Source organism: Procambarus clarkii, chromosome 11, assembly GCF_040958095.1.
Source record: "Procambarus clarkii isolate CNS0578487 chromosome 11, FALCON_Pclarkii_2.0, whole genome shotgun sequence".
In the NCBI taxonomy this organism is placed as follows: Eukaryota; Metazoa; Arthropoda; class Malacostraca; order Decapoda; family Cambaridae; genus Procambarus; species Procambarus clarkii.
Window position 1 is genome coordinate 5215629 of NC_091160.1, and position 72089 is coordinate 5287717.

General features: G+C 48.1%; 1 long non-coding RNA gene across 1 annotated transcript; it reads left to right on the forward strand.

The window, feature by feature from the left end:
- Positions 1-21339: 21339 nt before the first annotated feature.
- Positions 21340-51281, forward strand: LOC138363778 (uncharacterized). Its single transcript, XR_011228112.1, has 3 exons — positions 21340-21431; positions 46416-46565; positions 51018-51281. It is a non-coding gene; the product is annotated as an uncharacterized lncRNA (long non-coding RNA).
- The last annotated feature ends 20808 nt before the right edge of the window (positions 51282-72089 follow it).

A 72089-nucleotide genomic window follows, 5' to 3' on the forward strand; every position in this document is an offset into this window, starting at 1 on the left:
CAGGCCTAGCTGTGACTGGGGTCACATCCACTGAGAATCTTGGAAGGACGACACCGTGCCTAGGACACGGAGCAACGCCCTGTGGGAGAGGCGAGTGTGTGGAAAAATAGTGATTAGCTCAGCGCCCATCGATGAACCAGGATTGGGGCAGCTGAATCTCAGGGATTGGAACGGCGACGACGCGAAGGCTTCACGACACCTGAGGACCTGTGGAACGTCCTGGATCGTCAAGGATCGACCCAAGGAAGCGTGGGAACCTCACACCATCGAGGGACAGGCGTCGTGAGCCAGGAATGTAAGGTAGATCATTTTCCCTCCCATTACCCCTTGTATGAGTAGGCTAGTTAGGCCACAATATTTACTTGTGTATGTGGCAGCAAAACTTTATTACTTTAATAGTAGAATAGGCTGCAAAGCAGCTTGTGTCCAGGACTGTCAGAGAGGACAGTGTGTATGGATGGCAGGACAGTGAAGAAGAGGTGCCGACGTGGTGAAGAGGCCCTCCTGTGAGTGTGAGACTCCTGTCTTCCTGCCCAGTTGAAGGAGTGTTGGAGGTCGTGGAAGAAGAGGCTGACGATCTCCAGACTCATTATCCATATTCCATATTCATGTATTACTTGTGATTGTGTGTGTGTTCATGTAATTTGCATCAGTAAATCCACATATTTTATTACTGTGTTTGAGTGTGCCTCCATTTATGATATTTCTCTATGAGCATACATTTCTGGCTACAAACAATATATAATACACCCACTGAACTGCATTGCTGGGGTGCAGATATAATAACCCAGCTGGCGACCTTGCTAAGAGGAAGATAGAGAAGACAGGCGGGAAAGGAGTTCCTGCAACCTTTTTTTGTCTGGCAGGCAAGACTCAGGGAGGTTATGGTTATAGGTAAGCCCGAGTCTTCCTTCACTCCCCCACGGGTCTAGGCCGGAACTGTTAACAGCAGTTTCCCCGTGTTTGACTGAAGGGCTTCCAGGGTGAATCAGTGGCACCCCTTTGTGGTGGAAGCAAAGACCTGCGGAGGTGGGCATTGTTGGTCCCCTCTTGTGTGACCAAGGAGACTCCGGTGAATCCAGGGAGTCGGAGGGGCTGAGTATTTGGGCCTTTGAGCCCCTAGCAGCCGAGTGTTAGCAGAGCCCCGGACCGCCCACCCCCACGTGACACTTCGTAGTTTCTTTTCGCTTTCCTTATCTCTCTCAAGTATTTCTAACCAGTTGTACGAATTCCTGTTCTAAACTGACTTCCCCATTCTTAATCCTTTTGTACCACCTCTTTTTACCTATAAGGTTCTTCAGATCCTTTGTTATCCACTTTGGATCATTATTATTCGAGCTATTCAATTTTTTTGGTATACTACGTTCCTGGGCTTCGCTTAGAATATTTTTAATAGGTTGTCATGTTCACAGAAAATGGTACCATCCGTTTTCTATGTGCGGCGGCTGAGACGCCAGTAAGGGAGGTAAACAAGAGCGTACAGGACGCTACCAGCTTGGAAGCTGCTAGTCATGTATCAGTTTAAGTATTAAAGTCAATAACCAAGCCATGGCTTTATATCAACCCTACAACCAAGACTCCTCAGTAACACACACCACCACAGTTATATTTTGAATCCACATCGAAAACCCCTTTTACGTCACCTATCGCTGGGCTCACGTCCAGCTCCAAGACCGGCCCACACTCCATACCCAAGATTTTCCAATCTATTTGACCCAAAAAATTTCTTAGGCTATTGAAATTAGCTTTTCGAAATCGGGTACTTTAACAAAATTTTCTCCTACAGATCTATTCCATTCTATGCTAAATCTGATTTCTTTATGATCACTGTTCCCTAGCTCACTCCCTATTTCGATGTCCTTAATTTGTGTTTCCCTGTTAGTTAACACTAAATCTAAAATATTATTTTCCCGCGTTGGTTCCTTAATTGTGTTGCGAAAGAAAGCAATCGTCAATTAATTATAGAAAATCTTCTGCTTCATTATTCCCCGTTTTATTCAACCAGTTTATTCCACTAAATTTAGTCACCCATGACAAACTTTTCGATCTAGATATTTCATCCCATTGATGCTTTGCTTCCATTCTGTCTAAATTTGGTGGCCTATATATAACTCCTATTATAATATTATTTGCTTTTTCGTTTAATTCTATCCAAATAGTTTGTGTGGGGCTCAGATTTGATTCCCTCTTTGAGACTACATTTCTAATTGTCCCTAACGTATATGGCTACTCCCCCTCCTCGTCTAATGTGTGAAATGGTTTAAATCCATTTATTTGATATTCTGCAAATAGTTCTCTTTTTACATTCATCCACGTTTCGGTAAGCACAATATCTATTTTTTTCTGTGCAAACAAGAGCCTTTAATTGGTTTATTTTATTTCTTAGACTTCTATTGTTAGTGTAATACACCCTAAGTGAATTGTTATTTTGAGGCCCTTCTCTTTCCCTGATCATTTTGCCAATTCCTTTCTCCCACAAACGCATACTTTTATTACCTCCTTCCTCCAAATCAATTCCTATACCACTATCTACTAACAGTTTAAACCAAAACAACGCCTCTAACCACTGGTTCCAACGAGTTCGCAACATCTACCACCCAAGCCCTCGATAGATGCACCCCATCCCGAGCATACATTTCACTTCCATAGAAGTGTTCCCAGTTGTCTATGAAAGATATTGCATTAGACTTGCAATTTCTTTCCAGCCGGCAATTGACCCAAGTGCCCTCGACATCCATTCATTTCCCACTCCCTCTCTTGGAAGAATGCCACGTATGATCGGGATTCCTCCCTTGCTCCTAACTAATTCTATGGCTGTCTTGAATCTTTGAATTAGTTCCTCACTGCTAACACGCTCAACATCATTACCCCCTGCACTAATACAAATAATGGGTTTGTTCCCATTTCCCGTCATATTCATGTTTCCAACAATATCACCAATTCCAGCTCCCGGATAGCAAACCCTTAACCTGTTCCCCCTATCTCTGGCACAAAAAGTTCTGTCTAAATACCTCACCTGGGAATCTCCCACAACCAAACTTTGCTTCGTTCCTCCCTTTTCCTTTTGAGCACTTTGTGGAACCTGCGCTTCAATGCTCCTCGTTGCTTTGCCTTTGCCTCCTCGTTGAACTACAGGTTCACCACAGCACTCGTCCTCTAACACATCAAATGCGTTAGGAGTCCTTAGGCTATTAGTTGTCGGTTTTGCCAAGGTCTTCTTAAGACCCCTGTCCTTTACAACTTGCCAAGACGGTCTTTTTAATACTGGTCGCCTCCTTTATTTCTTCCTGATGTTGTTTCAGCTGTCGTACTCCTCCCATAGCGAATCAAACTCCGTCCTCAGAGCTCCAACTAGATTCATCAGTTCCTTCACTAATCCTTCCATTATTGCTGTAATAATGTTACTACAATCGGAGCTCGAGCTAACACAACCTCTCACACTGTGGTCCGGTTATTGTGCTGACCATACAAATACCTGTTACAAAAGTTATAGCTATTATTACTGCAGCTTTCAGGTCTCTGGGCATTTTTCTTCTAAATTTGAAATAATTTCTTTAATTTGTATGTTTCTAATAATTGCATTAGACAGTCCCAAAGCCAAAATCGGTTTTTTTCCTGCAAGCCTCATGTCATGTTTACCAACTTCAACATTTTTTTTTTTATTTATAAAAGTACAATATACACAATAAAAAAGATACAAAGCCTGACAAAGTACATAGTAAAGAACCCAAAGAACTCTTAAGACAACAAACATTATACAGAACAAATGCAAGAGCATGAAGACTCTTTCCTTTTTTTTTTTTTTTTTGTACAAGAATACAACATGAAAAAGAAATCCAATCATGCATAACACAAGATCCACATGAGTAACACAGAGAACACAAAGGCTCACACAGAGCAGCTACACATAATAAGCCAGCGGCATAAAAAAAAAAAAAATTAAAATAACACGAGGAAAAATTACATGAAGCATGACGGATAAAAGTACCCAAAAGGGCCACACACACAAGGCAGAAGCCCACATAACCAGGAGCACAGCACCGGAGCACGCAGGAACCGGTGGAACAAACGAAAAGATACATAAATACACACCACAAAAAACGCCCACACAAATAAACACACACAAAAAAAAAAACAGCGGAACACGCAGGATCTGGCAAAGGAACACGAAACACACACAACAAGGACACAAGGAGCAACACAAAAGCACAGCGCAGGCAAACACATACAACGCACCGCCGAGGAAGCCCTCAGGGGGCAGGGGGAATACCCACAACCCAAACGCCCAAATGACCCAAGAAGCCCTCCCCCCCCCCCAAATCCATCGACACCACACCAAAACACTAATCAAACCCCCGACCCCCCTCCAACCCCAAAGCATCACCCTGAACATACGCGTCAGTGAACCAATCGGCAAACCTCACCGGAAAAGCACGCCGCAACCACCACCATGTGAAACGCAAACGCCCCCGCAGAAAACCCAGAATCCGGCGAACCCCATAACCCTCCAAACGCCCAACCCACACGCAAAACACATAATCCGCAATCAAGACACTCGGAGTGTTCCGAAGCCGCCCGGAGCCCTGAGGAAACGAAAGAAACAGGAACCGTAAAACATCCCCCTGAAACCGAGCCCACAGAACACCGCAATCACATCACGCAACCAAGCAACTAAACCCTGTACCCTCTCACAAAAATAAAACACATGTAACTGCGTCTCAACCAATCCACAATGTGCACATGTCGCGGAAGAACGCAACCCAAGCATACACAAACGATCATTCGACGGCAAAGACTCGTTCAGCATCCGAAAGAGAAACTCCCGCTGCTGCGGAGCCAAATGCCGCCCACCCAAGACCGACCAAATCCCCCCCCAATCCCAGCATGGAAACAAACCCTCAACCCGATGGCTCACACGACGAAGGAGAACCCCATAACCCCCCCGACACGACAGGGACAAAAACCTGGAACATGACAGAGCTTCCGCAGAATCCCAACTGCCCACGAATACACAGCAGGTGTACAAAAGGCGACCTCACACCCAGCCCCTAACTCAAGCAAATAGCTAAACCGAACAGAACAGAAATAAATCCCAAGCGCACCGAGGCCCCCACCCACCCCAAATACTGACGCAACGACACCCAAAACAAAGCCAATGCCTTGGTAAAAACATCAGGGATGCCAACACCCCCTCCTCCACCCGCAAAACCATGGAGGAGCGACGAACCGGATGATACTTCCCACACCACACATACCGATAGACTCGCACTCCAACCTATGAGCACGCTGCCGATCCAGGGGGAAACACTGAGCCAAAAACCACACCCTCGGAAGAACTTTGCTAGTAACAACAATCGCCCACTGATAAACCGTCAATGGACGCGAGGATAACAAACCAACCGCCACCTCAACCGACCGAGACACCGCATCCCAATTCCACTCCAAGGATTGGGCATACGAGCTAAACCAAGTAATTCCGAGAACCCGAAGCGACCTGACCACTGGAAACCACGACCCCGCCCACACCGAACGGGAGGTCCAGCTCCCCAGCCCCATCAGACAGGACTTATCCCTATTAACAAGGGCCCCAGTAGCCAGCTCAAAACGCCGAACAAGGTCCTGAACCGCAACCACAGAGCCATCGGTCGCCACAAACAGAACCGTATCGTCAGCATACCCACAGATCGGTAAACAGAGACCAGCAGGCAGCCTCGGAGGAACCACCAAAGCACATGACTTAACCGCACGAAACAAAGGCTCCTGAAAAATAACATAAAGGAGCATAGATAAGGGACACCCTTGCCGCACCGAGCGGCGAACGGCAAAGGGGGCACTAAAAAAAACATTAATGCACACACATCTATGACAGCGGGCATACAACATACGAACCCAAGAAAGAAACAACGGAGGAAACCCGAACCTCTCCATAGCCTGCAGCACAAAGCCCATCGACACACGGTCGAATGCTTTCGACCAATCTAAGCTGAGCATCGCCGCAGGTAGGCGAAGCTCAGAGGCACACAGCACATCACGTAAAAGAGCATTGCACTGAAGCAAAGACCTACCCGGAATGCCACAAAATTGCTCAACCGAAACCACAGAACCAATAACATCCCGACACTGACCTGCCAGCAACTTCGAGACAACCTTATAATCAACATTTAACAGGGTGATCGGCCTCCAATTCGACAGAAAACGCAAATCACCTGGCTTCGGAAGCAACCTCACAACCCCATCATAATGGGATGCGGGTAAGGAATGGTCAGGAAACAAAATCGCACCACCTCCAAAAAAGCCTCCCCAATCACATCCCAGAAAGTCACATAAAATTCCACAGGGAGCCCATCCGAGCCAGGCACTCTGCCGGAACGGAAAGACCGCACCACATCCCAGAGCTCAGCCGACGACACGTCCCTCACCAAAGCGGAACAACCCACAGCCGACAAACCAGGAGAGCAGTGACGCAAAAAGAAAGCAGCCAAATCCTCATCCACCCCTACCTCCCCATACAGCGCTCCCAATTCCTGCTGCACATACAACAGGACCCATCCATGTTAGACAAAACAGAACCGTCCGGACGCTGGAGACCGGTGAAAAGAACCGAGTCCCGAAGGGCTTTCTCCTTTCGCAAAAAAAGGAGAAAGCCGTTCACCAGACACACGCTCGTCAACATCAGCCCGCACCCGAACCCCTTCTGCCAACTCCTACCGCAAACCACAAATGCGCTCCTTACACACCGAAATAGCATCAAAACAATCAGCCCCACCATTTAGCAACACATACAACAGAGTCAACCGCGCCTAAAGAAAGCGCAACAAACGAAACCGCCCCGCCGTCTCACGCCTCGCAACCACAACAAAAAAGGACTTGCATTTCACCTTGCACCACTCCCACCAGTCCAACACAGACGAAAACTCGCACTTGCGAGCAACAAGCCCCACCCACCACCCACGAAACGCCTCACGCACCCAAGGACAACGCAACAACCGACAATTCAACTTCCACCAACCCCTCCCCACACGAACCTGACTATGAACAGCAACACGCACCACAACCAAACAATGATCAGAAAAGGCAACAGGAACTGTACGAAACGCAAAAACAGAGCCCTCCCGCCCATGAACATAAAAACGATCCAGCCAGGAACACGCCCCTCGCGCAGCAAAGGTGAATTCCAAATCGCCCCCAAACATGAGAGCAGCATCACGAAACCCACAACTCTGTAAAATGGAGACCAACGCCCGAGAAACATTCTGCGGATGCGCACTATTGCAATCCCGTGCAAGAGTGACACAATTAAAATCACCCCCAAAAACCATGTCCCTTGTCATGACGCAAGAAGTGTAACAGCCCACCCTGGAAAAACTCCTCCCTCTCCTTGCGACGCGCCGTGCCAGAAGGAGCATACACAGTCAATAAGGGAATCTCCACCCCGAGGTACCGCACACGAGCGAACACCCGGCCATCTTCATCCATCTCCGTGTGAAGCACGGAAATGGACGCCCTCCGGGAGAACAGCATCAGCGTGCCCCCAAAGGACATCCTCGGCGGATTAAGCACTACATGAAAATCATCAGTCAACCCAGACAAAGCACTAAAGTCACGCACATTATGCTCCTGAATAAAGGCTACATCTACACGTTGCTCACGAAGCACAGCCACCAAGCCCATCTGTACAGCCAAGTCACGCAATCCACGCACATTCAGCATAGCACAAGTCAGAGAGGGCGCCATCAGGAAGGCAATGAGGACCCCACCAACCCCACAGCCCCCGTAGAAGGTGAGCAGAGCCCCCCCACATGGGAGGCAGTAGGAACAGTAGGCGCACCATCTGGCAACCCTGCAGAGGAGGGCCCACAGGAACGTCGGCGCTCGCAACTTTGTAGACTTTGTAAACTTCAACGTCAGCGCATCCCGTCCAGGACCTTCCACACCAGAGGACACCACCCACTGATCAACCGCAACTGCTTCTGGGGCGTCCCTGCCCCCAGAGGGGGCCCCGAGTGCAACAGACCGCATCAGGCCACCAGAGGGAGGAGGTTTAAACAAAGAAATGGTACTACTAGCTTCAGCATATTTAGAACATTTTCACATGGCAAGTTTTTTTATTTTTTTTTTATTTTACATGCAAGCATGCAAGATAGACAATAAATACAATAAAATATCAGGGAAAACAAAATACAGAAGCTACCGGCCAGAAGGACCGACAGCACAGGACAATAATTAGCAAAAATGGAGGAACAGCATACATAAAGACAAATTAAAGAACAAAAACAATAACAAACAAGCAAATAATGTAAGCAAATAAACAAAACAAAACACCGGCCAGAAGGACCGACAACAAACACATCAAAATTTAGAAAATGAAACATAACACAAGACAATGCACACACAAACAAATCACAAATATAAACAAAGGAAAAATTAAAAAATAAAACACAATACAACATGGTAATACAAGGTAATACATGAAGAGAATACCCACTCTGCAAAACAGCGGCCAATCAGCGGACATACTTGCCCGGGAACAAAGCCCGGGGGAAACGCACATTGAACACCTCCCAACGTAACCACCCCAAGGGTCTCGTACACCCATCGGGGACGCCATGTCATCCGGAACCCTAGCTAGAAACACTCGCAAGCAGGGGACCCAAATGGTATCTTTCCTGACGCGAGTAACTGCCACAATCCCCCACATCAAGGGAACACCCCCCACCATGAAATTCCCCCGGCTCGTCATTCAGCAGTAACTCGGCAATCGCTGACCAGTGACCCGGTGGCATCACCGACGCCGGCAACACGTCCCCCAGGTCCCCAACACACACCCTCACAAGAGGGGGTTGGACATAGGACACCACCACCAGGGCACCAGCGGCCACGGGCACACCACCAGACGACTGCAGGGAACCAGGGCGGCGCGTATCCTTCCGTAATGTCACAACCAGGCCACGCCCAGCACCAGCAACCACACCATCCCTGGGAGCAGGAGCCACCACCTCCCACTGCGGAGAATCCCCAGGCGGAGAAGGAATGGAAGGCACCCTCGAGACCTGGGCACCAGCAACAGCAGGCACATGAACCTCTGCCACCACCAACCGTGGAGACAGCGACACATCCGGTTCCACACCGTCAACTCCCAAGGACCCAGAGTCACCGAATTCCCCAACATCGGCCCAGGCAGGACGACGAACGCCTGGAATGCTTGGGCTCCGGGCGGAGATCGTCAGAGCCGGAAGCGGACCCAAAAACACGGGTCCCACCAGCTGGACGAACAGACGCCCGACGCAGAACGGCAGCAGCCTCCACCACAGGGGGAACTGGCTCACACACAGCAGGCGGCTCCGCAGCCACCCCAGCACCTAAAACATCCGGGACCCGAGGCGAGAACACAGGGCCAGGCGCAGCAGCCGAAGACGAGGGAGAAGACGGCGGCGCGTGGCAATGGTCACTAGGAAGGCCTTCAGGAGCAGCGGAGACAGTGACAGGAGCACGTAGACCATCCGATGGCACTGCAAGACCCGGAGGAGAGTCTGTAACAACCGGAGGAACGTCTGGCGACGTAGGGGAAGCCGCATCTGCTAACTGAACGCTCACCTCTTCATCCCCGAGACCTCCTCCAGAGGGAGCCGTGGGAAATCTTCTTCCCGGAACAAGTTGACCAGAGCAACCGGATCCGCAGTGCATCCGGCAGCCTGATGCCCCAACAAGCCACACCGGAAACAAGTACGGGGTTGCCGGGCATAATACACCCGCACGTAGTACCCTAGAAGTCGGACAGAGGATGGACATGTTCGACCTCAGGCGCATCCCGAGGGTGCGAATGTTCGTCTTCAACCCCGCATATTTTCCAGAAGACGGCTTGTGCATCCTCACACTGACGACGGAGCCAAATCTCTGGAAGAAACGCCGGAGAAGGGACTCAGGGAATTCCATGGGGGCCCCATGGATGCTCACATACGTCACGGACCACTCAGATCAGATATGGCCACAGAACCAGTGCCATCCAACAACTTCAAGGTACGGCCCTCGTACCGCAGGAGAAATCCACGGTACGCCTCCTCACCCACAAACTTAATGATCACCCGGCGAGCAGTCACCAGCTCAACCCCGTAGACCTCCTCGACCGGGACATGTAGCACGTCACACATGACCTGCTCAATGAGAGGATACCCTGCACGGCAGGTAAACTCCAAACCCACGGAGTTTACCCTCTCAACAGCGGGAAGATGACCGCTCATCGTAAAAGCGCCACGTCAACACCAGGCAGGGACAGCGGGGATGTAGACACCCACCCCCTGCTGGCGAAAACTGCAACCTCCCCAAAACTGCCGGAGCGGTCAGACGACACGTCTGCACCCTACGGCAGCTCGGGTGGGATTCCTCACATGGCAAGTGGTGTAATCCTAATGCAACTATTCACCTGTCATATGCATGATAAACATTAGTCATGATTCCTAATAAAGGCTACATGGCCAATACCCACTAAATGGTAGATTGAATATTCTAACAAACGATATGTTTCCTTACTGGAACTAATGGGTACATCATTTTGCTTTATAATTAACAAGGTGTAAAACAGCATGGCTGCCGGCCGCATTTAAGGGCCATTACGCTCCCCGCACTTATGGTAATAATCCCACTATTTTCAAAATTACAATAGGAGGCTAAAACATGCTTGGCCTTAACCATCTACATTCACACTGTTACGGTATGACTCCTGGTCTCTGTTAACACATCTCTGGGTCAAGCAACTGCAAGCAACATAATGTGTATTTCCATTATCTCGCTTCATCGTCAAGGTTGCCGATCGCTAATCCCTGGCATCAGGTAAAGGCGCTTCAAGCGGCTAACACACCACCTTGCTTCATCCGGCTACGCTAAACGACGTGCCTTTACATGTATATACATGTTTCATTGAATGACTGCATATTTTGTGTAATTTTCTTGTTTACGGCTTCTATCCCTCTGACGAGTGCTCTTGCATCTTGGTTTAATTGGAAGAGGGCTTCTCCAAAAAGTCCTCTCTTTCGAGGGGAAGTAAAGATGTAAATACTGCAACTGTAGAATGTGTTGCTTATTATAAAATAAGTTCATGATTCCTTATCACAAAATAAGGACACGTTTTCTAGCAAACGTGACCTAACATAAGCTTTCCCTTCCATTTATCTTTTTCTTTCCTTTTTTCTTTCTATTTTCTCTTACGTTCCCTTGCTATCCTCTTCTTATTCCTATTACTATCCCCTTCTCATTCGGTGGTTATAAATAGGAGCTGCCTCATATGAGCCAATGGGCCCTCTGCAGTTCTTATTCCTACTACTATCCTCTCTACTACACCTTGCCTTTCGTACCTTTAGCCTTGCTCCTCACCTCCTGCCTATTTATTGCCTTCATCACCTTCCCTCATCACAATCGACTTGAGAATGGTCCAGGACGGACCGAAACGACGTAGTCAGTTCGTCTTCTAGTGTGGGGTCTGGTTAACTTTCAGGGCATTTTAAGTTCCAGGCGTGATGTGCCTTGAAGCAATTTGGGCACTTTGCTTGGGCAGGAGGGGGGAGGGGTTTGCCATGTGTTTATCAAGGCTTATTTTTGTTGTGGGGCTGACTGCAGACTCCACACCTCGCTGGGCGTTGGCAGCCATCTTTGTGATGTCCAAATCTGACATCTGAAGCATCTTAAGGGCTCAGGGGTGTAGAGCCTGTGTTGGATCATGCCCCAGATTCCAAGGTAAAGTTTCTCCGGGATCCGTCCTCTTACTGTGAGAAGGACTTCTTGGGTTTCCTGCTTCGTGGTTTTTACCTCTGCTGACACCACACAGTTTAGCTTTACGAGATTATCTAGTTCCATATGCAAGAAATGGTGGAGGACAATGATTTTTCTTAATTTGTCCTCTGGCTTGAGTTCCTCACACTTTCTGTAATTTTTCAGAATCGCTACAGCTGACTCGTCTTTGGGCCTCAATATATTCTGAGGTTGGCTTTGCTCTGATCTGGAGCTGGGGGTACTCTTTTTAAAGGTCCACTACAGTGGCGTAGGAAGACTTACCTTCAGTATGCTGGACCTTGAAGACTGGTAGTGCAGATTTAGTCTGAGGAGCTGGAGTGCTTGTAGGTAGATGGGTCGTCATAGTGGTTCTTCCTGTTTGCTTTAGACACAAGCCAATCGCCATTACTTTCGGAACTTGCACTGAAGAGATTCTTTTATTACTGGGCGCAGCAACTTTAGTTCTCACAATTCATTTGGTAGTCCATTCTGACGGTCAAATGCTTTCTAATGAGTGATGTCTGTTGAGTGAAGGTGATGCTCGAAGCGTCTGCACTGTTTTCCCTGTATCCGTCCGACGGGGGGTGTCCACCTCTCCCTCGATTGATTGCTAAAGATTAAGCCACCCATGAGGTGGCACGGGTATGACTAGCCCGTAAGTGGTACAATTTTTTTGTTCAGTAATTCTTTTCAATATTCTGATGTTGCATTTAATCAAGCTGTTATCGCGGGGAGGATACTGCTCGAGTCTTTGAGGGTTTTTTGACCAGGAGAGTGGCTGTGTTGATGGCTTCAGGGTGGCCACTGCAAGATACAGGGACACTCTTAAAGCTCTTCTAAGGTCGTTGGTTGCTTCACATTCCAGAAGATAGTGAAGTAATGGCTTTTCTGTGACTGTTTGGCAGAAGATGCACTCTCTCTATCGGGGTTCACCAATTTCCCAGTTGCATCTGTAACCTAGACGTAGTGTATATAACCTAACTGCTATTTCCCTGTGGATTCCTTTTGGAATATTTAGCTTTTCTAATTTGGTTGCCTGAAGATGCCATATTGCAGAGGGCGAACCTTCAGCTATTCTCTGGTGTAGATAGGCTTTGTTGAGCGAGTTTTTTAGGGGGTTTGTTCTCTAGGCTGGGTTGAATTGTTTTATTTATCACTGGATGACGAGTTGCAAATTTAGCCATTTCACCAGCTTTCTCATTTAATGGCATTCCAACATGGGATGGGATCCAGTTTAAGGTTATTTTGAGTCCTTTGCCTTTAGCGACTGTTAAGATAGAAAATGGTAGTAATTATTTCCACATTATCTTTCCACTGTTTTTGTCCTAATATTTGAAGTGCAACTTTCGAGTCTGTGAGATTGCATTTTGGTGTTTTGTCCAATCACATATGTGAATGCCTGTTGTATGGCAAACAGCTCAGTTTGGGTTGATACTAGTCCTTCCAGTCTCCAATATGCCTGTACGCTGGCCGTGCAAAGAGCAGTGCCAGCACTCTCATTGTCAACCGATCCGTCTGTGAAAATGTGGGTGGCTCCTGCTACTGTAATGCTATAAATTTGCTTTTCTATTATGCGCCTTAGGATTGTTGGATCATAGTCGGCCTTTTCATTGGGAGACTTTCTATTACTATTTTGAAAGTAGGCTCTTCCCACGGTGCGGAAGAAGTGTAATTTGGGTGTGGTTAATGACCCTCCATATTAAAAATCATGCTTTTTAAATGTAGTCTGACATTTCTTGCTCTTGCAGCCCAAGAGTTTCCATTGTTTTAGCGAAGCCCAACCACCAAGGCCTGCCATACTGGGATTGGATCAGGAGAAATAATTATCGTACTGATAATTGTAGCTGTTCTTTGTGATATGCTTTCTTGAAGAGAGGGCAATCCCGTTTCCAGTCTTACTTTCAAGCCTGGTCCACATACGAGGCTCCCAGTGCGGCTCTCGTAGCATTGTTTTGGGCAACTTCAAGCTTTTTCCACTGTTGGTGGGATAGATTTGTGAGTGCAGGTGCGGCATAGTCGATCACTGATCTGACTGCCTGTACATAGTATGTGCGAAGGACTTGCAGATTGGCTCCTCCAGAGGGGGAGGTTAGCGACCCGAGGATTGCCGTCCGGGCCGCAGTTCGTTCTCTTAAGTGACCGACCTCATCATTAAAATTAATGTCCAGGATTATTCCTATATACTGATAGGTGTCCACCCATTCAAATGGTTGACCCTGTACTGTGAGTTGGATGTTGGGCTTCGCTATTTTTATGGGCGTGGTTTTTGTCTTTGAGGGGTTGAATTTGATACCAATCTGTCTTGCCTCTTTACTGATGCAGTCTAAGCACTTGGGTGCAAGGTGCGCCTCATCCCTTCCTTTTATGATAATGACAAAGTCGTCCACGTAGTTTAGCAGCCTGCAGTGATGTAGGAGTTTCAACCTCGTTATTCTTTCCAGTAAACAGTTGAAGAGAAAGGGGCTGAGAATACCTCCTTGCGATGTACCATTTTCATGTCTTTTGTATTCAGAGACTGTGCCATAAAGTTTTACTCTTGCTTCTCTGTTTGAGGCCGTTTTTGGTCCAGGAGAGGCCTTTGACCTCTTTGTCGATGAGGCAGCAGAGAATAGCTGGGGTGCTAGCCAGTTAAAAGGTTTTCTCGAGGTCCAGGAATATCAGCATTCCTGGTCTGTCATTAAAGTGGGCTAACAGTTGTAATACATTCCACTGTGCCAACCTCTCTTCTATAGGCATACATATCATGATGAAGTTTAGGCATTTTCCACTCCAGTCTGTTGAGTCCCATTCTGTCAGCCGTCTTGGCTGCACAGCTTTAGAGAGAAATGAGCCTGGGATTAGCTGGATTTTTGGGTTTTGGGATCGGCACTATATCTGCTCTATTCAAAGCTGTAGGTCTAGTTTGAAAAGTCCAGGCTAAATTAATTAACCTTAGGTATGCAGCGTGTCCCTCTGGGCCGAGGTTTCTAATAATTTTATAGGTTTTGTCGTCCCAGGGGATGTATCCTTGGAGATTTTCTTAACCCAATGAGCTCATCCAGTGTGAAAAGGGCGTTAGTGTCAGACTTCTGCATATGCTGTAAGGATTCTGTGCCACCTTTCTTCTTCTAATCCTGTCTGTACTGCTAATACATCTGGTGGAAGCTGATTGCTGGCTGCTCTTTCTGCAAACCTGGTTGCCAGTACTTTGGCTTCCTGTTGAGGATCCTTTGGGTGTGGAGCTTTAGGTGTTTTATTTCCTTTGGCCCGGTGGATTTGCTGCCTCATCTCTCGGAGGTGTTCATTCAGATGTGAACACCATTACAGCCATTTTAGTTCTTTTATTAGTCTGGTCTCTCGATGCACATGTTCCTTGGCCTCACAAAGTAAGGTCCTGTTGCTGTCACTTGGCTGCTTTTTGTATAGCTTTCTTGTTCAGTCCAGTCTGAGTTCTTTGACACGTTTGCAATAGTATCAATGATCTTTATGGTGTCCAGTGGACTGTTTCAGTGGGATTGAGTGGTTGGCTGCACTTTGAATCGCTTTGACAAAATCTTGTTCGGCCTGATTAATGTCTTCGGGAACATCATAGTTTCTATGCCACTCTGAAATGAGATTTTGAAATCGGTCCCAGTTTGTTAAAGCAAAATTCCAGGCTTCAGATGGAGGCGGAGGTTTGGTGGGTAGATCTAAATTAAGATCAATTTGGACTCCATAGTGGTCGCTTGTGAGTGTGGGTTCAACTGACCATGTTGTTGCATCTTTTAGGGAGGCTGAAACGAAGGTAAGGTCTAATCTGCCTCCTTGGATGTGGGTAGGTTCATTCTTGTTTAGGATTTGGAATTCTGGAAGCTGGTCTAGTAGATGTGCAATGTGAATGCCGGCCTCATTTGTTGTGTTAGAGCCCAGTGCCAATCGATGATGGGCATTAAAATCTCCACAAGTGATTGATGTAGTCGCGTGTCCAATAAGAGATCCATTTCAGCATGTGGAGATCTGTAAACATTAAACACTTCAAGTTTGTTGTCTTAGCTCAATGGATACTTGCATTACCTCTGTCCCTGTTCCACAATCGGTGGGCTAGTTATGGACTTGGAGATCAGGTCACATTTTACATAGATTGCACATCCCCTGGATTGCCCGTTGGTCCATGGAAGGAAGAAGCCTCGATAGCCTGAGATTGTTTGCATGTTGGCCCCCTCCTAACCACTCCACATACTGCGGTTACCTTGCTGTGTTGTGCAGATTCCTGTGTCAGGTTAGGTCTGCACTGGTGGGTTTTGACGGATTCCTTCGGCATGGATATCCTACTCTCTTGTCGGGTCGTGGGGTGCCGGGTTGTAAACCTGCTCGAACGAGGTGAACCTTGGACTTGACCCGCCTCCACGCAATCATTGGTGAATTTTGAGGGAAGTTCTCCCAAGAGAGGTGGTCACTGTGTCCCCCTCATCCTGGCCCATACGTCTGAGAGTTTGTTTCCCAGCAAGACCAGGAATGAACAGGGTAGGAAGGATCCATCTCCTATCCGCCACGTTCCTGTGATCTCGTTCGGATGTTTGTAAACCTTTGGTAGAAGATAAAGGTGTGGGATGGCAGATTCAAAGGCTACGTAAAAGTCCCTTGCCTTTGCTTGCATGAGCCCGCCATTCCCGTCTTGGGCTTTATTTTCAAAAAGCTTAAGGACTAGTTTCCTGCTCCTTGTTTGAGCGTTCTTCAGAGCAGCGTCTTGGTATGTGATCCGGTGGTACGCCGCTGTGTCTGCCAGGTGTCGTTCCATTTCCCGTGTACAGTTATCCCGTCTCCAGACGACGATCGTGCCTCCCTTATTCGCGGGTTTAATAACGATGTCCGTTCTCGACTTCAGTGTCGCCAAGGCTTCCCTCTCCTCCCGGGGCAGGTTGCAGTTGTCTGCACTCCCTGTTCCGTACGAGGTCTTCCTTCAGGTTTTGTATCACTGACCTCAGTCCTACCAGGTTGTAATTCGGTTTCGAATTCGCGGTTTCGTTTCTCTTGGGTGGAGGTACCTAAGAGTTTAGTTTTTGGGGTTGCCCGTTGTAACTTGCCTTGCTCCGGCTGGAGGTTGCTCCAGACTTGGTTGATACTGTGTTCAAAGCTGTTGCCGAGGTCCTCAATGGTGGCCTGTCGTATCTTGCGTGTTGGAGGGCCTATCACAAACCTAAGACCCTTCTCCAGCAGTTTCCTTTCATACTGGCTGAGGGGGACTTCCGAGATGACCGTCTTAGTTTTCCCTTCCTCTGCTGTAGTTAACATTGTTTCCGTTTCTTCTGACCTCCATCGTTCCAATCTGCGTCTCTGCCTCCTCCCTGCTTGCCTGTGTTCGTGCTGTTCCGGTGTCTGATCTTGGTGTTCCCTGCATGACGTCTGTTGTCCTTGCCTCTGTTGTCGTACCTGCTCATGTCTGTCTTCTTTCGGAAAAAATTGTCCTCTATTGTTATAATTACCTTTATCGTTAGGGCGGTAGTTCTACCTAGGTAAGGGAGGGGGGGGGGTCTGTTTTTATTCCCTGTTTCCTCGATATGTCCCCGTTATTTCTTGGTGGGTTTTCCCACCCAACTCTGGATCTGTATCGATCCTTCCGCTTTTCCGTAGTTTGTCCACGAGTCATCTTTGGCATGTCTGTCTGGAAGGGCTCCTCCTCCGGTTTTCTGTGGCCAGGTTAGGGTTCCTACGTTTTTGGGGAAGGACAGGTTTGCTGGGAGGGGGGCAGATCTTGGTTAGGACGTAGGCTAATGTCCTCATCATCCGGAAGCTAAAGTACGGACCTGGGGGCTGCCTGGGCTTCCTGCTGCTCAGATTGTTGGTTCACTGGTTGCCCCTGGTTTAGTGCCCTGTCGACAGCATTCAGCAGGCTCTGCATTATACCTTCCTTGGGATTAGAGAAAAACTCATCGTACCTGTGCGACGTTTGCCCTGATCTCATCATGAGGCGTCCATTGTAGGGTCTCTCCAGGTTGCCCTGCTTCGGGGCCGTCTTCCGTCTAAAACCTTCCCACAGGGTGGTCCATGTCCTCTTTTCGTCCCATCTTTTCATTAGGTGGGGGGGGGGGGGGGCCACAATGAACTCAATTTTGGTCATCTTCCTTGTGTGGGAGGCTTTGAGCAGCAGCGTGTAGGTTGCCATGGACGCCCTAGCTTGTGCTAAGTTTACCTTATTGATGAAATTGTTGAGACCTGTCAGAATCGGGATACCTGTAGAGAAAAATGGAAAACATACTTGCAGGGCCAGGTAGTCTGGGACTGTTCCTAGTCTGGTTGTGCGCTGAATGTGTGTCTTTCAGGTACTCTATGGTCGTAATGATTGGTTTTACGAGCGCTATAATCTGTTTCCTCTGGCAGGAAAAAACGGTCCACTTCGAGATAGGTCTTTCCCATCATTGTATGTACTAGTGGTGTGATGTCGTGTACCTGGAGTAGATCCTCCGGGTCTGGGGAGAACGGGAGATACTTCAATGCAGATGAACCTGCTCCTGTCCAGACCTGCCTGTCTCTCCATACACCGTGTATGGTGCCTGCCGGGAGCTGTGGAACATGCTCATACCTGAGCAGGGTCTCTGTTAGTCCGCTTTCCCACTCCTCTCCTGAGACGGAGGAGAGAGAATCCTTGAGGGTTTCAATCATTGCTGCTGGTAGGAATTCAGAGACTGCGGTATGAGGGTCAGTTTGTCTTTTCGCCTTCGAGGTCGAGGGTTGATTTGGTGAAGGTGCACGTGCCCTCTTCGGCCTTGATGCATCGATCTTCATGTTACCCAGATTGGTGGCTCCACAATTCATCATCAAAAATAACTCCCGACACTTGACACGTAAAGAAATGGATAAAAGAAACAATGTTTATAGGTTTGTTCTTACCTTTTGGCTTCTGAATGTGTGAAATGTGAGGAGAAACAAAGAATAGTATTTCTCCCAGAAACGGTGTCCGAATCCCGTTCACTCCAAGAGGAGGATCAGGGAAAATCGTAGTGTTTGACTGTGTGAAAGAGCTATTATTTGTCCAGAGTTTTGTCCTTCAGAATTACCCCCTGGTTAGAGGAGAGGGAATAATGTTGGGGAATGCAAAACTGGGTACAGCCGACTGTTTCATAGGACTTTAGTCCGTTACTCTTCAGCCCTAGTGAAGCAGAATTGTTAAACATGGAGTTTCATCAGTATGGCTCGTTTCCCCTTTAATGTTTTTTCCCCAGATAGTTGAATGAATATAGTTCAAAATACTTGACTTTTCTGGCTAAATTTTGAAAAGTTTAATGCCTTCCCTTGCGCACATTTCATGTATATAACGCTAATATTTTTTTCATAACTGTCCGCAACGTGTGCAAATGGATCAAAAGTTATACAACCTCACGTCCAGCGATTTTTTTTGGCCAGAGTAGTAGAGGAAGTGTTGGGTGTCCTAATGTATTCAGTGGTGGAGGGAGAGATGCATTTGCTGCAGGTAGTGCACATTAGGGGATAAAAGCCACTTACTCTCCCCTCCCCCTTTCCCAATAGTTCAATTTTATTATGCGGTGGACTAGTATGGAACACTGCAAATTTCTGCATTTTCATTAAACCAACTGTCCTATTGAGACTGTGCTCTTGTCGAAACATTCCTATTATGTGGGACAAGTGTGTGTCATTGGGGAATTGCAACTAATGTGAGGGGGGGGGGGGCAGAAGTGGAGAACATGATAAACGTAACTAATTTTAAGTTATAGATAACAAGTCTGCTGGGACATGAGCAAGAACACTATCACTTACAGTAAAGTTAATACTGTTGGATTGTAGCTTGTGCCTTGAAACATTTACTTCTAGCAGTATACACCACTCGACTCCTGAAGGTGACTCTATTAAGAACAGGTTTACAATACTTTCACTTAACCAACTTTAGTTTACTGGAGGATATTATTTTGTAACCTTAGTTTCTAGGAACATCGTAAAAAACTACCTCAGCAATTGTATAGAATCTCGAACACCAACTTTATTTTAGATAATTCAGATACTAAAGTAGTCATTCTGGTTCATAAGGTATATGACCCAGAACAAATGGTAATTTATAGTTAAATATAGCTTTCTATATTTAACACGTGGTATTTGATAGCTCCCAAACATGCAATTATTAACTTTAATAATGCTTTTATAGTAGACTCCGTTCCCTTTGCAAATAAGCTATGCATGCAGATTTTTTTTCCTGAGAACTCTATTGACTCTTGGACTCCACTATTGACATTGTGGACTCTAGCTTTACCTGGGTACCGCTGATTAACTGAACGCGACTATTGTCCCTTTGCGTCACAATACTGCTCTTTGGCGTTACTCTTAAACGGTCTGCTTTCCGATTGTTTTGTCGCGTGGGGGTCACAGACGTTTATTTTAGGGCTGGGTCTTCGGGTGCAGAGTTGTCCAACACCTGCTTGGCCTTAAAGATGCCAGACAGTTGGCGAGCTGTTGCTCGTGAGCGTCCGGGTCATGCTAGAGTTCACTGGTTGATGCTGTAAATTGGGTTTAGCAGCATCTTCACCTCGGTTATCGTCGAGAAATCGCGAAGTGATAGCCTTCGCAGAGTATGCAGCATAGTTTGACTTGCAGATTGAATAGTGGTAGTCCTTGGTACAAATGCTGCACTTCTGGATGGGATGCTGACACTTGGAGTGAGAGAACTCGTAGCACATAAGCACTATTATCTCGTAGAAGCGTTCCTTCACTCGGTAGGGTGGAATCTTGATAACAAAACAATTTGTTCCTTGTGTAGTGGCCTCAGTTGTCGCGGCTACTGAAGTGAAGGTTAGCTTCATGGTGAGCACCTGCCGTAGACACCGCCCCGGGAAATACCTTAATGTTCTGGTTTTCCTTTGGCGAAGATATCAAAAGTGCTTGTCCGCGATCCAGTGGCTGGTCTGAGACCATTCTTGCGATAAAGAATCGACGTGGGTAGTAGTCGCGAGGCGCCTTCGTGCATATCGTGTAGTGTTTAGAGGTCCTTCTCGCTCTCGAAGTAGAGTACTGTTATGACCCTTGACCTGGGTATGGTTCCTCTGCTTTTGCAGTTGTAAAAGATATTAATAAGGTCTTGCCAACTACAATTGTTTAGGGATAAATAAGTCGACAGCTTAATATGCAAAGCAGTTTACTTTAAGGGTAACAATGAAATATACAAACAAATAAATGAAATACAGGTAGCAAAGAATCACCAGAAATATTCAAAGATGCATATAATGAGGTCAATAACTCCTATGAGCACGTATTACTTGATTAAATCTTATATGGATAGATGGGTACGCAAATAATGGTCTAACCAGATAATTATCCATGTTAATTGAGCAAAAACAGACCCCAAAGACTTCTCATGTCTACAGATCCTCTCCAGTCAGGTTCACCCACGCGACTAACATGGCTAGACGCCTACCTCTGTGGCGTCTACACATTCGATTTCGCTTTGATGTCCAAAGGGTTTGGAAAGGATGTGGGAGGTAGTGGGATGGGGAGGTGAAATTCTGGATGATGTTGGTGTAGAGAGAGAAGTTTGAAAGTTTGGTGGCCTGTCCACCATGGGTTTGAAATGAGTGGGTGTCGTTTGTTTGGGTATGTGGTATGTTGGGTTGTCAGTACATCGGCTGTGGCTAGTGTTTGTGTCTCAGCTTTGGAAGCCCTAGAGCCGATGGAGTTGGCTGCAGAAGATTAATCTTAGCAACATCAGGGTAGTTACACTTCTGGTAGCACAAAGGTTTTTTGTTTATATTTTTTTATATTTATATATAAATTTAATTCATTAGGTATAGATCGGCTCCGGGATGGGCCACTCATCTGGGTCGTCTGGCAGACCACTTAGTATTTGAGGTCTCGGAAAGGCCTGATCACGGATGTGTCTGATCACCTTTTGTTGGAGTGTGATTCTTCTAGTTGTGTATGGTGGTTCAAGGTTCTCGTTGTCACTGTTGTTGTTTACTGCTTCGTGGGGTTCTTTGGTATCTGGGGCGCACATGTGCGTCATGCGGTACAACTGCCTTCTGGTCAGGTAGCTGAGCCTGGTGTCCATTGGTATTATGTTGTCTCTCATGGATTTGGTCTTCTTATCCCGTCCATTAACGACAGGCCCTCCGCAAAGCGAAGTGCTTTAATTTGGACCCGTTGGATCTTCAGCATGTTGGTTTTGTCGGTAAGGTTCAGGGAACATAAAGGTACTCCAGACTAGGCCTTGTGATCATTCTGTACAGGTGGAGCTTGATGTGGGGTGGGGCTTGCCTGAAGTGGAATAGTCTCGACAGGGAACCCCGGGCCATCGCTGCCTTCTGGGAGACGTACTGGACGGAGTTGAGTAGCTTGAAGTTGTATCCAAGCACTGTTGGGGTTTGAGATGGTTATGGGTTCACCCCTGATCTTTATCTCCCCCCCCCCCCTCAGTTTAGATTGTGTAGGCCATACAGCCGACAGTGCATATTGGATCTTGTCTGGGTTAGTGGTGATCATCCATTTTCTTTCCCAGTTAGCAGTCCTGGCTAGTTGTACGTTCGCCTTACGGATTAGTTGCATGTTTGGCTGCTTGGGTTAGATGTTATTACGTGTGTTACATCGTCTGCAAATTGGATGATAATGGTGTCCCTATACTGTGGTTGGGGCAGGTCATTTACAAAAATGTTGAAGAGAACTGGGCTTGGGCACAACCCTTGGGACTCCAGCTGTTGGGGTGAAGGCTGCTGCCGCTTTCGCCTTGAATCTGGGAGTAACGTGTGTTCTTTAGGAAATTTCTCATCAGCCTGAGGGGTCCAGTTTTGGGCTGGTAAGTCTGCTAATTTGTACACCAGACCATCATGCCATGGGCACGAAGGCCTTGTGCACGTCTCTCGTCGCAATCAGGGCTACCTGATTGCTGGCAAATTGAGCTTACAGCATCGTAAATGTTTATTGCGTGCTGGGTTGACCTTTGTGCTCGAAAGAGACAGACTGTTTTTCTGTTAAGAGGTTGTTATACTACCTATAGTAATTAAGTCGGTTGGACATGATTTTTTCAAAGCACTTGCCTATTGTGTCTAAGAGGGAGATTGGACAGTAGTTGTCAGGCTGGTGAGGATTTTTCTTGGGGTTTGGGAATGAATATCATCTTGGCCGACTTGAAAGGTACGGGAATGTGACCAGATGTCAGCATGGCGTTGAATAAGTTGAGTAGGGATTGCAGAAGATTGCCTGATAGGAGTTTGATTTGCTGTGCTTTGATCCCCGATGGTCCTGGGGCCATATCTCGGATGCTTTTAATGACTCCTCTCATCTCTACCATTGCTATGGGTCTTGTTAGAGGGTTGTCGGGTCTATCAAGGGGGTGTCGAGTAGGGAGGCGGTGTTTACTGTTGTCCATTGGTTGACACGGTTGAAGTGAAAGTTGTTGAAGATTCTGCTCTTTACAGCCGTGAGTGTCTTTTTTCCACACTGCCTCCATGAGGTCAGCCTCCTCTTATGGGTCTTCTATTTTCCAGTTCCTCGTCATCATCAAGGAATGTGTACGAGGTGAGTGAGGCTGGGGTTAACCGATCCCAAGAACTGTCAGATCTTACGCCAGAAGGCTCCCGGCTCCCTTTTGTACTGGTTGGCCTGCCTCACAAGGGTTCCCCCAAATATGGCCCTTGTGAGTCAGCGTTAGGTCTATGGTTTCTCTTCAGAGTTTTGTAGGGCTAACGCTGGTGGCTGGCCAGTTTGGTAGTGGCTTTGGCAGGCCCGTTGGTACTCGTTCATTTTTACCTCTGATTTCTCAGGTCGGTTTATATTGGTGTAAGTGCTTGTGGTGGATCTTTCATAGGTGGCCTCGGTTGCGAGCTGGATGCGGTTGTGGATGGTGTTTATTGCTTGGTCTATTGTTTGGGTTGGGAGGTTTTCGAACTCAATGATGGGGTCGTCAGCGAGGAAGGTGTCATATCCCCGGGCTCGCATGGTTTCCAGTCTGGGCCTGGGAGGTGCCACAAACCACCACCGGAGGTGGTGGTGGTGGAGGGGAGCCGGTCGGCCGAGCGAACAGCACACTGGACTTGTGATCCTGTGGTCCTGGGTTCCATCCCAGGCGCCGGCGAGAAACAATATGCAAAGTTTTTCACCCTATGACCCTGTTACCTAGCAGTAAAATAGGTACCTGGGTGTTAGTAAGCTGTCACGGGCTGCTTCCTGGGGGTGGAGGCCTGGTCGAGGACCGGGCCGCAGGGACACTAAAGCCCCGAAATCATCTCAAGATAACCTCAAGATAACCAGAAGGGGGGGTAGCTTGGAGGGTGGTGACCACAGGGATGTGGTCTGATCCCACGTTCTTGCCTGGGGTCACTATGCAGTGGAACAGGTAGTAGCCTGGTATAGTGGTGTGGTGTAGTACCCTGGTATAGTGGCGTGGTGTGGTGCTGTAGCCTGGTGTGGTGCTGTAGCCTGGTGTGGTGCTGTAGCCTGGTGTGGTGCTGTAGCCTGGTGTGGTGCTGTAGCCTGGTATAGTGGTGTGGTGTGTAGTAGTCTGGTATAGTGGCGTGGCATGGTGGTGTGGTGTAGTAGCCTGGTGTGGTGTAGTAGCCTGGTGTGGTGTAGTAGCCTGGTGTGGTGTAGTAGCCTGGTGTGGTGTAGTAGCCTGGTGTGGTGTAGTAGCCTGGTGTGGTGTAATAGCCTGGTGTGGTGTAGTACCCTGGTGTGGTGCTGTAACCTGGTGTGGTGCTGTAGCCTGGTGTGGTGTAGCGGCCTGGCGTAGAGGCGTGTGGTGTAGCAGCCTGGCGTAGAGGCGTGTGGTGTAGCACCAGCGACCACGTGTTCACAGGACAAGGCCTAATGGCAGACTGCAGGGGCCTCTTGGGATAGTGGCAGTGTTTGAAATCTCAAACTATTCCTCAACATTATAGAATTTGAATTCAGAAATATTTCCATCTAATTTTTAGTTTTTAAACCCATAATAATATTAATGCATTGACATGTCTTATTTCCTTGCTGCATATTTACATTTTTTTATATTTACAACATTTTGTTTCATAATTTGAAAGCTCTCGCGAGCGTACGGACACGGTCACCCATCGTGACGACCGTTAAGGTCCTGACTAAACCGCCCTCCTCATCCCTTACCCTCCATCATCCCACTCTGCCCCTCCACCACCCCACACTACCCCTCCACCACCCCACTCTGCCCCTCCACCACCCCACTCTGCCCCTCCACCACCCCACTCTGCCCCTCCACCACCCCACTCTGCCCCTCCACACCCCACACTGCCCCTCCACCACCCCACACTGCCCCTCCACCACCCCACTCTGCCCCTCCAACCCACCCCACTCTGCCCCTCCACCACCCCACTTGCCCTCCACCACCCCACTCTGCCCCTCCACCACCCCACTCTGCCCCTCCACCACCCCACTCTGCCCCTCCACCACCCCACTCTGCCCCTCCACCACCCCACTCTGCCCTCCACCACCCCACTCTGCCCCTCCACCACCACCCCACTCTGCCCCTCCACCACCCCACACTGCCCCTCCACCACCCCACTCTGCCCCTCCACCACCCCACACTGCCCCTCCACCACCCCACTGCCCCTCCACCACCCCACACTGCCCTCCACCACCCCACACTGCCCCTCCACCACCCCACACTGCCCTCCACCACCCACACTGCCCCTCCACCATCCCCACTGCCCCTCCCCACTGCCCCTCCACCATCCCACACTGCCCCTCCACCATCCCACACTGCCCCCACCACCCCCACACTGCCCCTCCACCACCCAATATATACTCTCGTGATTTAGTTCAGTATGGGGTTTAAAGAAAAAACAGCATACCAATGTTATGTCACAGAAAACAAATTTATCATAAAACTCGTGTATTTGTCTTATAATATGGAAATGCATTCATATAATAGATAACATATGAATAGTCAAATTTCTGTGAATCCCCTACCATGTTGGAATATGTGGAATGAATGAGCAAATGTGCTGGCTGCTGAAGGAAACCACATTGGTTTCATTTTCGATACAAATGCATGGAGATTCAGAATGGAAACAATTATAGTTGAGCATGCAGAGGAGTTTAAGAATCTGTGGTGAGAGTGATGGACTACAAACTTGACAACTATACTTCAGAGAATGTAAACATCTAAGAGTCATTAGAAATGTGTAGAATAATAAACCCTACATTGTTTGAGTTAGGGAAAACGCCATTTGTCACACAGATACTGTTCTTAAAGATTCCCTCATTTTGCACTGGCAAGATATCATGTAAGATTTTAAGGGTTGACGAATGTTAATCTTCTTGTTTGATAAACTGTGCACTTGAGACATAGTTAATAAGAACACGCCAATATATAAGATAACAAAACGTTTTCAGATTCTTTCACACCACTTTCCAGCAACATTTACAATTTATATAAATTATTTTAGGGAATAATACATAAATTTTATATTTAAACATGATATTAGTGTTTAGTGGAATGCATAAGGAGTCAAATTGTTAAAGAGCGATTTTTAGAAAATTTGGGAAACTTTTTTTCTGATCATAGAATAACTTAATGTATTTTGAAGGTTTCATTCAGCCATTAAATATCATTCACAATTTATTAATGAATTTTACAAAAAAAAAACAAATTTTATATTTAAACATGTAGAAACTATTTGTAATACATTAGGAACAAAATAGTTGTAGAAAAACAATATTATAAAACCTGTGTTTGGATTTTTGGATTAAAAGTTTCTCAAAGGCTCTCCTGCACCATTCTCAATGCAAGTCATTCCTACACCTATGGGAAGAGATAGATGAACGTTTTCTATACCATTTGTGTTTGCTGGGCCAGCAGCTTCACCGGGTTGTTTGGAAATGTGATATGGGCAAATGCTAGGAGTTCAGCACCTAAGCTGGCCTTAGGGTTGGGGTTTGTTGCGAGGGGTTAGTTGTTGAGGTCTATTGTGGGGTCTACACATTACCAACTAAGGAACACACAATCTCTAGATACTCTGCTGTCTGAGAGTAATACTTATGAACATATTTGTAAATACACTAATATACATTTAACACTAATAAGGTGTAATTAAAAGAAATGTACACACAAGAAAACTAAATTATAGGACCAAATCGGTGACGCTCTATTGGGTACTCTGCACGCATCATTGGAACAGCCATATATGGTTATCATCCCCCCCCCTCCCCATGAACATACATGCAATAGCATTAACAAAAATATCTTATAAAAGCACACTACAGCATGCTACATTTAACTCTGTCCATTTGTTCTATGTTAATCTCCCAGTAACTGAGGAAAGAATATATGAACATAAATGCTTTATAGTGATAAATGTCAGAATCAAGCATTGATTCGTAAAAAGTACAAAAGTCTCGGCCGATATCGATGGGTGTAACTGCGATGTCTTGGGGATCTTTAGGAGGTTGATCATTAATACAATGTCGTCGACGGGGGTTAGTCTAGACTTTGAAGCGTTTATGGCGCATTGCCACCCCTTGATGGGTCGCAGTGACGGTGGGCAGGCTTGTGATCTGTCTTGATTACTTTCCTGCGATCTTTTGTGCAGTGACTTTAGCTTGCTAGTGCTTTACCCGACAATGCTAATTATTCGGAGGCCATCCATCTTCTCCAAGGTATGTTTAGGATGAGTGGGGCTGACCTAGTGTAATGCGCCCTGCCAACTATCACAAAATTAGTCGCTGTGGGCGAGCAACTTCAAGTACAGGGTCTGCAGTCTGGTCAGTGGTTCCGTTTTCTGTGTCAGGATTGGGTTAGTTGGAGGTTCTGGGGGAAGTATGGTATTTTCCTCAGCTGAAGTTGTGGTGTTTTTTGGCGAGAACTGTAGGAGAGAATGGAGCAGAGCAAGATCCGAGGAGGAGGGACAGAGATACTAGGAAGACCATTGTGAGAAAGATAGGAAGATAGTCAGCAAAGTCACGATCCTTGGCTTTCAGGTAAGCAGCTTGTACACAGGCAGTGACTTTCATATGAAAGGTTCTGAAGAGGAGAATAAGGTGGTGGTGGGTGAGGGAAGAGAGGTGGAGAGGACAGAGTTTCTCCATAGTGTGGTGGTAAGACACTCGCCTGGCATTCCGCGAGCGCTTTGTCATGGATTCATATCCAGGCCGGGGAGGATTTACTGGGCGCAAATCCTTAACTGTAGCCTTTGTTTAACTCAACAGTAAAATGTGTACTTGGTTGTAAAAAAGATTCTTCGCGGCGGGGACCGTATTCCAGGGACCTGCCCGAAACGTTAAGAGTACTAGTGGCTGTACAAAAATGTAACATTTGTATATATTCCCCCTCGCCCCCCCCCCCCAAAAAAAAAAAAATTGTGCAGTAGTAGGGTGGTGGTGATGGTAGTGAGGGGTAACATTGACTCTGGCATGAATATAGTTGGCTGATGCTGTTTGGTAATGGGATGGGTTAGGGGAGGTTGAGGAAGAGTGAGGGTTGTGCATGAGTGCGAGGTTGGTTAGTACGAAGAGTTTTGAGTTTTTCTCCATAGGGCAAGATTTATCAACTGCTGAATGAGCACCATGGCAATTAGTGCATTTTAGGGTGTGGGCAGAGCAGAGTATGAAAATGGCCTTCTGCAGAGCATTTAGAGCATGTCTTCAAAGGCAATGAAGAATTTGATGCTGTTGGTATTGACATGTTTGATAAGATTAGTGGCAGGTGTTCCAGTGGTATTGAAGAAAGTAGTGATGCAATCAATAGTATCCATGGGTGTAGTGCTAGTGTAGTTCATCCAGACAGTGAGCCATTGTGACTCACTATCTGCAGACAGTCCTGTGTTTGTGCCAATCACTAGCGAATCCATAAAGCTCAGCGAGGGTCAGTGTGTAGGCCAGGTCAAAGACCTTGCCTACACACAGGTCTAGGACCTGGCCTAAGGGCTTCACCACGAAACAAACACCGGGTCCAGAAAGGTTGCAACCCCCAGTTACGGTGGAGCTAACGTCAATTAGCTCTTAACTGGTCGAGAGCTAACGTCGGTTAGCGTGACGAGCGCGCACAAGAGTTCTGTGATAGTGATCAGTCTTCCGGTAGGTTCTTTGAGGGTTTTGGATCTCACCGCCCCGGCAGATGCCAGGCTGTAGCAAAGTGCCTGCTCTAGTCTTCCCGCTGAGGTGCAGCTGATTTTCTGCCAACATGGAACTCTCATTTTCCTGAATTTCGCGTATTTTCAGACGTATCGGCATGACGGGGTACATACGCAGTGTGCTGTAGTTGCCCTTAAGCCCAAAGCTCCAGTAGCACTTTCATTGACCCTATGCATTTTTTGATTCACTAATGTTGATATAATTTCATTTTTTATTCAGGTGAAAGTACATACTTGGAAGAGTTACAAAACAGTTGGATTTATAGATAGCGCTAGTACATATAATACCTAAAGCCACTAATACCCCATAACGTTTAGGGCAAGGTGTGGAGGTGGGGGGGGGAACAAAAGACTAAAACATTAATGGTAAGAGATTAAAATAAAAATTGTTGAAAAAAAGTAATACAAAGGGGAGGGGGGGGGGGGGGTTATGGCAGAAATCGGCAATTTTACAAATTGGTCAATAAACAGCATTGTTGAAAATAGCAAGACATGGGTTGACATTTAGGGGGTAAGGTAGGTTACATAGTTTATTAGGTAGTACTTTATCTTAAAGGCTGTACCTCTCGACCAGCTTGACATGATTGGGAAAGACATTCCACATTCTGGGGCCCTTGATTTGTAGAACACTTTTTTTTAGTTACCTATTTCACCTAGAAAGTAAGACACCTTTTTAGCTTTTAGGTGAAATAAGACGTGGGGAAAAGTTTTCTTGGTCACATTGGGACAGCAGTATAGGCATTGCTGATGCAAACACACTATTGGATTTAGAACATTAAAGTATGAGACCCTTAAGACAGGGTAGTCACGATTAATTAAATTTGAAAGCTTTTTAAAGTTTCAAATGTCCAGACGAATTTAGCATACTAGTAAAAAAGGACATTAGCGAGACATTCCTCAAAAGGTTACGAATGTGGTGCCTAAAGTATCCATAAACACTACACACAGATCACACTAACGTGATGCATCAAATGAACAAATCCACAAGGGCCGTGACGAGGATTCGAACCTGCATCCGGTAGCATCCCAGACACTGCCTTTTTAACCCTGTCATAGCTCAGTCGATTCATCGATCAGCCCTGTTTAAAATCTAAAGGAAAAATCCCAAATTGTTAAAGACTCTTTCCCATTGGCGAAATGCCAGTAGAGGTGAAGTAAGGAGTTGCATGAAAACTTAGAAATTAAGTCTCGTGAAGCAAAGTTGCATATATTGGAGTTTAGTGTAAATCCAGCATTATTCCTCAAGAGTTTTTTTGGGAGTTCTGAATGTTACTATGAAAGGTTGCAGAATAGTCAGAACCGGTGAGTTTATCTAGCACAATTTAGAGTTGATGGCTTGTTGTAAGGTAGCAGGTATTAGTCCAGAGTCGTATGGCATTCTGATCTGTTAAAAGGACGACCCATATGAAAAGGCAGTTTTTGTCAGTCTTCATGAAATCATGGCCCAGTAAGCTGCTTTGACGGTGGTCAAATACTTGACCAAAGCTGTCCAGGATCGCCAATGACATGGGGTACGAATCTGCAATGGTGCAATCGGTCCCACGGCTGAGGGTAGGACCCCGGAGGCCTGCAAGTGTCCGAAAGACGGACACACACTGCCATGATCTGTGGAAGGTCCTTCAGATCCAATGGTGCGCACACCACTTTTTATTAACACATTTAGGTACAACTGCATTTGTGCAGCTGCCCTAGACTATATGAAAGGAGTACAGCATATCAAAAAACTAGCTACGTGATGCTAAAAATCCCCATCACACAAGATGGTTAGTCATACAAAGGCATGTGATCAGTAGTCTGCACCGGCAAACTCTGGTTGCATTGAGGATATCATTATTGACAAAGTAAATAAAGTAATTGCAAAGCTCCAGGTACCTCTTGCCAACGGGTCTGATAACTAGGCTTGCGGTAATGTAGTGTGGGAGATCATACCGCAGTTCCTGTTCAGTTTGTACTTAGTGCTCAGGATTGGGAGGTGTGTTTTTTTTTTGTCCCCTAACTCTTGCCACTTTGGTGGTGGTGGTGGGGGGGGGGGGTTTAAGGGTGTTGCTCTGGCTTTGGGGTCCAGCGGCCCAGCCACAAGGCATGGGTCGCATAGGCCCCTCAGCAGTAACCCTAAAAAATTACATCCTAAAAACTAAACATGTATGTTACAATAGATGGTACATCAAAATAGTGGAGACATAAACAATACATAGAAATATTAAAATATCCAATAACACAAAATCGCAGGCATGCCAAATAATATTCTGTAGTGTGGTAAACCGACCTGTGAGATTTATATTTAATTATTTGATATTTAGTGCTTATATTTACGCTAATTTATCTTTCAGTAGCCATTTGTATGCTGTTTACCTGACTATTTCTGCAATATTCTCACAAATCGACTCCTTGCACATTAGGGGGGGAGGGGGTTATATTAAATTTATGTATGCAACTAAGAAAACTACAGTATTAATCTACATATATAAATAATGATAATTGTGAGGTCTTACCTTATTGTACGGTAGGTCTGGTCCACCAGGTATAAACAAGGATGATGACAAAATAATCCTCGTTGAGGTTAGCATCAGCCCCATATACTGGTTTACTAGGATTAATTCTTGCTTCCTCTTAAATTGTTCCTGTCAAAGGACACTTGCTATAAAGCAGGAATTATATATATATATATATAATATAATCTCACCAAGAACTTTGACCCGACCAGGATTCGAACCCATGCTGTCCTGGATCACCCCTAAACGTACATAGTACGTGACCACTGCACCAATGATCGTCTAATGAAAGATGATCATTGGTGCGGTGGTCATGGTACTGTGTATGTTTAGGGGTGATCCTGGACGGCATGGGTTCGAATCCTGGCCGGGTAAGAGTTCTTAGTGATCTATGGCTTGCACGTTCATGTTCCTTTCTCACATATAATATATGTGTGTATAATGTATGTGTGTGTGTACATATTGTATGTATGTGCATGTGTGTGTGTGTATGTGTATGACAGCTATATCAGAGGAAATATTATTAGTTAGATAAGGACCAAGGAATAATTGCCTGTATTATTAAACACTTTCGCGCTTTGGTGACAAGTGTCATCACCAATTTTCCTACTGACTACGCTGGCGTGCCGCGCTCGCGAGTCACAAGAAAAAATATTTGTATAAAATCCATTTATTATCCGATGAACTTGGGGATAGTTTACAAATGTTTGCCATGAAATTTACGTTTTTTCTAATAGCCGGACAGCTTATTAAAGAGAACGGCGTGGCAGTGAATCATCGTGGTAAAACAATTGTATTATTGACACGACGAGTATAATCGACGTAGTTTTTATATGTTGCCGGTCGAACGCATTCTTATGTGACCTTTTATACTTATGTTCTTATAGAACATTCTATTGCGAACACATTGGAACAAAAATGAAATACATCGAAAAATGTCAGGACAGTGAATTGAATATACACTTTTCAAAGCGGGTTTCACCGATATGCCGCCGCGGGTAACACTTCGGCAACTTCCCCCACTGTTTTGGGTGGGCTACGACATTGAATCTATATTTATATGCATATGTCCGTGTAGAGAATTTTATTGAGATTTCAGTGATACCAAATTTAAATACGTACGCCTACAATTAGTGTCAGGACATTCAAGAGTATACACTTTTCGGCCTTCCCGCTTAGGCGTGCGAAACGCCGAAAGCCCAGGGCTGATGGTTTTTTTTTCAGAACGCCGCAAGCGCGAAAACTGTTTGCCCTATATCTACCTAACATAACTGGCTAGGAATGTAAAAAAAACATAAACGGGTTTGGGTAATATTTTCCTTATAGTAGACGTAGTTGTCTGTTGATATCATAAGTACTTTACTCCTGTGACACAGCTGTCCAAGGGAGAATTCTAAGGTGTTTTGCTTCTGCTACTTGCGTCAGCAATAATGGCTGACCACTTCCACAACTGACGCCCTGGCTCTTGTCCAGATGTCAACAAGTGGTAGACAGGTCACATTTACTATTTTGGTACTGACAATTATTATAAGTACATCTCATTTGACTCGAGTCCAAAGATTGCTGTATTAAGTAATTCCCAACAGAATAGCTGGTGAATTTATAGCGCTGTGGCAATGATCTCAGTTTTTATTGACGGAAAATTCCACTGTGCCACGTCTTCTATGAGTGAATTTATATATACAAAAGCAGATATATTACCTGCATAGTGTTTGTATTAGTAAATGGCGTTGGGTTTCCAGACATGTAGAAGAGATGATCGCCTTGCTTGGCATGCACACATGTAAAATATCACCGGGGGTGGCATGCCTGGCTTGCACTAGTAAAGTCCCCAGTAGAGTAAAAGGACCATGCACACGTCCCTCCAGCCATAGCTTATCCTCTCACAGGTTCGGTCAGGCCATCCATTTCCAGAATAGCCATGGGGAAAGTGGTACCCCAAGATGTACGACTCATTAGCCAGAGTTAACTCGCCCTAGTTTCATGGTTATTCGGGGCACAAGGGTAAGACCACCCATGTCCAGGGGTGATCATTATCAACTTTCGTTACTGTGCTCTTGAACCACATTTGATATATGGAATGTCAAGGTCAGGGCTTTCCCGAAACAGATTTCAAATCTCCATTAAGTGTCCATGAGTTAAGCGAGATGGCCATGACGCAGCCTAGCTAGAGCCGTTTCCAACCACCGGTTATGGTGACAGGAGAAAGGCCATGGGGACACAATGCTTAAGAGTACGTAGTTTGTTACCAACACCCCTGCCAATGGGCAAGGATGGAGGAATGAATAACAGGGTAAAATTCGGAAAAAGGAATACCTTTACGGGAAATGGGACAAGAGCAGATAGCGACTCTAGTGGCAGCATCCACACACTCTTTTAAAGAAACACCAATATGGCTGGGAACCCAGCAAAACTCTACGGATTAAATTTACTAGAGATAGGAAACGGTCAATGTTGAATCTCGACGACTACCGGATGGACAGGATTAAAGGACCCTAGAGCCACGAGGGCACCGAGTCGACTACAATCACAAACGAGGATAGACAACGAGAAAGCAGGAGACGGAGAGCAGAGAGAATAGCATAAAGTTCCGCTGTGAAGATGCTAGTCTCGGAAGGGAGGCGACACACACAAGGGCAGTCAGGTGTAGCCCATATCGTCCGCAGACTTGCACCCATCGGTGAAGATGAAAATGGAGCGGGAGTGTGAAGAAAAGTGCTCAAGAAAAAGGCGCTTCAGAACCATAGGAGTTAAAGACTTAGCAACGTGGATCAACGATGTACAAAACTTCGGAAGGGCGACCCTCCACAGGGGCAAGGAGGGAACAATACGAGGAGAAATATGACGAATGGAAAGTCCTGTAAGCGAGATAGCTGGACAGAAAGAGGGAGGTGATGAAGAGGAACAAGAACTACAGGAGGGATTAAAGTAAAGGCACGACAGAGGCGAGAGGAAGCATGTTGCAAGGACAGCGCCAGAGCGCGAAGACGGTAGTGATCATAGCAGTCCTGAAGAGATAGGAAGCCAATGTCAACATACAAGCTGAGGGCGTGAGTCAAACAAAAGGCACCAGAGCTGAGGCACAACCCAGTATGGTGCAAAACATCAAAACGGCGAAGAGAAGCAGCAGCGGACTAGTAAGCAGGGCAACCATAATAGTTTAGACAGGACGAGTGAGGAAAGTAAAGACGCCTGTATGCCCCCCCCCCCCCCCCCAAGAAGTATGGGACAAAACCTTGAGGGAAAGGGCCTTAGAGCATTAAGCGTGGAGGTAAGAGAGATGGGCCGACCAAGAAAGAGTGTCAAAGATTAACCCCAGAAGCTTAGCGTAATCCTTGTAAACAAGGGGATGACCATAAAGTGACAAGGGGGACGGAGAATGACACGCTTTCGAGTAAGTCATAGCAAAAGTCTTGGACGGAGAGAACCTGGAGCCATGATCGGTGGCCTACGGCATCAATCACAAGTTGAAGCCGCCATTGAAGGAGAGGCGAATCATCACCTCTGACGGCAAGGTAGGATTCTCTACATAGTGCGGAGAAGACGCCAAAAGGAAGGGAAGAAGGAAGACCATTGAGATCAACAACAGCAGTACTTAAAACACTACATTGGGGCACACCTGTCGGAAAATCCGACACCATTTAATAATCATACAGATAATAGCTGTGTTGTATAAACAAGTTACCCATAGAAAACGTAACTTGTAGTGGAATTACCGTTTAAAGAAAACGGGATATCATCACCACATACTATTATAATTCACCAGCTATTCTGCTGGGAATTATTCTTAAATACATTAGTCTTTGGACTTTACCATCATAAAAACATCTTATATAAATTAACTTAATTATCAATATTAAAGTAGAGTAAATGTGACCCTTCTATCACTTTCTGAAATCTGGACAAAGTAGGCCAGGCGTCAGGGAGGAAGGAGGGAGCCATTGTTGTGTCACCTCCGAGACGTGTGGAGCAAATTCGGCTCCTATCATTCTGGACAATGTCGGCCAGTAACGTCAATAGTATGGAGTGTTAAACAGCCATTGTGTATATACGAGACCAGAGGCTCACACGGGAGCAAATTCGGCTCCTGTTAATTTTACTTGGACGTAGTGTTATGGAAACCAAAGGTACCATCTCCAACACGATGTCTACAATTCAAGTTAAGTCTATCCGAAACCCGTTTATCATTCATTTATGGCCATTAATGTCAGGATATAGGGTGACCCGGTTAGATCACATGGAAGCCTCAAACTAAAGGTCAAGACGAGGATGCAAGATTTGTGCACCAGTTACTGGGTGATATGGAAGCTACCTCAAAGAGGATAATTTGGTGTCTACACCCTAGTTATACCTGGTGGACTAACCTGCTGTACTATAAGATAAGGAACCTCTTTAATGTATGTAGATACTGTAGTTTGATTGGCTGCATATATATTAATTTAATAAACCCCCCCTAATGTGTAGAGGATCGATTTGTGAGATTATGAGATTATTGCAGAAATACAGTCCACTTATCATTATACAAATTGCTATCGAAGTATATAAATTAACGTAAATATAAATTCATATAAATTAAATAAATATAAATCTCACAGGTCGGTTCCCACAACACCCTCATATTGCCTAAAAGGGGCAGAGTAGTACCAAGCCTCACTCGAAAGGAACGACGAGAGAGGGAACTCTGGAGGAAGAGGTCGATTCCCACGAAGGCCAAAAGAATTAAGTTGGGACAGAATGATACCGCCAGGTAGTCATGACTTTTCCAGGTCAAAAAGGATGGCAACAGAGGTCTTCGCAGCAAAAGCAGTACGAATATAGACCTCCAAGTTCATCAGGACATCCGTTGTGCTGCAGCACTTGCGAAAACCAAATTGAGAAGGGAAGAGGTGGTGGTAGTGCTCTAAGAACCACATCAGACGAACGTTAACCTGGTTCAGGGAGTTTGCTGACACAACTCGTGAGGGCAATAGGGCGGAAGTCCTTAGGGGATGATCCCAGAGACCCTGGTTTCCAAACAGGAAGGACAACGGTTTCGAGCCAGTCCTCGGACTGACGAAGACTCCCAGACCCGATTAAACAGACTCGGTAAATACTGAGACGAGCACGGAGGGAGATGTCGAAGCATCTCGTAATGAATGCCATCGGAGCCTGCCGCCATAGAACCGCAGAGGGCCAGGGGCAGACTGAAGCTCAGAAGGGATCGTTATAGGAAGGTTAAGATGGGTACAGAAATTCAAAGGACGAGATTCAAGAGGAGACCTACGAAGGAAGGCAGGATTGAAGAAGAGAACCAGAACTAACAGACGAAAAGTGGGAACCCAATTCAGTCGCAACCTGCAACGGGTCTGACAAGAGTACCACAGAGGTGAAGGACTGGCGAGACATTGGGAACGAACTTGGCCACTATCTTGTGGATACGCTTCCAGATCAGCAGTAGAGGAGTTTCGGACATGGAGACATAAGACATCCGACATGCACGTTTAGCCGTACGGATGGTCCGGCTAATGTCGGATGATGTCGAGCACAGTCGACATTTTACCAGGGAACTCACTTCCGCGTTACCCAAAAGGAAGAGCGAGGAATAGAGCGGAGGGCAGTGTCGAAGACGGTGTCATGAAAGAGGAGGGCACGAGGGTGAGGCAGAATGGAGAGGTTGGAGATAGTAGCACGGAGGGTAAGGAGGAGCCAATCAGCCTCGGCAGACTGCCACCTAGGGAAGGAAAGGGGAAGGTGAAAAGAAAAAAGGAAACAAGGATGGGAAAATGGTCACTACCATGGAGGGCATCAAAAACCCTCCACTCAAAATCTAAGTAAAGGGAAGACGAGCAGAGGAAGATCAATACAGGAAAGGGTGCTAGTCAGTGTCTAAATGAGTGGGCTCACCAGAATTCAGAAGACAGAAGAGGAGGATGAATGGTTAGAGAAGGCAACCTCGGGTGTCTGTCAGATCACCACCCCAAAGGGTATGTCGACAATTGAAATCACCCAGCAGGAGCACAGGCTCCAGCAAGAAGTCGAGTAGGTGTTTAAGATCGGGAAGAGAAAGTGAAACACTGGGGGGGGGGGAGATAGATGAAAGTGTCCAATTTCCTCACAAAGATTCGAGCAGCAGAACAATGGAGAGGCGAAGGAAAAAGTAAGGGGATAAAGGGAACATCGGAGCGAATCAAGAGAGCAGAAGAGTTAGGAGCTCCAGCAACAGCTAAGGGAAGGTGGGGGGGGGGGAAAGAGAAAGGAATATCCACGAAAGCGACCAGGACGAGCATCAAGCATCGGCTCCTGGAGACACACAAAGGAGCGAAAATCGTGAAAGCAGAAGTTGGAGTTAAAGGAAATTGGCGTAATAACCACGAATGTTCCACTGAAGAATAGACATCGTCAAGAAGAGAGAGGACAGCAACAGAGAACAATGAAGAAACAAAGGTGAAAAGGGAACACAGCACATTAAAGAAGCGCAGGATCAGGGTCAGGGTTACGGGGCATGGGTAAACTGAGTATAGGAAGAGGGAAGGGAGCTGGAGAACAGACCAGGGGCGGACGAGCAGGGTCTGGAGAAAAGGAGGGAAGGGAACCGAGGGTGAAGGACAGCAGCAGGAGGGGCATAAACCAGGGAGTGCACCTACGCAAGGGTAGCAACCGAGAGGGAAGTGGGGGGGCCAAAGAAACCTCCAAAGCAGGAACAGGGGGCGGAACCAGCGATAGGATGGATAGGACAGGATGGAGCGAGTGTCAGAGGTAGGGGGCGAGGAAGAAAGCGAAGCCTTCTTACCTGCTGGAGAGAGGAGAGGAGCAAGGCTTACACTGGCCGATGGGAGAGTGATGGACATCAACCCGCACTGACAGGTGTGGTGTGGTGTGGTGTGGAGAGTTAAGAGATGGAGGAGAAGGAAGGGAAGGAGGATTGGAGGGAAACGAGGAAGACACAGGAGACATGACAGACTGGGTACAAAGAAGGGGAACACCAGACACAGACAGGAGGGGGGACCCTCTGGGACAGAACGCAAAAGAACAGAGGAAGCGGCGGTGGGCATGTCTGGGTCTAAGGCCCAGAAACTGTTGCGAGACTGAGGAAGGCGCGAAAGACGCGGAGAGGAGGAGCACAACACGTGAGAATAAGAGACGTTAGCATAAGGGGGGAGACGGCGAACTTGGTGCCTCGCCTCGATAAAAAACAAACGTTCCTGGTGCTTCAGGTTGAGGACGGCTGCGTCAAGCTTTTAATGTATACAAGAGCAGGAGAAGGTAGGGTGGGCCTTACTGCAATTGAGGCAGCGAGCCTAGGGAGAAGTTCACTCCGACTTGGTGACCTTCGTCCCCACACACAGGACAGACACAGTATTGGAGCAGTGGAGGGCTCCATGCCCAAACCTCCAGCACTTACTACAGAGCCGAGGAGAGGGAATGTACTCTGGACGGAGCACCTGGCACCAGCAAGAATGACAAAGGGCGGAAGGGTCCTTCCATCAAAGGTATTCTTCTCTTCACAAGCCGAAGGGGTTGATGGCGAAGACCACGAGGGGGACGAGTAAAAGTCCACCTGGAGAACAGAATGGCCCTGGGCTTCGAGGATATGCCGAATAACTTTGTGGCAGCCCTTTAGATTCTGAACACCGGTAGCAACATGGGGCGGGAGGAGAATAGTGCCAACACTGGCATTCAATCGAGCGTTCTTAGAGACCCTAACAGGGGTCTTGCCAAGGCAGGATAAGGCAACCAAGCGGGAGGCTGCATCCTGAGGAGCAGCAGCAGCAGCAGCAACAACACGTGTACCGAGAAGGGTGGGGTTCAAGGTAACGGGCATCTACTGAATCAACAAGGTGCCTATGGAGGGATAAATCGTCAGACATAGAATCAAGAGGAAGGAAATCAAAGTATTTGGCCCACAAAGTGTGACCAAACAAGGCTTGTAACGCATCAGTCGGGAAGGAATCGAGCAAGCGCAGCCGTGGCGTGGACGGCAGTGAGAACCCCCAGAGAGAGGTAGGGGGGGGGGTGAAAGGCGCAGTAGTCAGAGACAGAGCCGTGCCAGGGAACATGGTTGTCACCACTGGGGGCTTGGGGCTCGACCCAACCTAGGAGGGAGGGAGGGAGGGGAGCCGAGGGAAGTAGTCTGAATGGTTAGAGGAGGATCAAGGGTGGGGCCCAATGTAGCGGGGGCTACAGAGCCCGGTCTTCCAACACGGTCCAACTCGGGGGCTTGGTCGCCCACCCCACGAGCCCGAGAAGGTAGAAGAGGAACAGAATTTGACATAAGGACAAGAGGTCAGACTTTCATTCACGAATGTGCCCACATACCCACCATGGAGCAACAAATAGAGGCAGGACACCCAACAAGAAGCTATCGCTGATCATGCCGAGGTGCATCATGAGTATACGCCCCACAAACGCCACCTTAATAAGGACCGTCAGTTTGTCGAGATTGGGTTCAGTGACGAAAGGAGGATTGACACTAAAAGGCTTCCCCTCGCTCTAGACGTCGGGTAGTATAGTTCTACGGGTGCAAGAGTATGCCTCCTCAATCACCCATTCGTCAAAAAGTAGTCCAAAAGAATAATCAAAACAGGCTAAAGGTCGGCAGGAAATGACAATTAGAAAGAGGCGGGAGAAAAACGAAACATAAGGAAAAGCGATCGGCAAACTTAGACAGCAGCAGGAGCATATGGTTTCAAAAGGACAGAGGACTGTCCCATGGAGCATCATTCTCTGGAAGCCACCCACCAAGCCCCCTCATGGCAACAATGGGCCGAACAGGGAGGGGAATGCTGGTAGAAGGGCTGCTTCCTTGCCCGTTGGGTCAGCCGACTCAAATAGACTACCGAAATGCTTGTTCTTGTGCAGCCGGATCGAAGAGGCAAATTCGGGCATCCCCCAGACAACCGTCCTTCCAGTCAGTATAAAAGAACGCATTCGGCCGTGTCGTGCACATTCAGAGCGTTTTACTCTAGGTCAGACCCCATCCTAAACCAGTGCATTATACCGGAAAGAGATGGGAGGCCTCTTCAGTAATGTGCAACCCTCTGATACTAAGCATGTATACCATGATCTACCGGATCAAGGTGCGATTCAGAGGGGACCGGACCGTTACCCTGTTAGAGATCCTGGACCTGATCACCACTATAACACCTGTTGCACCACTAGACGTAGTCCTCAACGACGGAGAACCCCAAACTGCTGTTTAACAGTGCTGCAACATTACAGGGTCTGTTCGACCCCACCACCCCCTCTGCTCTTTAGGCGGCACACATGATCCTCACCCCACCATGACACTACCTCGCAGCCAGGACGGTGTTTGTCCGGAGAGTGAGCTCCCTATTTTCTGAAAGCTGCCAAAGACGTCACAAGAATAAACGAACAACACCTTTCCTTGACTGCTGTCACGGTAAAGTTCATTCCTATACATTACCACCCCCCCCCCTGGTATTTTTCCACCACGCGTGCACAGATAGTGCACAGACCGTGGCATCTATGGTACCTGTACCATGTTGCACAGTCAAGGTTTGCCTCCAAGAGGACCTTATTCTCACTACGGCTGGGATCTTAGAAAAGGTCTCTACCATCAAAAATATCTCACCACCTGACATCGTGGAGACCAGAGGTGTTCACCTGCTCTTCTCCAGCGACAATGACCTGGAGAAACTATTCGCCGCCTCCTCCACGACCACGCTGCTAGACGTCGGCCTCACCCTCACTCCTCCTAGATGCCACCTGGCGGACAGGACTGTTTGCCAGACACATCAGCGCATGGATCTCTGACCGCAGCGACGACGAAATCCTCGCCAGCATCAATTTCCTGAACTTGACGCTGACCACGGTAGTGGCCAAGATCAGCACCAACTCCAACACCCGTAGACCCACACTGAAAGTGACCTTCACGGTCATTGCAGCAACCCACGTCAAAGAACACGGCCTTTAGTGCGCCGGAATTAGGATTCCACCTGCCCACATGACCAAGGAACGATACACAGAGCTCCGCCAGTGCTTCAAGTGCTACCGATACTCCCACTACACCAGTAAGTGCACCGAGTAAGTGCAGAAATGCAGTATTTGCGCCCAGGAGCATCACTACAAAGCCTGCACATCCTCCCACTGACGCTGCCTACTCTGCAATGGCCCGCACACTGAAGTTTCACCCAACTGTCTCCACCATCAGGAAGAAATAAAAATGATGGCAAGCACCACCTCAACTCGGCTAGCCAAACCGCCTACGTCTGCTTTCCCGGCCTTGCCCGAGAACGCTGGGGAAGCTGCTGCAGTTGCCACCAACAACACCCTCCTACCGGTGCTTCTACACCTTGCCGACAAATTGGCAGGCAACGAAATCAACCTATACATCCACATTATCAACAAGCTCCTTACGGGCTCACCATAGCCCGTGCTACATAGACACTTCGTTCTGAGTAGCTAAATCTAAAACAAGAAGAGGAGGTTGCTCACTGCAAATGGACTTCCGACGGTGACAGTACCAGACGACCATCTCCCAGCTCCTCCACCTGGGGCCGGCCCGGTGTCCGACCCTGCAAAAGTACCCACAACCAGTCCGGTAACAGGGACGCCACCCACACTGGCTACCCCTGCCAACGAAGACACCACATCGAAAAACAACGGACCACGCGAAACTCCCACAACCAGCACCGAGGCTCCCCAGAGCCGACGTTGACGAGAATAGCCTTGCGACCGAAGACGACTAAGAAAACAAAAATACTTGCTGATCGGAAAGAACAGCACATAGTGAGCTCAATGGCACACACACCAGACGATAATTGGCCCACAGACGTAACAAGTTAATCAGCCAGAACAAATACCCGCACCCCAAGTATGTCCAAGCCCACTCTATGAACGCTTACAATAATCTCACAATACTGAAAAAAGAATACCAGAATTTCACCGCAAATTCCCTGATGGACAAATGCAATTCCTCAAAGGACGACGATCCTGATGGTACCAAACTGCCGACGTTGCTCTGTTCAGATATAAAGCGTCGCTTAGCACATTAAACTGCAACCTGGCGACTAAGCCTCCTGCGGGTCATCAACTGCAAGCGACCATGAAGATGCCATCCATCCACAGATCCCAAGAACCAGCTATTGGTACTAGTAATGACTCCAAAGGGCCTCCACTTACGGGCTATTCATGCCCGTGCCTCCTTTTGGGTGGCTTAATCTAAATCAATCAATCTATACATGACAGCCACCTCTCCACCATGAAGGTCACCTCCACATCGCCTAAGGAAGCTACCTTTGCTACTACCAACGGCTTCTGGTGCTTTGGAATCGCTAGCACCCCCCCCCCCCGGACAGATCACCAAAGAAACAAATCCACAAGGGCTGTGACGATGATTCGAACCTACGTCTGAGAGCATCCGACGCTGCCTTTATCGAATGAGCTACGACATGGTCAAAAGAATTTCAACCAGAAGTTCTACTGACCTTACTGGACCCTGCAGCCTCTCGGACACAAACCAGGATTTTACGAAATTCCCCCATGTTCGAATCCTCATAACGGCCCTAGTGGATTTGTTCATTCGATGTATCACGCTATTGTGACTTGCGTAATGAAGTAATGGCGAAAGACGTATAACGGCCTGTTGACATAGCTAGAGTGCAGAGGGGGGGGGGGGAAATTTGTAAAATCCTGGTTTGTCTGAGAGGCTGCAGGGTCCAGTAAGGTCAGTAGAACTTCAGGTTGAAATTCTTTTGACCATGTTGTAGCTCATTCGATAAAGGCAGCGTCGGATGCTCTCAGATGTAGGTTCGAATCTTCGTCACGGCCCTTGTGGATGTGTTCATTTAATGCATCACGCAATTGCAATGTCTGTGTAATCACCAAAGTACACTATTAACGGCTTCGGCAATGCTTCAAGTGTTAGCAACGATCACTTCACAAAGAACTGTACATCTCGGGACCAACGGTGCAGCAAGTGCACTGGGAACCAACACGTCAAAAAATTGCATGAACGAATATCTTCAATGCCTTCTCTGCGATGGCGAACATACTGCCGTCGCCGCAGAGTGCCCCCGAAGACGAAGAAATACAGATGTTCGACGCCAGGCAGACCAACACCACTCCCCGTGCACCATCAAATTTCAACGTGCAAGCCGCCAATTCCCCTGAAATTCCAGTCGGAGGCAGAGCGTCTGCACAACCTGCAAGCCAATGGGGGTCTAGCTCCCAGTCCGCCAACCAATCATCGACTCGGCCGCAACAGCCACAGCCTCTGGCCAATCAACAAGCCAGCCTTCACCACACCAGTTGTTCCCCAACATCGATCATAGTACCATCTTCGGACTCGTCCACCTGGTTGAAATGGTGGTAGGCACGAACTGCAAGGAATTCGCACGAATTCTAAACATACTATATGCTTCCAATGGTCTACCAACATTTAATATTTCTGAGGAACTCTTCACAACTACAGCTCCAGCCACTGCCACCGCTACGTCTGCACTGGCAGACGTAGCGGTGGCAGTGGCTGCACTGGCAAATCTCTGCCGGCGCCCACCCTCTTCAACCTGCTACAGCTCCATTACCTCTGCAAACTGCCACTCCAGACCAACCACATATTACTCCAGTTATACCGGCGACTACATCACCTGCATCGGCACCAATATCAGTTACTCCTGCAGACCTCCACCTGTCTTCTGATTCTACTGCCTCTGTTGACATTGAAACACTCACCACCCCAGACTCGTAAGATACCATGATTGATTCTCCAGCAGTAACTGAAATATATTAACAACGTGACAACACTGCATTTGGATCTCCCGAATTCAGATTTCTCACCAGCCGTATATTATACACAAGGTATGAAGAACACTCTCTAGGAGCTAATGTGAAATGGTTGACAACTACGCAATCTTCTCGGTATGCGATAAATCCACACTGGTATCCGAACTTTTTCCCCAGGACTATGCTGAGTAAAAGAATAAACATCAAATGATAACACGAAGCAAGAAGAAATAGGTGAAGAAAGAAAACTAAGACACCACCGAAGACAGTCACCACCTAGAATGAAGCACCGCCACTGCCGCTCTTCCTGACCCGACTCGAAGCCTTGCCAGTTGTGGGGTTGTTTCAGCATCGACTTAAGACATGCAGCTAGGTCAAGCCCTGGCACTTTCTCTACAACTTCAGCATTTCCTCTCGCTGACTTCTCTTCAGCTGTCCGCACTTCAAGGCTCGACCTAATGGGTATCTTATCCTGCATATTATTGCATTGTGCGGTGAACGGAGCCATTATAATTATTACTATTATAATAATTATTAAATATTTATATTATAATAATTACTCTTCCTTCTTCTTGGTCTTGAAAAAGGCAGGCCTCGGGTGAAAGAGGGCTGTGACGATCTTTGTCTGGAACACGTAGGTGCAGGATCGGAACGTCCACCTCCCGAGGGTCGTGCGGCCCAGGCTCTGCTTCAAGAGGCTGGGGTCGTTCATACCCTTGATGGGGTAGTTCTTCTCCGGCCACGTCCACGGCGGTCTCTGGTGTTGGAGGTCCCTGTGCCCTTTTTCAACTACTTCGAGGTTATCCCCGGAACTCAGTTCCTGCGACGGCGCTGGAACCAATCGTATTGGTGTGTGCCTTTCCATTGGAGATTTTCAACGCAATGGAGAGGGGGGGGGGGAGGGGGAGACCTGCTGCCTGGGTAACAGCTTCTTCCCCAAATCAACCTACCCTGGCTTTGCGCCCTGGTGAGACCACTTCAGACCAGACCGACACCAGAGCGCAACTCCATGGTCTCCAGAGACTGATGGAAGCCTACTACTATTGTCGTGCGGTGAACGAAGCCAGCTACGGATAGCTTGCCTCATCCTCCATTTGATTCTTGCTAGCTCAGTTTTGTACACCACGCCCAGAATAAGACGGTCGTCGTTTATGAACGAGGTGGTGTTTTAGCACGTATAACCTCTGAGGTTTGAGGGGGGCCTGCGTGATAAGACCCTCCTCAGTAAGACAGAGGAGATGCCCCTGACAGTCACCAACAAGAATACCAAGGTACTTGTACTCGTCAGTGATACCAATAGTCCATGGCTGTGCCCTCGACATGGAACCTCGTTTGTGAAGATACCATTCTTGCGTTTGCCATAAATTTGTAGGCTCGGTGATCGGCAGTTTCCCGCGTTGACCCTCAAGACAGCGCCACTCAACGTATCACACATATCAATACCTGAAGGCTGGTCGGCGTCTCTGCTGCCAATACCAGCTCATCTGCAAACGCTAGTACAGACACCTTTTACTCCCCCAGACGAATCCCCAGGCTCAGTTTCTTCATATTGGTAAGTGCCTCATCAATCGCCAAATTGAAAAGAAAGGGACTAAGGACAATCCCTGTTTGACTCCCTTAGTCACAGGGATTACCTTAGATTTCTCGTTATGACTGTCGAGGCGCCATCATAGCCCGACATAATATCCCTAAGGGCTTGGTGATTTCCTTGCGCTCCATGGGCCGATCGATGGCTGCATGAGGGACGCTGTCGAAAGTCTCCTCAATGTCAAGGTGCGCAGGAATTTCAGCACTTGGACCTCAGCCAGAAGAACATCTAGGATCTAAAGGTTTTCAGCGCATCCATCCACAGGAATGAATGCCTTCTGTCTCTCGTCGATCCTGATAGCTTGAAAGTCTGTTTACGGTCTAATGAAACGGCTGCACTATCGTAGAAGAATCGGTAATGAGGCAATAGTGTGAGGTGGGTGGGGGGGTGGGGGGGTTTCCTGGCCTAGAAATCTTAGGAATCAGCACCATTTTACACGCCCGGTAAGTACGTGGCAGGGAGCGGCTAGCCAACCGCAGATAGAACAATGTCTGTCATTATGATGGGTTATATTTGATACCCATACCAAGGAGATTCGAAACCCTTTATTCTGTGCAGCAATTACTCAATTTATAGCTTTTAGTATGTGGCTGAAAATTCAGACGTTAGTCTGCACTAGTTCTTAATTTTTCTTTCAACATCTCCCAGACTAGTATCCAGGGAGCATCAAACCCACCAGGATTGCTCTGAAATAATAATAATTAATGATTTTTATTTAAAACCTGTAAAGAATATACAGGGGTTTAATAGGATTCAAAATACCTAATAACTTGGGTGTAGATTGGTTTGAGCTGTAACTTTCAAAAGGGAATTTTTTTTCAGTGTACTACTAATGGTGATTGGGGATGCCTAGGGTATGGGTGTTCCTCTTGACGAGCACGGAGCAACCAAGACGAAGGTGGAGTTGGAAAGGTTGCGGACAGACGTCCCCTTGGCTAGATCAGACTCCACAGTCGGCAACGTTGTGTACAGGTAAGCAGTTTTTTAAATGTTCGGCTCTGAGAAACTCGTATTAAAATAATTTCTAGGTTAGATTATAACCTAGTTTTCAAGTTAAATTATTTTAGTAATACCTGGTAAATGTGCAGATTTTGTAACATTCCAAGCTAAGCTTTTATATTAAGCAGTCGGCTTTAAATCTTGACTCCCGGCAGGATAATTAATGTAAATGAAGCAGAGCATCAATGCCCTGCAGTTTGTGGCTGGTCAGTACAGTATATTGAATAAGTTAAAGCATTAAAATCTTCCCTTGCTGTAACAAGGAAAGGTAAAAAATTATATAAAGCAGAAGTTCTGAAAGATTGGAAACGAGGATCGCAAGTTATTGCGAAGCAATTTGTGCCACAGTGATTGAAGGTTAAAATTTTCTGGTAATTTATTAATGTACACATAGCATTTTAAAGTACTGATAGTCTACACGGGTACAGTAAGTGCTGTTGGGCAGTGGGGGGGGGGGGGTAGAAATAGCCTAAGCTACTCTATCCCTTTGAGATGTATTTTTTTCTTGTCTCAATAAACATACTTGAAGTGTTGTTGGTATATTTTTAATTTGTTAAAATTTGATGATAATCCTTAAGATTTATTTTTATTTGCAATTTTATAACGTTGACCTTTGGTGGTCTATATTAGTGTAAGTAACGGAATCTTCATTCCACTTAGGCTGTGAAAGGCTTCAATTATGCTTTAGTTTGTCTGCCAACAATGTTTGTAGGAATGAATAAACTGCAGATGACATTAACGATGATTGCTAGAGCCTACTCTCTAATAGCTACTCAGAGCTGTTAGAGCCTACACAGTATTGTAGAAGATTAGGGTTAAGGCATCGTAAAGGGTTGAGCAGAACCAAGCTTGTAATAGTATAACTTCATAGGCTATTTAATTGACGCACTCTGAAAAATTAAAACTTTGCTCTTTATTAAGAGTGGGTATAAATAACCGTCTTGCAAAATCCATAACGTTTCTGCAGTTCACTTTAAAAGTTCTTAATTACAAACTGAAATGCTACTTAAAGGGGTGAAATGGAACTAGTCACTCAAAGCCCCTGAAATTTTGTCACTTATCCAAAGCAAATAAAAGGAACCAATATTGTGGAATTGTCTCCCAATTGTGGTTTAAGTAAATAAGCAAAACCTAGACCAACATTCTAATGCAACCTAAACGAATACTTCCTAGCCTAACAACATAATTATTTTTAAACTAAGGACTAAGGGGGAAAACTAGCTTCGTCGAATCGGACTTGTGTACCAAATGACGCCCATACTTTTCATTTACTCTTAATAATAATAATAAATCATTGTCGGGACAGGCACATGCAGAAGTGGCGAGGAGAGGTATCATGTATGAGGAAAGTCAAACCATGCAACACTACATGCGAGTCAAAACACCCATTTTACTTATGGTAAAAGGAGAAATGCTTGGAGTTACTGTGCACATGCGGCTCAGGCTTTGGTACAAATATTAGTGGGAATATGGGATAGGTGTTCATGGTAATGACACGAAGTGTAAACTATGTGGTATGTTAAGGTCTCACGCCCTTTCCCATTATGTTCTTGATTGTCAGTTTATTAATGTATATAGAAACAGAGAAGGATTGTTCCTGAACAAATAGCCTGGATGTGTCACAACGGAAAGGTTGATATTCTGGAGAGATAAAAGAATTTTGCACCAAGACTGTAAACTTTTGTTAAATTATGTCTTGCAAAATGTCTATACCGTATACCTAAGTCATAAAAGTATTTGTGTGTACGTTTGATACCATACTACTTGTGTAAAGGAGGAAATGTATGTTTATCTTGCAGAATGTTCGGCAATATGTTTGATGTGTCTACATATGTAAGAACACATTGTACTGAACAGGGTGAGAATAGCTTGAGCTACCTCATCCCTTTTGTGTGTGTTTCCTCAATAAACTTATTTCAATTTCAATTGTCGGGACAGGAAGCCAGCGTGTTCATGCACGTTTTAAATTGAATTAAACGTTTTATTCAGGACAAAGTACATACATAGATGATACAAACATAATGTAGGATATAAAGAGCTTGTACATAAAATACCTAAAGCTAATAATATGAATAGCGTTTCGGCCAAGAAATTTGGGCATGTTTTTCGGGCTTTATCGTGGTCACTTAATCGGGCTTCAGGTTTTGGCTTTATCGTGGTCACTTAAACATTGTCACTTGGATAGTTCACTTAAAGCTATGATGTCTAAAAGTAGTAGTCTACTTCAGCATTATCAAGAGTTCAAATTGTTAAATTTCTAGTTACGTTTAAGGATTACTTGATAAGTTACCAAAATATTAATCTTTTTAGGTTTGGCCGAAATGCTGTACACTATTGGCGCAACTCTACAAATTATTAATTTAACTACAAAATCATACACCCTATGTATAATGCACAGATTAGTGTGATCTAGATTCTAGACAACTGCAAAAGTGAAGTACGTTTGGATGTTTTACAATCAATCCCCTTCCCCTTTCCCAGGCTAAATGTGTTCCTACTGTTTACACACAGCCTTAAACTACTGCCATGCTCATATTTATCTTATAAAACAGTTCAAAGTGACTATCGTCCACACTTTTGATATTATTACCATTTTAGTGTAAGAACATTTTAAGCAATGTAGCTTTGCTGATGTGTTAGCACTCCAATAAACAACATGAAGGTGGAAGATCCAGACAATTTCCTTATGCGGGATATTCAAACCCCTGTAAATATAACTGATATAAACACGAGCGCACTAAATTTTGAAAAAGAAATTGAAAACATGCCCATGCACTCGACCCCAGGTCCAGACTCATGGAATTCAATATTTATAAAGAAATGCAAAGTGCCGGTAGCACAGGCACTCAGTATAGTGTGGAGGAAGAGCCTGGACACGGGGGAGATACCAGATGCACTTAAAGTAGCAGACATAGCCCCTCTACACAAGGGAGGGAGCAAAGCATTGGCAAAAAATTATAGACCAGTTGCACTAACATCGCACATCATAAAAGTATTTGAGAGAGTGATTAGGAGTCAGGTCACCAATTTCATGGAGATCAATGACCTTCACAACCCAGGCCAACATGGATTTCGAGCGGGAAGATCGTGCCTCTCACAGCTACTTGAGCACTACGACAAAGTCACTGAGGCATTAGAAGAGAAATAGAATGCTGATGTGATATACACGGACTTCGCAAAGGCTTTCGATAAATGTGACCATGGCGTGATAGCACACAAAATGAAGTCAATGGGAATAACCGGTAAAGTAGGACGCTGAATACTCAGTTTTCTGTCAAACAGGACTCAGCGAGTAACTGTCAACCATATAAAATCTAGTCCAAGTGCAGTGAAAAGCTCTGTACCTCAGGGTACAGTCCTTGCACCGCTGCTTTTCCTTATTCTCATATCAGATATAGACAAAAATACAAGTCACAGCTTCGTATCATCCTTTGCAGATGACACAAAAATCAGTATGAATATTACCTCGGCTGAGGACATTGAAAAACTTCAATCTGATATTAACAAAGTTTTCGACTGGGCATCAGAAAACAACATGATGTTTAACAGTGATAAATTCCAGGTACTCAGGTACGGTAAAAATGAGGACCTTAAACATAATACAGAGTACAAAACACAAACAAATGTACCCATAGTAGGAAAACAGCATGTAAAGGATTTGGGAATAATAATGTCTGACGACCTAACGTTTAAGGAGCATAACCAAGCAAATATTGCGACAGCCAGAAAAATTATAGGATGGATTACGAGAACTTTCAAATCCAGGGATCCCATCACAGTGGTTGTACTCTTCAAGTCACTTGTGTTGTCCCGTCTTGAGTACTGCTCAGTACTCACTTCCCCCTTCAGAGCAGGAGAGATTGCTGAAATAGAGGGAATACAGAGAACATATACGGCACGCATAGATGCAATAAAGCACCTAAATTATTGGGATCGTCTCAAAGCCCTCCAAATGTACTCACTAGAAAGAAGACGAGAGAGATATCAAATAATATACACCTGGAAGATACTGGAGGGCCAAGTACCAAATCTACACAGTAAAATAACAACGTACTGGAGTGAACGACATGGAAGAAAATGTAGAATAGAACCAATGAAGAGCAGAGGTGCCATAGGCACAATCAGAGAACACTGTATAAACATCAGAGGTCCGCGGTTGTTCAACGTCCTCCCAGCAAGCATAAGAAATATTGCCGGAACAACCGTGGACATTTTCAAGAGGAAACTAGATTTATTCCTCCAAGGAGTACCGGACCAACCGGGCTGTGGTGGGTATGTGGGCCTGCGGGCCGCTCCAAGCAACAGCCTGGTGGACCAAACTCTCACAAGTCGAGCCTGGCCTCGGGCCGGGCTAGGGGAGTAGAAGAACTCCCAGAACCCCATCAACCAGGTATGTTAATTTACTCATCCCCCTGATTGTTTTAGTGTGGCTGGCTTCCTACTCGGTGGTGTGCTGCTCTTCGTGTCGTTGTTCGATCCCACTAGAAAACCGGTCGTAAAGTTCTTCGACCATGCCTTTGGTGAGAGATCAGTGAGGCGGCGGCGTGAAGTAGGGACTGGCCTCGAGTCGCATGCTGCTGCGGCTTTCGACACCTTCACTGCTGCTCTCGACAAGATGGAAGTGATTGCCAAGATGAATATCTGAATTATCTTTAATGCTTTTGTGAATGTTAGCACTTGTGCACTAGTCGTGTATAAATAAAGATTTCATAAATTTTCCTTGTTAATAACCTCTAGAAAGTCTGTTTATTTCATAGGCTATTAGCAACTAAGTATAGTGGTAGTAAGTTTTTAAATACAAAAGTTGATTATTTGCTAGATAAAGGTGCAAGTTTGTCAATCCCTCCGCAGAGGGCTCATTGCCGTGTTAAGTGGCCGCTTGGAGCTGCTGGGGTTGGCTCGGCCCCCCGACCTCATGCCTGCTCTGGGTGTTGTACTTGTGAATGATGCACCATCTATGGTGCGAGATGAAGACTTTGCACCGGCCTGAGAGAATGTACAATATCGTTGAACTGTTTAAAAAGAGAAGGGTGTTGCCCGAAGCAGTGCTAAAGTGCACCAACATGTATTTGGCGCCTTTGCAGGCCCGGTAAGTGGTATCCCTCGGCTCCTGCCAGAGCCGTGCAAAACTGGTAACGGGCTCAGGCTGGACGGGAAATGTGTGTACCTTTACAAACTGCTAATTTTTTTAATCTTTGTTAAATGCATGATTTATGTATAAGGTATATAATATAATTTATTCAGGTAAAAGTGCATACATAAAAGATGTTAAAATGTTGGATTTTGAGCAGGTACATAATATGCCTAAAGACACCAATGTGCAGTTTCAAGCAATATGTGGGAAAGACTAAAATTTAAAACTAAGAGATCAAAGCATAAATTGAATTGAGAAGGAAAAAAAATAGTAATGGATAGAACGAAAAATTGAAACGGAACGGCAAAAGTAATTTTACTAGACTACAATTTTCTTCGTTTATACATAGCGGATATCGGCAGTTAAAAACAAGTTGCCCCCTCCCTTTCCAGCCTGTTGTCATGAGGCGGCTTAGTGGGCGGCTGCCGAGCTGTGATGCTCAATGGGACGGTCCTGTGTCCTTTTGAAGCCTTGTGCTCCTGCTGCCGTCTTCACTAATTGTGCTGGTTGCTATTTCCTCTGAAGTTCCCTTTTTCTTCACCCGACCCCCCCCCCCCACCACCACCACCACTCTTCAACTAATTCTTTCCCGCCGACCTTTTGACATTCTTAATTATTCTTTGCCATCTATTTTTATGCCAGGTGTTTGGGGAGGCACTCGCCCATGGAACCGTGGTACCCGACGTTACTGAACTCGATCTCGACGGACTGATGATTCTTAAGGTGGCGATTGCCAATTGCAGGGCGTATACTCACGATGCACCCCTGGGGGTGGGGCGGGGGTCTGTCTTGTCAGGCACCTGGTTGATACCTGGTTGATGGGGTTCTGGGAGTTCTTCTACTTTCCAAGTCATTGATGGGGTTCTGGGAGTTCTTCTTCTCTCCAAGTCCGGCCCGAGGCCAGACTTGACTTGTGAGAGTTTGGCTGTTGCTCGGAGCGGCCCGCAGGCCCATGTACCCACCACAGCCCGGTTGGTCCGGCACTCCTTGAAGGAAACAATCTAGTTTCCTCTTGAAAATGTCCACGGTTGTTCCTGTAATATTTCTGATGCTCGCTGGTAGGACGCTGAACAACCGTGGACCTCTGATGTTCATACATTGTTCTCTGATTGTGCCCATGGCACCTCTACTCTTCACTGGTTCTATTCTGCATTTTCTTCCATGTCGTTCACTCCAGTACGTTGTTATTTTACTGTGCAAATTTGGGACCTGGCCCTCCAGTATTTTCCATGTGTGTATTATTTGGTATCTCTCTCGTCTCCTTTCTAGTGAATACATTTGGAGAGCTTTGAGACGATCCCAATAATTCAGGTGCTTTATCTCGTCTGTGTGTGCCGTATGTGCGCCGTATATATGTACGTAGGTGTCCTATCCTCTAATTGTGGCTCACGAATAAGCCCCCATAACCACCATGGAATGTAATTATTACATACTAGTTTCTGCTGCTGCTGAATGATCCTTGTATAACTCCCCAGGCTCGTCGGGTGGGCGACCAGGCGCACCCCCAACCCCCGAGTCGAACTGTTGGAAGACCAGGCTCTGTAGCCCTCACTACATTGGGCCCAGACAAAGCTACTCCTTTGACCCTCCCGACTACTCCCTTCACTCACCCTCCCTCTGTGGTAGGTTGAGCCCCCAAGCCTCCATTGGTGACCACCTCATCACCTGGAGTGGCTACTTCTCTCATTGTGACAACTGCACCTTTTACCTCCCCCCCCCCCCCCCCACTCTCGTTGGGTGTTTGGCACTAACCTCCCCCCCCCCCTTTTTAAGACTCGCTCATAAGATTCGCTCCAGTGCTAATACGTTCCACACCTTATTTATTCCTGCTACATGGACTAAATATTTTTATCTCAACCATCCGGATTCTACACGTCCTGAATATTTCTTCCTTCATTAACATCTCGTGGATTAGGTGGATGCCTCTTACTTTTAACCCCACCTGTACTGGTACAAGTGTCATTGCTGCTGCTCCTCAGGATGCAGCTACCTGCTTAGCCATATTGTCCGGCATTGAGAAGACCCCCCCCCCTCCCCACCTCAGTTAGGGGCCTCCAAAAATACCCGGTTAAATGCCAGTGTTGGCAGTTATCCTACTGCACTATGTTGCGACTGGTGTTAGGGACCTGAAAGACTGCCACAAGGATATTAAGCATATCCTTGAAGCCTAAGGTCATTCAGTCCTACAGGTTATGTTCACTCGACCCCCCTCATGGTCATCAGCTTCTACACATTGTGAAGATCACTTTTGATAGTTAAACCTTTCCACCTACTATAATTCTTGTTGGTGCCAGATGCTCCACTTAGGAGTACATTCCCTCTCCTAGACTTTGCAACAAGTGCTGGAAATTTGAGCATGGTGCCCTCAAATGCACAATTGCAGTGTATGCCCCATGAGGGGTGACTCTGGTCACTAAGAGAGTGCTCTTCTTTCCAGGCTCACTACCTCAATTGCGGTGACGCCCACCCTACCTTCTGCACGTGTATAAACTACAAATGTTAGGAAGACTTCAATTTGAAGTACCGCAATAGTTTCTTTTCCTGAGGCGAGACGCAAAGTCCGCCATCTCTCCTCTTTCACTAGCATATCTTATGCTCGTGTGCCCCCTCACTGTCTGGACTGTTGTTGCCGTGAGGGGGCTTGGTGGGCAGTTGCCGGGGTGTGAAGCTCCATGGGTCAGTCCTGTCCTTTTGCAGCCTTATGCTCCTGCTGCAGTCTTTACCCATTTTGCCAGTAACCTTATCCTTTTCCTCGTGTTTCATTGTTCTCCCCCCTCTTCTATCATATTGTAATTTCCTGCCGACCTTTTGCCTGTTTTGATTATTCTTTCGACTTTCTTTTCTGACGCCCGGGTGTTTGGGGAGGCATACTCTTGCACCCGTAGAACTGTAGTACCCAACGTCTCGAGCGAGTAGACCCTTTTATTGTCAAACCCCCTTTCGTCACTGAGCCCGATCTCGACGGACTCGCGGTTCTTAAGGTGGCGTTTGTGGGGCGTATACTCACGACGCACCCCTGGGGGGACCCCGGCAAGATCGGCGATAGCTTGTTGTTGGGTGTCCTGCCTCTAATTGTGGCTCCATGGTAGGTGCGGGGGCATATTCGGGAATGAATGTTTCTTTTTCGTATCTATGTTGTATTCTGTTCCTCCTTTCCCTTCTCAGGCTCGTGGGGGTGGGCGACCAAGCCCCCGAGTCGGTCAGTGTTGGAAAACCGGGCTCTGTAGACCCTGCTGCATTGGGGCCCCGACCTAGCTCCTCCTTTGGCTTCTGACTACTCCCCTCCCTCTGTGGTTGGGTCGAGCCCCAAGCCCCCAGTGGTGACTACCTCGTCCCCTGGCATGGCTCAATCTCAAGTTGTAACTACTGCGCCTTTTAACCCCTCTCTGGGGGTTCTCAACGCCATCCTCGACACGGCTGCAGTCGCTCGGTTCCTTCCCGTTATGATGCCTATCAAGCCTTGTTTGGTCCCGCTTCGTGGGCCAAATACTTTGATCTCCTCCCTCTTGATTCTGTGCCTCCTGACGATTTCTCCCTCCATCGACATCTTGTTGATTCCGTGGATGCCTCTATTATCTTCAACCCCACTCATCTCTGTACATGTGTGGTTGCTGCTCCTTCCCAGGATTGCTTGGCTGCCTTATCCTGCCTTGGCGAGACCCCTGTTCGGGTCTCGAAGAATGCTCAGTTGAATGCCAGTGTTGACACTATTCTCCTCCCGCCCCATGTTGTGACCGGTGTTCGGAATCTGCAGGACTGCCACGATGATATTCGGCATAACCTCGATGCCCAGGGCCATTCTATCCTCTAAGTGGACACGTTTACTCATTCCCCTCGTGGTCGTCGCTGTCAACCCCTTCGGGTTGTGAAGATTACCTTTGATGGTAGGACCCTTCCTCCCCCCCCTTCCCCCTGACATTCTTGCTGGTGCCAGGTACTCTGTCCAGAAGTACATTCCTTCTCCTAGGCTCTGTAACAAATGCTGGAGGTTTGGGCATGGTGCCCTCCACTGCTCTGGAACTCTCTCTCTGTCCTTTGTGTGGGGGCGAAGGTCACTCTAAGACAGAGTGCACTTCTCCCCAGGCTCGCTACCTCGACTGCGGTGAGGCCCATCCTACCTTCTCCCGTGCGTGTATCCATTACAAGCTTGAGGCAGCCGTCCTCAACTTGAAGCACCGGGAGCGTTTATCCTTTCCTGAGGCGAGGCGCCAGGTTCGCCGGCTCCTGCCTTATGCTAACGTCTCTTATGCTCACGTGTTGCGCTCTTCCTCTCCTCGTCCTTCCCACCTTCCTCAGACTCTCAACTGTTTCCGGGCCTTGGACCCTGATACGCCCACTGCCCACTCCTCTCCCAGCAAACACAAATCATCTACACAACGTTCGCCTATCTCTTCCCATAGGTGTGGGAATGATTTGCATTGAGAATGGTGCAGGAGAGCCTTTGAGAAACTTTTACTCAAAAAATCCAAACACAAAGGTTTAATTATAAATTGTTTTTCTACAATTATTTTCTTCCAAATGTAAAACAAATAGTTTTTACATGTTTAAATATAAAATTTATGGTGTTTTTTTGTAAAATTCATTAATAAATTGTGAATGATATATATTGGCTGAGTGAAACTTTTAAAATCCATTTAGTTATAATATGAACAGAAAAAAGTAGTTTTCCAAATTTTCTAAAAATCGCTCTTTTTAACACAATTTGACAACTTATGCATTCCACTAAACACTAATATCATGTTTAAATATATAATTTATGTATTATTCCCTAAGGTAATTTATATAAATTATAAAAGTTGCTGGAAAGTGGTGAGAAAGAATCTGAAAACGTTTTGTTGTCTTATATTGGCGTGATCTTATTAACTAGAGTGAGTAAGAGTGAGCGAGAGTGGGTAAGAGTGAGTAAGAGTGACTGAAGGTGAGTGAGATTGCCAGAGTGTGTGTAAGTGTGAGTAAGAGTGAGTATAAGTAAGAGTGACTGAGAGTAAGAGTGACAGAGTGAGTAAGAGTGAGAGTAAGGGTGACAGAATGAGTAAGAGTGAGAGTAAAGTGATTGAGAGTAAGGGTGAGTATGAGAGTAAGAGTGATTGAGAGTAAGAGTAAGAGTGAGAGTGAGAGTAAGAGTAAGAATGAGAATAAGAGTGATTGAGAGTAAGAGTGATTGAGAGTAAGAGTAATGGAGAGTAAGAGTATGAGAGTAAGAGTGAGAGAGTGAGTATGAATGGGTAAGGGTGACTGAGAGTGAGTAAGAGTGACAGAGTATGAATGACAGAGTAAGAGTGACAGAGTAAGAGTGACAGAGTAAGAGTGACAGAGTAAGAGTGACAGAGTAAGAGTGACGGAGAGTAAGAGTGACGGAGAGTAAGAGTGACAGAGAGTAAGAGTGACAGAGAGTAAGAGTGACAGAGAGTAAGAGTGACAGAGAGTAAGAGTGACAGAGAGTAAGAGTGACAGAGAGTAAGAGTGACAGAGAGTAAGAGTGACAGAGAGTAAGGGTGACAGAGAGTAAGGGTGACAGAGAGTAAGGGTGACAGAGAGTAAGGGTGACAGAGAGTAAGGGTGACAGAGAGTAAGGGTGACAGAGAGTAAGGGTGACAGAGAGTAAGGGTGACAGAGAGTAAGGGTGACAGAGAGTAAGGGTGACAGAGAGTAAGGGTGACAGAGAGTAAGGGTGACAGAGAGTAAGGGTGACAGAGAGTAAGGGTGACAGAGAGTAAGGGTGACAGAGAGTAAGGGTGACAGAGAGTAAGGGTGACAGAGAGTAAGGGTGACAGAGAGTAAGGGTGGCAGAGAGTAAGGGTGACAGAGAGTAAGGGTGACAGAGAGTAAGGGTGACAGAGAGTAAGGGTGACAGAGAGTAAGGGTGACAGAGAGTAAGGGTGACAGAGAGTAAGGGTGACAGAGAGTAAGGGTGACAGAGAGTAAGGGTGACAGAGAGTAAGGGTGACAGAGTAAGAGCGTGAGAGTGATTATGAGAGAGTTAAGAGTGTGAGGTGTGTGAGTGTAGCAGGCCAGGGAGGCAGGATGTGTGGTCACAGGCGAGGCCTAGGCCTCGTGATCTCTAATGTTGGTTTTTATATATATGTGGGATTTTTTGTCCTGTTTCAAATTATAATTATTTAGCAGGAATGTAATAAGATATTGCACAGTATTAATGTGACAATAATATATGCGTTATTTCCTTGATAATCAAACTTGTTGTTCAAAGATAATATACAATCTTTGAAGGAAACATTTTGAGAGCGCGAGCTGGCAACACTGGGCTGGTGGGTGAGAGAGACATATGGTTAGTTTTGCTCAGACCTTCAGTGGTGAAGGGTGTGTCCCAGCTGGCCGCCACCAGCCGCCACCCGCCGCCCACCACCAGCCGCCACCCGCCACCACCCACCACCCACCACCAGCCGCCACCCACCACCAGCCGCCACCCACCACCAGCCGCCACCCGCCACCACCCACCACCACCCACCACCAGCTCCCACCTGCCACCACCCACCACCAGCCGCCACCCGCCGCCACCCGCCACCCACCACCAGCCGCCACCCGCCACCACCCACCACCAGCCGCCACCCGCCACCACCCACCACCAGCCGCCAGCCACCACCCACCACCAGCCGCCAGCCGCCACCACCCACCACCAGCCGCCAGCCGCCACCCACCACCAGCCGCCACCCGCCACCACCCACCACCAGCCGCTACCCGCCACCCGCCACCACCCACCACCACCCGCCACCACCACCCACCACCAGCCGCCACCACCCACCACCAGCCGCCACCACCCACCACCAGCCGCCACCCGCCACCCGCCGCCGCCACTCACCACCCGCCGCTGCCACCCACCACCCGCCGCCACCCGCCACCCACCACCAGCCGCCACCCGCCACCACCCGCCACCCGCCACCACCCACCACCAGCCACCGCCACCCACCACCGCCACTCACCACCCGCCGCCACCACCCACCACCAGCCGCCACCCGCCACCACCCGCCACCCGCCACCACCCGCCACCACCCGCCACCCGCCACCGCCACCCACCACCGCCACTCCCCACCCGCCGCCACCACCCGCCACCCGCCACCACCCACCACCAGCCACCGCCACCCACCACCGCCACTCACCACCCGCCGCCACCACCCACCACCAGCCGCCACCCGCCACCAGCCACCGCTACCCACCACCGCCACCCGCCGCCACCACCCACCACCACCACCCACCACCACCAGCCGCTGCCGCCACCACCACCCACCACCACCGCCGCCACCACCCATCACCGCCGCCGCCACCACCACCCACCACCACCGCCGCCGCCACCACCCACCACAGCCGCCGCCACCGCCACCACCCACCACAGCCGCCACCACCACCCACCACCACCACCACCACCACCCACCGCCACCACCAGCCGCCACAAGCCGCCACCGCCCGCCACCGCCCGCCACCAGCCGCCATCACCACCACCACCAGCCGCCATCACCGCCACCAGCCGCCACCAGCTGCCACCACCGCCACCAGCTGCCACCACCACCACCAGCCGCCAATACCACCACCACCAGCCGCCATCACCGCCACCAGCTGCCACCACCACCAGCCGCCATCACCGCCACCAGCTGCCACCACCACCAGCCGCCACCACCACCAGCCGCCATCACCGCCACCAGCTGCCACCACCAGCTGCCACCACCACCAGCCGCCACCACCAGCCGCCACCACCGCCACCACCACCTGCCACCAGCCGCCACCACCGCCCGCTATCAGCCGTCACCGCCCGTTGCCACAGTCGCCACCGCAAGCCGCCGCCACCAGCCCCCCCCCACCGCCGATCGTCACCACCCACCACAGCCGCCACCGCCCGCCACCGCCCGCCACAGCCGCCACCACCCACCACCCGCCGCCACCACCCACCACCACCCGCCGCCACCACCCACCACCACCAGCTGCCGCCGCCACCCACCACCCGCCGCCGCCGCCACCACCACCCACCACCACCGCCGCCACCACCCACCACCGCCAGCCGCCACCACTCATCACAGACGCCGCCACCCGCCACCGCCCGCCACCACCGCCAGACACAGCCGCCAGTGTCCACCACCGCCGCCACTGTCCGCCACTGCCGCCACTGTCCGCCACCGCCGCCACTGTCCGCCACCGCCGCCACTGTCCGCCCGCCGCCACCACTGTCCGCCCGCCGCCACCACTGTCCGCCCGCCGCCACCACCACTGTCCGCCCGCCGCCACCACTGTCCGCCCGCCGCCACCACTGTCCGCCCGCCGCCACCACTGTCCGCCCGCCGCCACCACTGTCCGCCCGCCGCCACCACTGTCCGCCCGCCGCCACCACTGTCCGCCCGCCGCCACCACTGTCCGCCCGCCGCCACCACTGTCCGCCCGCCGCCACCACTGTCCGCCCGCCGCCACCACTGTCCGCCCGCCGCCACCACTGTCCGCCCGCCGCCACCACTGTCCGCCCGCCGCCGCCACTGTCCGCCACCGCCGCCACTGTCCACCCGCGGCCACTGTCCGCCACCGCCGCCACTGTCCGTCCGCCGCCACTATCCGCCTCCGCCGCCACTGTCCGCCCGCCGCCACTGTCTGCCCGCCGCCACTGTCCGCCCGCCCGCCACTGTCCGCCCGCCGCCACTATCCGCCACCGCCACCGCCGCCACTGTCCGCCACAGCCGCCACTCTCCGCCGTACAGCCTCCCCTCTCTCCGTTAGTAAATAATTATAATTGTTAGTAAATAATAAAAGAAATATAAATTATTAGATTTTTTTTACCCTTAAATTGGTTTTAATATTTTAATTGAAAATAATAATATAATATAAAATATAATAAAAATAATATAATATAAAATATAATTTAATTTCAAGAAATTTAACTTTAAACACAAAGATGTGAAAAGGGTTCAGATTATTGGCTCAAACCTTTCATAAGAGATTCATATTGGTATATGAATGGATTATGAATGACTCATGTTAGGAGTGTAAAGTTGCCACAACATCTCAAATTAGTGTTAGATTCATATGTCTTGGTTATAAGTTTTGGAAACCTATTTAAGTCCACACACAATATCGTATCTGATACGATAAAACAAACGTTTCCAATACTTTCAAATACTTTCCAGATATGTTGTGGCAACCTAAGATTGTTTGCTGGGCTGTTCCTTTGAGTTGTCCTGAAGGGTCCCCCTCCTGGTTCTCTGTCTTGGGTCCCGTTCTTTCTACCCGGTCTTTCATGTCTCCTGTGTCTTCTTCCTCGTCGCCCTCCAATACTCCTTTCCATCCTTCTTCGTCTATTGACTCTACCCGCCGCCTGTCAGTGCGGGCTGATGTCCATCTCTCTCCTAACGGCCGTCGTGTGTGCTCTCGTCCAGCTTCTCCTGTTGAGACGCTGGAATCCGTTGCCCGGTACGTAGTTGCTGGGACACCAGTGTCTCTAATTCAGAAGTGTAAGCTTGGCTCCTCTCCTTCCTCCTCCCCGGCGGGTAAGAAGGCTTCGCTTTCTTCCTCGGCCCCTACTACTGACTCTATTGCTCCTTCCTCTCCCGTTTTGGTGGTTGTGCCCCCTGTTCCTGCTATGGAGGTTTCTTTGGCCTCTGCTTCCCTCTCGGTTACTGCTCTTGCTGAGGTGTACTCCCCTCTTTCTACTCCCCCTCTTCTTGCTGCTGTCCTTGACTGCTCCTCTCCGTTGTCTCTTCCTTCTCCTCCGGACCCAGCCCGCCCACCTCTGGTCTGTTCTCCCATTTCCTTCCCTCCGTCTTTGCTCAGTTTACCCATGCCCCCTAACCCTGACTTTGCTGACCCTGATCCCAACCCTGATCTTCTTTAACGTGCTATGTTTTTCTTTCGCCTTTGTTTCTTCCTTGTCCTCTGTTCTTTCTCTCCTCGTCGATGTCTGTTCTTCAATGGAACGTTCGAGGTTATTACGCAAATTTCCTCGAACTTCAACTTCTGATTTCGCGGTTTTCGCCCTTTTGTGTCTGTCTCCAGGAGCCGATGCTTGGTGCTCGTCCTGGTCGCTTTCGTGGCTATTCCTTTCTTTACCCCCCCCCCCAACTGTTGCTGGAGCTCCTAATTCTTCTGCTCTCTTGATTCGCTCTGATGTTCCCTTTGTCCCCTTACATTTTCCTTTGCCTCTCCATTGTTCTGCTGCTCGTATCTTTGTGGAGAAATGGTACACAGTTTGTTTCATTTATCTCCTCCCGAGTGTCCTGCTTTCTCTTCCTGATCTGAAACATCTAATGACTCCTTGCCGGAGCCTGTGCTCCTGCTGGGTGATTTCAATTGTCGTCTTTCCCTTTGGGGTGATGTTCTGACGAACACCCGAGGTCGCCTTCTTGAGCCGTTTATCCTTTCTTCCTCCCTGTCTCTTCTGAATTCTGGTGAGCCCACGCATTTGGACTCTCGGACTCTCTCCCTTTCCTCTCTTGATCTTTCTCTTTGCTCATCTTCTCTTTACTTAGATTTCACGTGGCAGGTTCTTGATGACCTCCATGGCAGTGACCATTTCCACATCCTTGTGGCACCTTTTTCTCTTTTCGCCCTCCCCTCTCCTTCCTTAGGTGGCAGTTTGCTAAAGCGGACTGGAACGTATTTACCCTCGGTGCTGCTCTCTCTGACCTCTCCCTCGCTCTCTCCTCCTTTTTCATGACACTGTTTTCGACGCTGCCCTCTGCTCTATTCCTCGTTCTTTCATTTGGGGTCCATGGAAGTGCGTTCCCTGGTGGAGTGCAGACTGTGCTCGGGCTGTCCGCTGTAAGAGTGCAGCCAGGAAGAGACACCGCCATCGGCAGATGGCCGATTCTTTTCTTTTGGAAAGCGAGTGCGAGGAAAGAGAGTGGCTAAACGTGAATGTTGGGCATCTTGTGTCTCCACCATTACGTCCGAAACTCCTCTGCCACAGATCTGGAAGCATATCTGCAAGATAGCGGGTAAGTTCGTTCCCGATGTTTAACCGGTCCTTCACCTCCATGATACTTTTGTGGCAGACCCGTTTCAGGTCGCTACCGAACTAGGTTCCCACTTTTCTTCTGTTAGCTCTGGTCTTCATCTTCCCCAATCTTTCCCTCTTCGTAAACCTGTCCTTGAATCACGTCCTTAAGATTTCACCACTCGTCTTCAACTTCACTATAATGATCCCTTCTCTCTCTCTTTGAACTTCGTTCTGCCCTGGGCCTCTGCGGTTCTACGGCGGCGGGCTCCGATGGTATTCATTATGAGATGCTTCGCCAACTCCCTCCGTGCACGTCTCAGTATTTACTGAGTCTGTATAATCGGATCTGGGAGTCGTCGTCAGTCCCTGAGGACTGGCTCGATGCCGTTGTCCTCCCTGTTCGCAAACCAGGGTCTCTGGGTACTTCCCCTAAGGACTTTCGCCCTATTGCTCTCACAAGTTGTCTGCAAACTCTTTGAACGTATGGTTAACGTTCGTCTGATGTGGTTCTTAGAACATTATCACCACCTCTTCCCTTCTAAATTAGGTTTCCGCAAGTGCCGCAACATAACAGATGTCCCGGTGAACTTGGAGGTCTATATTCGTACTACTTTTGCTGCGAAGACCTCCGTTGTTGCCGTCCTTTTTGACCTGGAAAAGGCTTACGACACCACTTGGCGATATCATATTCTATCTCAACTTCATTCTTTTGGCCTTCGTGGTCATCTCCTTCTCTTTCTTCGCAGCTTCCTCTCCCGTCGTTCCTTTCGGGTGCGCCTTGGTACCACTCTCTCTGCCTCTTTTCAGCATTACGAAGGTGTGCCCCAGGGTAGTGTTCTGAGCACTACTCTTTTTCTGGTTGCCCTCAATGGTCAGATATAGACAAAAATACAAGTCACAGCTTCGTATCATCCTTTGCAGATGACACAAAAATCAGTATGAAAATTACCTCGGCTGAGGACATTGAACAACTTCAAGCTGATATTAATAAAGTTTTCGACTGGGCATCAGAAAATAACATGTTGTTTAACAGTGATAAATTCCAGGTACTCAGGTACGGTAAAAATGAGGACCTTAAACATAATACAGAGTACAAAACACAATCAAATGTACCCATAGTAGGAAAACAGCATGTAAAGGATTTGGGAATAATAATGTCTGACGACCTAACGTTTAAGGAGCATAACCAAGCAAATATTTAGACAGCCAGAAAAATGATAGGATGGATTACGAGAACTTTCAAATCCAGGGATCCCATCACAATGGTTGTACTCTTCAAGTCACTTGTGTTGTCCCGTCTTGAGTACTGCTCAGTACTCACTTCCCCCTTCAGAGCAGGAGAGATTGCTGAAATAGAGGGAATACAGAGAACATATACGGCACGCATAGACGCAATAAAGCACCTAAATTATTGGGATCGTCTCAAAGCCCTCCAAATGTACTCACTAGAAAGAAGACGAGAGAGATATCAAATAATATACACCTGGAAGATACTGGAGGGCCAAGTACCAAATCTACACAGTGAAATAACATACTGGAGTGAACGACATGGAAGAAAATGTAGAATAGAACCAGTGAAGAGCAAAGGTGCCATAGGCACAATCAGAGAACACTGTATAAACATCAGAGGTCCGCGGTTGTTCAACGTCCTCCCAGCAAGCATAAGAAATATTGCCGGAACAACCGTGGACATTTTCAAGAGGAAACTAGATTTGTTCCTCCAAGGAGTGCCGGACCAACCGGGCTGTGGTGGGTATGTGGGCTTGCGGGCCGCTCCAAGCAACAGCCTGGTGGACCAAACTCTCACAAGTCGAGCCTGGCCTCGGGCCGGGCTAGGGGAGTAGAAGAACTCCCAGAACCCCATCAACCAGGTATCAACCAGGTCTTCTTTCCTCTCTTCCTTCTGGTGTCTTCTCCGCTCTCTATGTCGATGATCTTACCCTTTGCTCTCAGGGTGATGATTCGCCTCTCCTTCAACGCCGGCTTCAATTTGCAATTGATGCCGTGTCGTCTTGGGCCACCTATCATGGCTTCAAGTTTCTCTACTTCTAAGACTTGTGCCATGACTTTTACGCGGAAAGGGGTTGTTCTTCGTCCCTCTTTGTCACTTTATGGTCATCCCCTTGAATACAAAGATTCCGCGAAGCTTTTGGGGTTATTCCTTGACACTCGTTTGTCTTGGTCTCCCCATATCTCTTACCTCCGTGTTGAGTGCTCTAAGGCCCTTACCCTCCTTCGGGTCTTGTCCCATACTTCTTGGGGGGCAGATAGGCGTACTCTCCTTACTTTACATTCCTCTCTCGTCCTGTCTAAGCTCGATTATGGTTGCCCTGCTTACTCGTCTGCTTCTCCTTCTACTCTTCGCCGTCTTGATGCTTTGCACCATACTGGGTTGCGCCTCAGTTCTGGTGCCTTTCGTTCGACTCCCGTCCTTAGCTTGTACGTTGACCCTGGCTTCCTGTCTCTCCAGGACCGCCGTGATCGCTACTGTCTTCACTATCTTGCGCGGTCCATGCAACATCCTTCCTCTCGCCTCTGTCGTGCTTTAACTTTTACCCCTCCTGCGGTTCCTCTTCACCACCTCCCTCTTACTGTCCGGTTATCTCGCCTCCAGGATTCTCTTTCCGTTCGTATTTCTAATGTTTCTCCTCGTGTTCCTTCTTTGCCCCCATGGAGAGTCCCTCTTCCGCGGTTTTGTACTTCCTTGACCCGTATCACTAAAGCTTTTACCCCTCCTACGGTTCTAAAACGCCTTTTCCTTGAGCACTTTTCTTCTCACTCCCACTCCGTTTCTGTCTTCACCGATGGGTCTAAGTCGGCGGACGGTGTTTTTCCTGATCGCACTTATATGTGTCGCTTACTTCCGGAGACTAGCATCTTTACAGCGGAACTTTATGCTATTCTCTATGCTCTTCGTCTCCTGCTTTCTCGTTGTCAGTCTTCCTTTGTAGTTGTTGACTCTCGTAGTGCCCTCATGGCTCTCGGGTCCTTTAATCCGGTTCATCCAGTAGTTGTAGAGATCCAGCATTGGCTGTTCCTTGTTCACAGTAACCCCCTCCCCGCTCAGCTAGTTGTCGCCGTGTGGGGGCTTAGTGGACGGCTGCCGGAGTGTGATGCTCCTTGGGACAGTCCTCTGTCCGTTTCTAGCCTTGTGCTCCTGCTGCCGTCCTCTCCAATTCTGCTGGGCATCTTTTCCTTTTCCTTCTGTTTCGTTTTTCTCCCCCCTCTTCTCCTATCTGCTTGCCGTTTCCTGCCGACCTTTTGCTCGTTCTGGTTCTTCCCTTGGACTTCTTCTATTTTGACGCCCGGGTGCTTAAGGAGGCATACTCTTGCACCCGTAGAACTGTAGTACCCGACGTCGAGAGCGAGGGGAACCATTTATTGTCAATCCCCCTTTCGTCACTGAACCCGATCTCGACGGACTGTCGGTTTCTTAAGGTGGCGTTTGTGGGGCGTATACTCGCGACGCACCCCTAGGAGGCCCCGGCAAGTTCGGCGATAGCTTCTTGTTGGGTTTCCTGCCTTTAATTGTGGCTCCATGGTGGGTGTGGGGGCACATTCGTGAATGAATTCTACTTTTCGTAATGATGATAACCCGTGTTTCGGCTGCTTCTGGTGTACCTTCTCAGGCTCGTGGGGTGGGCGACCAAGCCCCCGAGTCGGTCCGTATTGGAAGACCGGGCTCTGTAGCCTCCGCTGCATTGGGCCCCGACCTTGCTCCTCCTTTGGCCTCTCTGACTCCTTCCCCTGGCTCCCCTCCCTCCTCTGTGGTTGGGTCGAGCCCCAGGCCCCCAGTGGTGACTACCTCGTCCCCTGGCGCGGCTCCTTCTCTAGTTGTAACTACTGCGCCTTTTAACCCCTCTCTCTCTGGGGGTTCTCACCGCCGTCCTCGTCACGGCCGCCCTCGCTCGATTCCTTCCAGTTCTGCTACCTATCAAGCCTTGTTTGGTCCGGCTTCGTGGGCCAAATATTTTGATCTCCTCCCTCTTGATTCTGCGCCTCCTGACGATTTCTCCCTCCATCGACATCTCGTTGATTCCGTGGATGCCTCCATTACTTTCAACCCCACTCGTCTCGGTACACGTGTCGTTGCTGCTCCTTCTCAGGATGCTGCTTCCCGCTTGGCTGCCTTATCCTGCCTTGGCGAGACCCCTGTTCGGGTCTCGAAGAACGCTCAGTTGAATGACAGTGTTGGCACTATTTTGCTCCCGCCCCATGTTGCGACCAGTGTTCGGGACCTGCGCGACTGCCACGACGCTATTCGACATATCCTTGCTGCCCAGGGCCATTCTATTCTCCAGGTGGACACGTTTACTTGTCCCCCTCGTGGTAGTCGCCGTCAACCCCTCCGGGTTGTGAAGATTACCTTTGATGGTACGACCCTTCCACCCTCTGTCATTCTTGCTGGTGCCAGGTGCTCTGTCCAGGAGTACATTCCTTCTCCTCGGCTCTGTAACAAGTGCTGGAGGTTTGGGCATGGTGCCCTCCGCTGCTCCGGGACTGTCTCTCTCTGTCCTTTGTGTGGTGGCGAAGGTCACTCTAAGTCGGAGTGCACTTCTCCCCAGGCACGTTGCCTCAACTGCGGTGAGGCCCATCCTACCTTCTCCCTTGCGTGTGTCCATTACAAGCTTGAGGCAGCCGTCCTCAACTTGAAGCACCGGGAGCGTTTATCTTTTCCTGAGGCGAGACGCCAGGTTCGCCGGCTCCCGCCTTATGCTCATATCTCTTATGCTCGCGTGTTGCGCTCTTCCTCTCCTCGTCCTTCCCGCCTTCCTCAGACTCGCAACCGTTTCCGGGCCTTGGACCCTGATGCCCCCACTGCCCTCTCCTCTGTTCCTTTGGGTTCTCTCCCGAAGGATCCTCCTCCTGGTCCTCTGTCCGGGGTTCCCCTTCCTTCTACCCGGTCTGTCGTGTCTCCTGTGTCTTCTTCCTCGTCCCCCTCCGATCCTCCTTCCCATCCTCTTCCTCCATCTATCGGCTCTCCCCACCGCCTGTCGGTGCGAGCAGATGTCCATCGCTCTCCTAGCGGCCGTCGTGTGTGCTCTCGTTCGGCTTCTCCTGTTGAGACACTGGAATCCGTTGCCCAGTACGTAGTTGCTGGGACACCGGTCTCTTTAAGTCAGAAGCGTAAGCCTGGCTCCTCTCCTTCCTCTTCCCCGGCGGGTAAGAAGGCTTCGCTTTCTTCCTCGGCTCCTACGTCTGGTTCTGTTGCTCCTTCCCCTCCCGTTTCAGTGATTGCGCCGCCTGTTCCTACTATGGAGGTTTCTTTGGCTCCTGCTTCCCTTTCGGTTGCTGCTCTTGCTGGGGTGTGCTCCCCTCTTTCTATTCCCCCTCTTCCTGCTGCTGTCCTTGACTCCTCCTCTCCGTTGTCTCCTCCTCTTCCTCCTCCTCCTCCTCCTCCTCCGGACCCCGCCCGCCCACCTCTGATCTGTTCTCCCGTTTCCTTCCCTCCGTCTTTGCTCAGTTTACCCATGCCCCCTAACCCTGACTTTGCTGACCCTGATCCCGACCCTGATATTCTTTAACGTGCTCTGTTGCTCTTTCGCCTTGGTTTCTTCCTTGTTCTCTGGTTTTGTCCTTTCTCTTCTCGTCGTCGTCCATTCTTCAATGGAACGTTCGAGGTTATTACGCCAATTTCTTCGAACTCCAACTTCTGATTTCGCGGGTTTCGCCCCCTTTGTGTCTGTCTCCAGGAGCCAATGCTTGGTGCTCGTCCTGGTCGTTTTCGTGGCTACTCGTTTCTCTCCCCCCCCCCCCCCCCAGCCATTGCTGGGGCTTCTAATTCTTCTGCTCTCTTGATTCGTGCTGATGTTCCCTTTGTTCCTTTACTATTTCCTTCGCCTCTCCATTGTTCTGCTGCTCGTATCTTTGTGGGGAAATGGTACACAGTTTGTTCCATTTATCTCCCCCCGAGTGTCCCGCTCTCTCTTCCTGATTTGAAACAACTCCTAGACTCCTTGCCGGAGCCTGTGCTCCTGCTGGGTGACTTCAATTGTCGTCATTCCCTTTGGGGTGACGTTCTGACGAATACCCGGGGTCGCCTCCTTGAGCCGTTTCTCCTCTCTTCTTCCCTGTCTCTTCTGAATTCTGGTGAGCCCACTCATTTGGACTCTCGGACTCGCACCCTTTCTTGTCTTGATCTTTCTCTCTGCTCTTCTTCTCTTTACTTAGATTTCACGTGGCAGGTTCTTGATGACCTCCATAGAAGTGATCATTTCCCCATCCTTCTTTCCTTTCATTTTTCGCCCTTCCCTCTCTTTCCCTAGGTGGCAGTTTGCTAAGGCAGACTGGACCCTATTTACCCTTAGTGCTACTCTCTCTGACCTCTCCCTTCTGCCTCTCTCTCGCGCTCTCCTCCTTTTTCATGACACTGTCTTCAATGCTGCCCTCCGCTCTATTCCTCGCTCTTCCTCTCGGGGTCCGCGGAAGTGCATTCCCTGGTGGAATGCGGACTGTGCTCGCGCTGTCCGCTGTAAGCATGCAGCCTGGAAGAGGCACCGCCGTAGGCAGACGTCCGATTCTTTTATTTTCTTTCGGAAAGCGAGTGCGGTGGCCCGTAGGGCCATCCGTACGGCTAAACGTGAATGTTGGGCATCTTATGTCTCGACAATTACGTCCGAAACCCCTCTGGCCCAGATCTGGAAGCGTATCCGCAAGATAGCGGGTAAGTTCGTTCTCGATGTTTCACCGGTCCTTCACCTCCATGATACTCTTGTGGCGGACCCGTTGCAGGTCGCTTCCGAACTGGGTTCCCACTTTTCTTCTGTTAGCTCTGGTCTTCATCTTCACCAATCTTTCCTTCTTCGTAAACCTGTCCTTGAGTCTCGTCCTTTAGATTTCTGCACTCATCTTCAGCTTCCCTATAATGATCCCTTCTCTCTCTCTGAACTTCGTTCTGCCCTGGCCCTCTGCGGTTCTACGGCGGCGGGCTCCGATGGTATTCATTATGAGATGCTTCGCCATCTCCCTCCGAGCACGTCTCAGTGTTTACTGAGTCTGTATAATCGGATCTGGGAGTCGTCGTCAGTCCCTGAGGACTGGCTCGATGCCGTTGTCCTCCCTGTTCGCAAACCGGGGTCTCTGGGTACTTCCCCTAAGGACTTTCGCCCTATTGCTCTCACAAGTTGTCTGCAAACTCTTTGAACGTATGGTTAACGTTCGTCTGATGTGGTTCCTGGAACACCATCACCTCCTCTCCCCTTCTCAATTTGGTTTCCGCAATTGCCGCAGCACGACAGATGTCCTGGTGAACTTGGAGGTCTATATTCGTACTGCTTTTGCTGCGAAGACCTCCGTTGTTGCCGTCCTTTTTCACCTGGAAAAGGCTTACGACACCACTTGGCGTTATCATATCCTATCTCAACTTCATTCTTTTGGCCTTCGTGGTCATCTCCCTCTCTTTCTCCGCAGCTTCCTCTCTCATCGTTCCTTTCGGGTGCGCCTTGGTACTGCGTGCTCTCCCTCTTTTTAGCAATACGAAGGTGTGACCCAGGGTAGTGTTCTGAGCACTACTCTTTTTCTGGCTGCCCTCAATGGTCTTCTTTCCTCTCTTCCTTCTGGTGTCTTCTCCGCTCTCTATGTCGATGATCTTACCCTTTGTTGTCAGGGTGATGATTCGCCTCTCCTTCAACGCCGGCTTCAACTTGCAATTGATGCCGTGTCGTCTTGGGCCACAGATCATGGCTTCAAGTTCTCTACTTCTAAGACTTGTGCCATGACTTTTACGCGGAAACGGGTTGTTCTTCGTCCCTCTTTGTCCCTTTATGGTCATCCCCTTGAATACAAAGATTCCGCGAAGCTTTTGGGGTTATTCCTTGACACTCGTTTGTCTTGGTCTCCCCATATCTCTTACCTCCGTGTTGAGTGCTCTAAGGCCCTTACCCAGCTTCGGGTCTTGTCCCATACTTCTTGGGGGGCAGATAGGCGCACTCTCCTTGCTTTACATTCCTCTCTCGTCCTGTCTAAGCTCGATTATGGTTGCCCTGCTTACTCGTCTGCTTCTCCTACTCTTCGCCGTCTTGATGCTTTGCACCATACTGGGTAGCGCCTCAGTTCTGGTGCCTTTCGTTCGACTCCCATCCTTAGCTTGTATGTTGACACTGGCTTCCTGTCTCTCCAGGACCGCCGTGATCGCTACTGTCTCTCCAGGACCGCCGTGATCGCTACTGTCTTCGCTATCTTGCGCGGTCCTTGCAACATCCTTCCTCTCGCCTCTGTCGTGCTTTAACTTTCACCCCTCCTGCGGTTCCTGTTCCTCTTCACCACCTACCTCTTTTTGTCCGGTTATCTCGCCTACAGGATTCTCTTTCCGTTCGTATTTCTGATGTTTCTCCTCGTGTTGTTCCTTCTTTGCCCCCGTGGAGGGTCCCTCTTCCGCGGTTTTGTACATCCTTGACCCGTATCACTAAAGCTTTTACCCCTCCTACGGTTCTAAAACGCCTTTTCCTCGAGCACTTTTCTTCTCACTCCCGCTCCGTTTCTGTCTTCACCGATGGGTCTAAGTCAGCGGACGGTGTTGGCTACTCTGTTGTTTTTCCTGATCCAACCCGTTCTCGCAAATTTAATAAGTCAATATTGACTTATTAAATATGTGCATAGGTGACATACTTAACATAATAGATACCCTTAAAAAGATTCATAGAAAACACCGACCTTACCTAACCTTGTTAGTATCTTAAGATAAGCATCTTATAGCTTCGTAATTACAATTATTACCTAACCTATAATAGGTATAGGTTAAGTAATAATTGTAATTACGAAGCAATAAGATGCTTATCTTAAGATACTAACAAGGTTAGGTAAGGTCGGTGTTTTCTATGAATCTTTTTAAGGGTATCTATTATGTTTAGTATATCACCTATGCACGTAGTTAATAAGTCAATATTGACTTTACGAATTTGCGAGAACGGGTTGCCTGATCGCACTTATGTGTCGCTTGCCTCCGGAGACTTGCATCTTTACAGCAGAACTTTATGCTATTCGTCTCCTGCTTTCTCGTTGTCAGTCTTCCTTTGTAGTTGTTGTTGACTCTCGTAGTGCCCTCATGGCTCTCGGGTCCTTTAATCCGGTTCATCCAGTAGTTGTCGAGATCCAGCATTGGCTGTTTCTCGTTCACAGTAAATTTAAGTCGGTTGAGTTTTGTTGGGTTCCCAGCCATATTGGTGTGTCTTTAAATGAGCGTGCGGATGCTGCCGCCAAGGAAGCTGTCCGCTCTTGTCCCATCTCTCGTAAAGGCATTCCGTATTCCGACTTTTACCCGGTTATCCATTCCTCAGTCCTTACCCGTTGCCAGGCTTCTTGGTTGTCTGTTACTGGTAACAAGCTCCGTACTCTTAAATGTTGTGTTTCCTCGTGGCCGTCCTCCTTCCACCGTAACTGGCGGTGGGAAACAGCTCTGGCGAGGTTGCGTATTGGCCATACTCACTTAACCCATGGT